Source organism: Antedon mediterranea, chromosome 7 (genome assembly GCF_964355755.1).
Source record: "Antedon mediterranea chromosome 7, ecAntMedi1.1, whole genome shotgun sequence".
Classification (NCBI taxonomy): domain Eukaryota; kingdom Metazoa; phylum Echinodermata; class Crinoidea; order Comatulida; family Antedonidae; genus Antedon; species Antedon mediterranea.
This window is the reverse complement of record NC_092676.1, coordinates 9,255,537-9,316,484: the sequence shown is the minus strand read 5'-3', so window position 1 is coordinate 9,316,484 and position 60,948 is coordinate 9,255,537. Positions and strand designations below refer to the sequence as shown.

The following is a 60,948-nucleotide window of genomic DNA, read 5'->3' as shown; positions in this document are numbered from 1 at the left end:
TGTCATTGTCAGCTAATAAGCACCTTTTCACAGCGACAAGTTCACCATTTTCTCCACCAAGACGATTGAACAATACTTCACCAAATGCACCCTTTCCAAGTTTAACCTAAAAACAACGAATGAATATGGATAAACTGATAAACTGTTTTAGTACCATCATTTTGTAATATTTATATTTTCTTAATTAACCTCATAATACTACAGAGGTCTTTGTGCAGATATCTCCATTTTGTTTTTGTGCTCCATACAATAGGTTATGTAGTATTAGTAAATGTCGCTTAAAATTGTACGTACGTTCATATATTCTTTAAAATTAGAATTGTGTTAGGACAAACTTCAATTGAAATCTATTGATTGCATTTAACAAATGACAAGAAGAAATGGAATTTTTCAAATATGGGAATACAAACATGTTCTTAAAGAGTAAATTTTAGTTATGGAGTGGGTACTAAGTCTTCTACCACGACTTATAAATGGTATAGTATAGTCCCTATATGTACCACATGCTTACCTGTAGGTTATCTTGTAACAATGGCTGGAGAACATCTAAAGACAGTAGTGGAACAACATTAGGTAAAAAGGCATTCAGATGTATCATGTCCTTTGGTATTACAGCATTGTCCATTGCCAATATATAAATGTAACGCTAAAAGCGCTACCTCACGCAGAAACTCCTCGACATACTTTAGTTGAAGCCTATAAGATCTACTTTATGTTGATGTTCCTAATACAGACACTATTGTGATTTATTGTATTCGACTGACGTCATACAACAGTCTGCTACGATGGTTATCGTCTGAATCTGTAACTTTTACATCATCTTGTTCTATTTTCACTATCAAATAACCACTGAAAATCAAATGTAATTAAAGATTAATGATAATAACACGTCAAAAGGTCCACTTTTAGGCCTGTCTAGTAGGCCCACTAGCCTACATGAAAAATGTGTATAGAATATTAGAACTTGATTAGTACATTAAAAAATACTTGCTTTTTCTTATGAAGAAACACTAACTTTGAAGTATATACTATTTCAAGATTCGCCTGACCAACTCTAAAATTCATGTTTTATTGTATTTTGTTCTATTAAGTCCCTACCTGAAAGTCATGAAACTTGTTAAAATAGCAGCTAATTTTTCTTTTTTAAATGATCTTAGCTCAGCTATATTTTTTTTTCATAATGCAAAGTGCCATTTCCGGGTGGACCACCAGCGCCGTTTTTCAATTATTTTATCTTTGCAACCTGGGCAAATTTTACGTTGCTGGAACAACAGTGATGATTGAGAATGGGGGATTCCGCATTTACAATTGTCGGTGTCTCCACCAAACACCCCCCCCCCCCCCTCCCCTCAGGTATTGGCGTGGATGACTGAGGAAACACGTCCCAATATTCACTCATAGGCCTACACACAGTGAACTTCTATTATGTAATGATCGTCGGTCGTCGCAAATCGAAAGCTTCCTATATAGCTTAGTTCCCAATACCAGGGCTCTAACGTAAGGACGTACAGCTAAGCGCAACGCAGTTTATTTGACCAATCACAAGCGATGGATTATTTGAACTATCTCTTATCATTGGTCAACTCATTTGGGTTGAGGAAGTAAGCTAATTGGGATTCTTCGCACCATATCCAGTATACAGCAATGCGACTCTACAGCTCAATATGTCGGTCGGTTGGTCGGTAAACACTAACTTGAGCGCACGACTGCAGCTATGTATGGCCTTGTTCTATTTAAGTTATTTTTTTGTTCGTGCATTGTCGCAATGGTAATGCTTTGTACCTGCTCACTTTAGTTACCTTTTTATGGTTGTACGACTGAATGAAATTAGACATAGTAGACATAATTGCACATAGTTAATTTATTTAGTAACTCAGAGGTGTCGTGTATTACAGATCACTATTAAATAATATTAAACTTTAATAAGTGTAAAAAAAAACTTCTTTTAATACTGATTACAAAATCAATATTGATTTCAAAGCGTGTATAATGCAAGCAATATAATTTAATAATTTAATAATATTAGTTCAGTCATTTTTTTCCCTAATACATTTGAATGATTTTTGTAGAGTTTGGAGACAAGTCTCTTGGAGAGGCCATGTACAGTCTTATTACAACTATTTGGGAGTATAGCTGTCATGAGAAAAACAAATCCTGGATGACAGGATTTGAACCCATGGCCCTGGGATTGTTAGCCGAGCATCTAAACCACCCAGAAACAGCTTTTGTGATTAAGTTTGAGCTGCTTTGTCTACCCTATAAGAAATTTTGATCCTTTTTTTTGATTCGGAGCTATCAATGTGAAACAGCAGTTTGATCCTGAAACTGAAGTCACATAGTGGGTCCTCGACATTTCCGTCTTGAGTCTCAGTGATCTGCAAACAGTCGAGAAAGTGTAAGTGATGGTGAAAATAAGGAAGGACACAAGGGCAAGATACAATCAACTATAGTAGGTTCTGTATGGACCACTAGTAGTACTTTGGAAGCAAAATTAGTTTTGGGGTTGGTTAAAATAGGTCATTTTTTTAAATCCCCTACCCTGCTCTCGAATATACGCCTCGGGTGTTTATTTATTTTGTCGTATAACGCCCTACCACATGCGCATAATACACAAGTATTGCATTGCAACAACACATCACAACAATTCGAATAAACCCAGCAAACACATAACGTTATGACAACATTCGCGAACGTTATAGTTTGGTTTTCGATAATAACATTACAAAAGTACATTGTCACAACGTCATTAAAACGTTACATAATGTGAATAAAATTACGTTATTACAAAAACGTTTTCACAACGTTTTATTTACGTAATTGAGAAACGTTTGATTATTGTTGTATAGTAACGTAACATATTCACGTTTTAATAACGTTTACATGTGACAATTATATTACGTTCAGACCTAACGTTTGAAAAATACGTTATAAAAACGTAAAATACAAACTATAAAATAACGTTAACTTAAGATGTAATAATAATGTTATAAAAACGTATTATAATAACGTAGTTTTTATGTTATTCATTAACGTAACATTTTTACGTCTTGATAACGTACCAATATAACATTTATACAACGTTCAAGAGAAACGTTCAGAAATACGTTATACGAACGTAAAATACAAACTATAAACTAACGTTAATTTAAGATGTAATAATAATGTTATAAAAACGTATTATAATAACGTAGTTTATATGTTATTCATTAACGTAACATTTTTACGTCTTGATAACGTATCAATATAACATTTATACAACGTTCTAGACAAACGTTCAGAAATACGTTATACGAACGTAAAATACAAACTATAAACTAACGTTAATTTAAGATGTAATAATAAAGTTATAAAAACGTATTATAATAACGTAGTTTATATGTTATTCATTAACGTAACATTTTTACGTCTTGATAACGTACCAATATAACATTTATACAACGTTCAAGACAAACGTTCAGAAATACGTTATACGAACGTAAAATACAAACTATAAACTAACGTTAGTTTAAGATGTAATAATAATGTTATAAAAACGTATTATAATAACGTAGTTTATATGTTATTCATTAACGTAACATGTTTACGTCTTGATAACGTACCAATATAACATTTATACAACGTTCAAGACAAACGTTCAGAAATACGTTATACGAACGTAAAATACAAACTATAAACTAACGTTAATTTAAGATGTAATAATAATGTTATAAAAACGTATTATAATAACGTAGTTTATATGTTATTCATTAACGTAACATTTTTACGTTTTGATAACGTATCAATATAACATTTATACAACGTTCTAGACAAACGTTCAGAAATACGTTATACGAACGTAAAATACAAACTATAAACTAACGTTAATTTAAGATGTAATAATAATGTTATAAAAACGTATTATAATAACGTAGTTTATATGTTATTCATTAACGTAACATTTTTACGTCTTGATAACGTACCAACATAACATTTATACAACGTTCAAGACAAACATTCAGAAATACGTTATACGAACGTAAAATACAAACTATAAACTAACGTTAACTTAAGATGTAATAATAATGTTATAAAAACGTATTATAATAACGTAGTTTATATGTTATTCATTAACGTAACATGTTTACGACTTGATAACGTATCAATATAACATTTATACAACGTTCAAGACAAACGTTCAGAAATACGTTATACGAACGTAAAAAACAAACTATAAACTAACGTTAATTTAAGATGTAACAATAATGTTATAAAAACGTTTTTTAATAACTTAGTTTTAATGTTATTTATTAACGTAACGTTTTAACGTCTTAATAACGTACAAGTATAACACTTATACAACGTTTAAGACAAACTTTGTGAAATACGTTGTACAAATGTAAAATGCAAACTATAACATAACGTTAATTTAAGATGTAATAATAATGTTATAAAAACGTATTATAATAACGTATATTTTATGTTACTTATTAACATAACATTTTAAAGTCTTGATTAACTCCAAATATAACATTTATACAACGTTCAAAGCAAACGTTCGGCAAACACGTTGTAAAAACGTAAAGTACAAACTATAAAATAACGTTATTTTAAGATGTAATAATAATGTTATAAAAACGTATTATAATAACGTAGTTTTTATGTTATTTATTAACGTAACATATTGTGTTTTGATTATTATATTAGATTAGTATTTTTTATATTAAATAATGTTTTTGAACACATTTACGGCCGGCATCTTGTTGGTTCCCCCTCCTGTTGGAATCACTTTTTAGTCTGGAGTACGCCCTCTCTGGATAATTTAACGGGTTTGTCGATCGCGCCCTCAATTTAAGAGTTATTTTGAACAACAATCTTAATAACAATTACTTAAATTATACGCTATTAAAAGCGCAAACAAATGACTATTTTTATAAATGTCTCCTTCAATCTGTGCGCGCGTCTTACAAAAAACAAACTTACATTAAATTAGGGTTTTTTACTATATTTAGGCCTATTTATATTTTTATAGAATAATTTGTGTTTATAAACTATGTATTTTATTTCCGAACAAAAATTTATATAAATATAGGCCTAGGCCTACTAATACTACTAGCCTGTTAGGCCCCAGCCCCTCCCCCCCCCCCCCCCAAAACCCTAAAAATCTCGTTCCCATAAAAGAAAGAAGAATAAAACAGATCTGTCATGCCTACCCTAGTAGGCCTCTTATTATCATAATTACATGATTGTATTGCAACCACGTCTTTAGAAAAAAAAACAATTTGTATCCAAATCTAATTTGATACGAAAACATCCTTCCACATTCCAAAAAAACTAGCTCCTACTACTAGCTATTCTAACAGTACAATTTATACAATACAACATCAATAAATTTCCCCACGCAAAAGAGGCCTACACTTTTTGAGACTCGTCAACTTATTGTTTAAGAATGGAGATATTTTTTGCTCCGTCGATAAATATTTTCCCGTCGAAGTAATTCTTAGTTCATTACTAGGTAGTATAAGTAGGCTATAGGCCTAGGCTTTGATAAATCATTTAATACAAATAAAAAAGTAGAACCACCAGAAATTGTTTGCGCTATAGTAGGCCTAAATGGCATGGTCTAACTTAACCTTCTACCTACTAGGGAACGTAGGTTGGCCGAGGCACTTTCTACTTGACTTGCTAGGCCCCCCACACTACAAGTCCTAGGCCTACCCGTTAGGCCAATTTCTATCGCGGAGTGGTGATAAGGATACGCAGCTAAAGTGAATTTCCTCCGCTACACTGAACCACGAGCTAAGCCTACATATTTACCGAGACTCGTCAATTTATTTTTTATGGCATCAATGCTACACATTTTGCCCATTGGTAATACATTTTATCGTACTAAAAGTACTTATTAATTCAATTAATTATGTCTATACTTTATTTATTTAGATATTTAGTTTTCGTTTCTTGTTGAATAAACTACAAATAAATAAAAGCTATTGTATTTCTAAAGGTTCCTTTAGCAAAATGGAATTACCTTTCCTATAGTATAAGAATACAAAAATATTTATGATCTCGCTATTTAAACGATGTAGCCTGTGGGGTTAAAGAATACTCGAGCGGAAGAATAGAACACACAATAACCATATCTATTACCAGTAAAACAGCGTCCTCTCATATTATTTCGCGTAGGTTTCAATTAACGGGAAAAAAAAGTCAAATAATATCTAATTAATGACTAATAATTACATTACATTTAATATTTAATAGCATAAGTGTGTTCCACTCATAAAAGAGTATTTAATTCCAAAATGTTAATACAATATATCGGAAAGTTAGATTTTTATTAGTAATAGATATTTAGTATTATTTGGATAAAATAAAACTGTAAAAACATAATTAAAATACCATCGCGGAAAAATACTTAACCAATTTCAATTTTGTTCAAATTTGGTACAATGATTTTATATGTATTTATTTATCTTTAGTATAAAAATTGGGTACTTTACTAGAATTTTAGATGATTTGGACATTTTTATTTTTTCAAAATATGATGCCTATGGTTCTATAATACATTTACAACATTTTTTTACTAAAAGTGCGCCTAAGTTAATTTTTAAAAAAACTTGACACTAGTATTTTTCTTTTACATTATAACATTTGTGTAGTACATATAAATAATACAAATAAAAAAAAGTAGGCGCACCTATGATATTTTCTTGGGTTTGACAGTAATTTTCATTGGTGAAACGTTGGCTGCTAGTTAAATTTTCTTAATCAAAAGATCAATTATTGTTCATTTTGGTATATTAGTGGAGAGTGAGATCAAAGCAGTCGTGAATTAAAATTTCCATAATTTCATATTATTACATTCGCCATTTACATCGCATTATAAATAGTATTTTATAGTGGATTTGAAATAGCTAACATCATGTGTGTAGTTTAAACCATGGAGGTATAAACTAACTACACTATATCAGGAGATAATGCAAAGATTAAAGGAATTAATTGTAAGTCCCCCATGCATTTGGCAATTCGCATTAATGAATACAACAACAGCCCAGGTAAAAATTCCAGTTGAGAACAGTTGGAAATTTCAACTGGTCCAACTGGTCTTCAACTGGTCTAACTGGTTTCCAACTGGTTCAACTGGTTTTAACAACTGGTCAACTGGTTTTTCAACTGGTCTAACTGGTTTTAACAACTGGTCAACTGGTTTTTCAACTGGTCTAACTGGTTTTTCAACTGGTCAACTGGTTTTTCCAACTGGTCAACTGGTTTTTCAACTGGTCAACTGGTTTTTCAACTGGTCAACTGGTTTTTCAAACTGGTCAACTGGTTTTTCAAACTGGTCAACTGGTTTTTCAACAGGTCAACTGGTTTTTCCAACTGGCCAACTGGTATTCCCAAAGCTCAACTGAGTTCAACTAGTCAACTGGTCCAATCGGTTTTTCAACCGGGCAACTGGTTGTTTCAATTGGTTTTGCAACTAGTTTTTTTCCTAACAACCAAGGGAATTCGGAGAAGAGCGAAAGCGGATGGCTGGGTGTACGTGTACGTCGTGGGAGTACGGGACCGGGAGAGGACCCAGGGGAGAGGTGGGGGGGGGGGTGTTCTGGGTTGAGGTGACGGGAATAGAAGCATGGTCCGTAATTACCATTCAAAATATAATTAATATTATTATTTGTAATCCTATATTATTGCAACAAACAATTATTTAAATTATATCAAATAAAATCGAGTAAAGAATAAGAAATACTGCACAACTTTTTGAAAATAATGGAGCATGCGTCGTATAGGCCGGCAGACCGTAAACAACCAATCAGAAAACTGCAAGCCAACAGCCAAAAACGGCTCCCTTTGTTTTTGTGCCAGTGTAGCTCGGCGGCAAAATCGGCGATCACGCAGCACAGAGATGCCAGGTCTAGAATGGGTATTATTTGGCTAATCGCATCAAATTAAGGATGAGGCACAAATCTTGCTGTTTTATAAAAGGTAGGCCTGACATATATGTCTATTATTATCTCTTATTACTATAGGCATAGGCCTACAAACTATGATCAAAGATCGACAACAAAATGGAGGCCTCGCCGCTCGCTGCATGCTGGCTAGTAAGCTAGGCGCTTCAGCCTTGGCTTGACCCACCTTGCTAGCTGATTGATTACATGGCTGTGTACGACCGCAAATTGTCTTATTGGCCTCTACATAGTACTAGCCTATAGTAGGCTAGAAACAAAGCCCAACAATACTATATTATTAACCTATTATTAGCCTACATGTCATTACCACACAAACGAGATTTATTTCCATTCATTCATGATCACTTTTGTTATTTTGGCCTATTAGGCTAGGAGGCCTCTAAAGTCTAGCCCTAGGCCTCTATCTAAAGTCTAGCTAGCCCTAGGCCTCTAGTAGTTGTAGGCCCAAACTAGGTACAGTAGTACTACTGTTCTGCATGTTGTATTATTATTGTTGTTGTACTACTCTAGCTAGTGTCGTGATGACATGCATGGCTGCTATTTTAACATATCCTAAGCCTAGGCTAGCCTACTAATCTAATAATAAAGCAAACTAATCCATGCTGTTTTAGTCTGTCTCCGTTTCCTTAAACTAAATATCCTATATTTTTTAATTTTCCTTCAATTTTTTTCATACACAATTGCAGGTGATTTCCAGTTTACTTGAATACAACCAACATTCCAACAAGGCTATAAACCAACCAAAAAAGTACAGCAGTACAATTTGAAGGGTAAATATATTTATGTATACTTTCTTTCTTGGAATGATCCAAGAAAATAGTTATTTATATGGCCTTTGGCCCAAATAATATACAATGTAACAATTCAATCAATAACATTAGAGTGCGTTTAAGAATTCTGTTCTACGTTAAAATGAAAAAAATATATATATTTTCCAAGCTTAGTAATGAGATATTTGTAGTAGACATAAGATAAATATATTTTAATTTAGAGGGGTTATTTGTATAAAATGAAAATATATTTAGTTCTAATATCTGAATAAAAGGGACAAACTAAAGTGAAATGATACTTATCTTCAATATAGAGAAATGGCGAACCGACGTCTAAAATCCGAGTGGGTATAAAATCATAACAAACCGTTGAGGGCGACACATTTCCTATGTTTATACACGTGAATCATGGCGTTGTCTAACCAATGTTGTTGCTGTAACGCTCATAATTCTTGTTGTATTTGTGTATTTACACAATAAAACAATGAAATATGTATAAAAGTCATCCATCATTCACAATCATATTCCTAAAAATATCTCATATCTGTAGGTCTACTTAGACTTGGCCTATAGTATTATAGCAGAATGGTGTTATCAAGCATCATTACTGGCGGTAGCCCCTCTGCAGGAAACATCACTAGCCACATAACAAAATGGCAGTTGTCAAGCTGAAACTAATGCTAGGCCTACATCTACTAGAGAGGCTCTATTTAGTCTTACTACCTAGCTAGGAGACGCCTAGCAGCACCCTAGCTAAAGTAGTAGTAGTGAGTACAGTACGCAATAACGAATTTCCAATATTATTATTATTATAATAACCGATAATCCGTGCTAGGCTCGAGGTACTACAGCATACATGCCAACTATCTAGGGCCTAGAGCTGGGTACAGTATATAACAAAAACGCGTCTTAATTCAATCCAAATTAAAATAAAATATGTTAAGATTTGCCCATATAACATTAAAATTGATAAGGGTGTTGCAAAAAAAAAAAGATACTGCTATTATGTGTGTTTTAAACGTTCTTTTCTACCTTCCTTTTTAACTCAACCCATCGGAATTTCCCATACAAAAACATGTGGCGAAATGGTTTGTTTACAATCTATACCCACTCGGTGAAATTTGAGTGACGTCATCGCGGTTCGCCATTTCTCTCTATTGCTTGTAGAGAACATAATTTGGATAATCATTCTTTCATTTCTATTAATATATGATTCCATCTTCCTTTTTCAGTAAAACAGTATATAAATTGATACTTGAGATTTGAATTTGATTTATTCCTTGTACTACCAGTATATTGTTTATTTAATCAATTTGTTTTGGTTTTTCTCTTTCAGGACTAATTTTGTCAACATGACTAAATAAAGAAGGTGGCCATAACTTCATAAATATATTACTGAATAAATGCTAGATCTCCATTTTCATGGACCTGTAAAAAGGAAACGGCAGGGATATGCTGACATTTGTGTAGATGTAGGGGTTATGCAGGTCGTTAAGACCTTTGTGGGGTAATTAACTACAGTACTGCAGAATTGAAAGTAACTACTGTAATTGTAAATATTAAAGTTAATAAAATAAAGAGTTAAACAATAAGTTCTGTAGTTTGTGTAATTTGTTTTTGTACTGAAATTTACCAGTTGGGAAAATTCTCAACTGGGAAAAATGTACAACTGGGAAAATTTACAACTGGGATTGATCAGACCAGTTGGAAAATTCACAACTGGGATTATCGGACCAGTTGAGAAATTTACAACTGGTAAAATTTACAACTGGGATTATCAGACCAGTTGGAAAATTCACAACTGGGAAATTCACAACTGGTAATTGTCTCAATTCACAACAGGGAAAATTCCCAACTGGGAAATTTCCCAACTGGTCTTCAACTGGAATTTTTACCTGGGAGGAAACAACATATCATTGCATATTTACTTTAAAATCTTATCTAAATGTCTAATAAAGGAAATAATATTGATCAAAGTATTTAACTACACTCAACAAACAATCGAATTCTATAAAGCAAAATTGTTTATCTAAATTAGGATAAATACAATTACATAAGTAGTCATCAGTGTAGCTCATTTCCTTTAATAACAAACGTTGGTTCTTAGAACAGTGTATTTTTCACTTTTTCATTAAATTGTGTATTCAAAATAAGTATACACTCATTAAAGAGCGTTATTAAACACAAACGATTGTATTGTATTTAAAAATTTGAAAGTTAACATTTAAAAAGTATAATACACGGCCGATGTACATAATATTTAATCCGAGTTCTACACTGTAACTTGTGCAGATATCCTATTACAAGAGGGTATGTCGTTAATTACCATGGTAACTTATATAAATCAACCTTCTAGAATGGAATTTAAAGTATAGGTCAACATTAACCGTTGGCAAACAGATCTTAAATTAAAAACCATTTAAAGACAAAACAGTATTGACCGATATATATGTTTGTTTTTGTTCTTTCTGATTACAATTTTATTACCAACTATCATACTTTTCTGCTTAACTGTGTTTTTATATTATTATATAGCTACATTTATTCATTCATATTTTGTATTTCACCTAATATGTTATCACATTTATTTCCGCCCTTTAGATACAATCTTTAATTTCAAAATATAATCCTGTGTTCTTATTTTGTTGTGTTTTGTATAATGTAATTAATGTGTAATTAAACTATCCCCTGCTATTACTTCATCAATAACGATTGCACGGGACCATATTAATTATTAGTATAAAGACGGGAAAGGCACAAGAATTACAGTTTTTTTATGGCCGTTTGACTACAAAATAGACGGCTGAGAGACCCATATTTCTAAATAAAACTCACTTCACTTTCCAAATCCTGAGTTTGAGAATGCAAATTGAAAAAAAGGAAGATTAGGCCTATTGAGGGGGCCTATTGGTAAATTGAAAGCATGAAATGTTCCTTAAATTAAATCCTCCGAATTAATTTGTATGGCGTAATTATGCTTAGTTTATTTCTAAATTCTGAAGAATACGTTCTTATTGAACATAATATGGTGCGGCTTGCTAGACTCCCAACTTGTACCGATCATATTACAAGAAGGTAGTCATTAATTTCCATGGTAACTGGTCTTAAATGTATAGAATAAGGTCAACTCCATCAATTCATTAATATAAAGAAACAGAATCGTACGTCCAGTTATGATAGTTAATGATTACAGTTTATATTATACAGTTTCATTATTTATTCGGTCTATTTCAGTATATACATATACAAATTTGGGAGACCAGTCAACCTAAGTGAACCTAATCACTGTAGCTGAGCCGGTTATTTTAAAAACTATTGTATCTTTAGAAACTAAAGTTTCACATATAAAATATACTAACAAATGGTAGGATAGTCTAGTCATAGTATTTAAACTTTTTAAGCGCAATAATGCTGAATAGGGCTTACAATGTAATCAACATGAAATATTACTTAATAATAATATGTTTAAACGTTTGCAGAATTATTCTGTTGAATTAATTATTAGTATAGTACTAGTAGGTATATTATTAATTAGGTGAATCTAGTACTTATTTGTGACTTTTATGAATAATATAACCAATGATCTCAGGGAATCGGTTAACCATGAAGGAAATAATATTGATCAAAGTATTTAAATCTACTCTCAACAAACAATCGAATTCTATAAAGCAAAATTGTTTATCTAAATTAGGATGAATACAATTACATAAGTAGTCATCAGTGTAGCTCATTTCCTTTAACAAACGTTGGTTCTTAGAACAGTGTATTTTTCACTTTTTCATTAAATTGTGTATTCAAAATAAGTATACACTCATTAAAGAGCGTTATTAAACACAAACGATTGTATTGTATTTAAAAATTTGAAAGTTAACATTTAAAAAGTATAATACACGGCCGATGTACATAATATTTAATCCGAGTTCTACACTGTAACTTGTGCAGATATCCTATTACAAGAGGGTATGTCGTTAATTACCATGGTAACTTATATAAATCAACCTTCTAGAATGGAATTTAAAGTATAGGTCAACATTAACCGCTTGGCAAACAGATCTTAAATTTAAAACCATTTAAAGACAAAACAGTATTGACCGATATTATGTTTGTTTTTGTTCTTTCTGATTACAATTTTATTACCAACTATCATACTTTTCTGCTTAACTGTGTTTTTATATTATTATATAGCTACATTTATTCATTCATATTTTGTATTTCACCTAATATGTTATCACATTTATTTCCGCCCTTTAGATACAATCTTTAATTTCAAAATGTAATCCTGTGTTCTTATTTTGTTGTGTTTTGTATAATGTAATTAATGTGTAATTAAACTACCCCCTGCTATTACTTCATCAATAACGATTCACGGGACCATATTTATTAGTATAAAGACGGGAAAGGCATAAGAATTACAGTTTTTATGGCCGTTTGACTACAAAATAGCTGGCTGAGAGACCCATATTTTTAAATAAAACTCACTTCACTTTCCAAATCCTGAGTTTGAGAATGCAAATTGAAAAAAAGGAAGACAGGAAAGCTGACAACGAATAAGTTGTCAATGTATTTTAAGCCAAATGAGTGGGCCTATTGGTAAATTGAAAGCATGAAATGTCCCTTAAATTAAATCCTCCGAATTAATTTGTATGGTGTAATTATGCTTAATTTATTTCTAAATTCTGAAGAATACGTTCTTATTGAACATAATGGTGCGGCTTGCTAGACTCCCAACTTGTACCGATCATATTACAAGAAGGTATTCGTTAATTTCCATGGTAACTGGTCTTAAATGTATAGGTCAACTCCATCAATTCATTATATAAAGAAACAGAATCGTACGTCCAGTTATGATAGTTAATGATTACAGTTTATATTATACAGTTTCATTATTTATTCGGTCTATTTCAGTATATACATATACAAATTTGGGAGACCAGGGTCAACCTAAGTGAACCTAATCACTGTAGCTGAGCCGGTTATTTTAAAAACTATTGTATCTTCAGAAACTAAAGTTTCACATATAAAATATACTAAAGTAACAAAGATGGTAGGATAGTCTAGTCATAGTATTTAAACTTAAGCGCAATAATGCTGAATAGGGCTTACAATGTCATCAACATGAAATATTACTTAATAATAATATGTTTAAATGTTTGCAGAATTATTCTGTTGAATTAATTAGTAGTATAGTAGGTATAAATATTATTAATTTTATCTAAATTAGGATGAATACAATTACATAATTAGTCATCAGTGTAGCTCATTTCCTTTAACAAACGTTGGTTCTTAGAACAGTGTATTTTTCATCTTGAAAATAGTTCCATTGATAATTCCGTAAGATAATTCAGAAATGTTGATCTCACTTTTTCATTAAATTGTGTATTCAAAATAAATAAAATTATAAAACAAAACATAGTCATTGTCATACACTCATTAAACACAAACGATTAAAAATTTGAATGTTAACATTTAAAAAGTACACGGCCGATGCGGTGTACATTATAATATTTAACCCGAGTTCTACTCTGCAACTTGTACTATCCTATTACAAGAGGGTACGTCGTTAATTACCATGGTAACTTAATGGAAGTTAATTTATAGGTCAACATTAACGCATTGGCAAACAGATCTTAGAATACAATTTAAAAACTTTAAAGACAAAACAGTATTGACCGATATATATGTTTGTTTTTGTTCCTTCTGATTACATTTTTATTACCAACTATCATAATTCTCTGCTTAACTGTGTTTTTATTTAATATACAGCTATACATTTATTCATTCATATTTTGTATTTCACCTTATAATTTGACTTGTATGACACATATGTCACATATCAAATTTATTTCCGTTCTTTAGATAAAAAGTTTGCAAATGTAACGAGGTTGAAATGAATATCACTTTGTTTGAGTATGTCCAAACTACAAAGAAATTAGTCACTGCTTTTTGAAAAATGAGAAAAGTTTATATTTTTACTAATGAATAACAAAAATAAAAAAGTATCAATAACCTGGTATAATTTGCCCTTTTCGCATATAAAAAGAAAACTAACTATTATGCTTTTACTGCTACTTACATTTAATTTTATGTAGGCCTATTATTTTATATTATGGTACTTGGGCCAGTGGCCTACTGTTGAATAATGCATAGTTAACCTGTTGATCAGCTTATTGCTAATGTCGGTAACTTGATCATACATTACAAGAATGTAAGGTCGTTAATTTCCAGAAAGCCAACAATTACAGAATAAAGTATAAGGTCAACGTTATTAACTTGTACAAGTAAATCTAAAGATAAAAGCTCTTTATGGGATGTTCTATCCAATAAATAAGTAAATTTAAATTTACGAATAAAAAGAAATTCAATTATTAGGCTCTAGGAATGGTGATAAATATCTATATGTAGCGATATTCTAAAAGCAGTATTGTTTGTTATCTTATTGTATTTAAGTTCATATTTACTTAGTAGCTTGTATATCCTCAATGATAGTTTGATTTTACACATTCCACACTCTGAATTAATTAAGATTGTACCTCCTTTATCTAGGTTTCCATAACAACTGGTCAATTTTGTGGGTTTTGTGGTGGGGAATAAGAAAGTTTTATAGCCTGTGTTATCATGGAATACTGTGAAATTGGATATATGAGTCAGATCTCTGTGTAGTTAGTATTGAGTTTTAAAAGTAAGCAGTTGTGTTATAATTAAAAAAAAGCATTTTCTATTCTATTGGAATTCTGTGTTTCATCGATTTTGTAGCTGAAATTGAGAACCTGGGTTTAAGTTATTATTGTTATTATTTTGTGAAGAGCTACATATAGAGTATAGACTAAAGTTTCACATAATATAAAATCTACTAATAAAGGGTTATGATAATCATAAATGAAGCGCAATAATGCTAAATAGGGAATGCTAAAATAGGGCTAAATAGTCTACAATAATACTGGGTTGATCAAACCATGGATCTATAAAGTATAGGTTCAAACTATAGAAGTCTAGTCAATTTGTTTTAGAGCTACAAACATTATTTGTTCAAAATAAATAATTGTATTCGTGGAGGTGAAACGTCGCCATTTAAAAAGCTTGCTTGAGTCATCGGCACTGCGCCTTCTTAAATAATTTATCAGGGTATCAACCAATCACAGACGGAGCTCAGAATAATAAATTCGACACGGCGCGGGATTTAAATTCTAAATACATACGTGTCACTTGCATTCTGCTGCGGAAAAAGAGAAGCTCGTTCAAAAAATCAAGTAAACTATCCTAATTATTATCAACAACAACTTCTATCAAGCCAATATATTTGCGGTGAGTTATTGTTTCATTAATCGTTATATATTGAGGCTTTTTAATTTTTGGTTAATCGACGATGCTTTGTATCTTTTCCTACAGAAAACAATGCAATGTAGGTTGCTTATCATGTAATTACTAGCATAGAGATATTATAGTGTATAATAGATAATAGATATTATAATATCTCTATGTTACTAGATATTAAAAAATCCGTGAATATTTATTTAACATAACATGGTTTATTTATTTATTGTTTGGAATACATTATCAATAAATAATACAATTTTGCGATGTTACATTTATACTACCTTTTTAGAAAACCAAATCTAATTAGGCTTACTACTAGGCCTAGCCTAGACCTGGTTATAAACTGTTACAGTTTTGCAGTGATCACATTTGACGTTTAATTACCGTACTTATTAAACTATTTAGTATTTACAAAGGATGGGCCTATAGACTAGGTTTCGTTTATATTATCATTACTTACTAATGTTATAAAGTTGTAAATTAACTTAATAGTTATAAATGGTCATGATGATGGAGTGAGATCCATTAAATATAACATGCATATGTTTTTTTGCTAAATGAATAGTACAGTAGTTTCTAAACCATGTAAATTGTTCACTGTTAGCACGACCTTAATGTCTAGCTTTGACCAGAGCCATATATATAAAGAGTTACGACATTGAAAATTAGAAGCCATTTTTGTGTCAAAGAATTCGCACGCTGAGGGCGCGCCCGTCTATTTTGTATCAAGAGCCATATATAGAGCATTTTCCTGTAGTTCATGCATTATTTTTAGATTTTTTTGTCTATGAAATAACGCTTATATTCCGTTTTTATTTTAGTAATTAATTTTATTAATGGTATTAACGGAGACAAGTTTGACATAAAATTGATCTACATATCACGTGACTACAGTATAATCCAATGTCGTAACTCTTTATATATCAGGCTTTGGCTAGATTAATTCGGCACCCGATAAATTCATCATTAAAAACATTCTTGAAATATGAAATAACTCAAGACCTTTACTAATTTGAAAAGGTGACTATGACTATCAACATTTTTTGTACAGATTTTAGAAGACTGCATAGCCTAAAATAACTCAATCAAAACCAAATCATCATCAACTTCTATTTTATAGACACATTTTCGGTGAGTTATTTTTATTTATCATTCACAAAATTGCACTTGTTTGTTGTTTTAAATATGCTACAGTACTAACTTAACATGCTGACAATTTACTGTTTTTTTTTTGCTAAAACATTATGTCATTTTTATGTTATATGATTTATTCAGTTTAAAATGAGTCCGGCTCCCTTTTGTAGATGAATATTTAAAAATAAAAAAGTCGCTTACTTGCCAACTCTTCCATGCATTTCCTTAATTAAACAATCAAATGTATTTCTCCATTTAAAAAAGATTTCAATATGTTTAATTTAAATATTCATTTAAACATTTCAGTTAAAAGTATTTTTACAACAATTTAATATTTTATTTTCTCTTTTTACTCCCAAAATAAGTAGTTAACAGTAGAAATTTAATTTTTTTTTTTTACATGGATATACCCAGTGGGTCGTACAGTACATGATTCAATCACTTTTATATTAGTTCAGTGGGGTTTGCTATGTTTTTTGGGAGGTTTGCGGGGTTTAGCAAAACCCATACTGTCAATGTTTTCTCTTTCTCATCTTGGGAATACTTTTGGAAAAAATGGAACCAAACAGTAATTAAGTTAAGCGTTTAAAAGAAAATCAATTTAAACAAAGACTTATGTTAAATTAATAATGTGTTATTTTTAATTTAATTATAGATGATAGTGAAAGTGATGACAGCATGGCTCAAGAGTCGGTATCAATACATAGTAAGTCATAGTTGCTCTAATTTAAACATTGAGTTACCTTCATTATTACAGTACTTGCGAAATAATGTTGTCAAGTATACAGTAGTAGTTGCTAATATTTATACTTTGTTTTTTGGCAAGTTATAGACCAGGGGGCTAACAGGTATATTCTCACAGACTATGCCTATTGAAATATTTTTTTTTATTATCGTAGCAAATGACAAGATAGAAAAAATAACGGAAACATCGGTCGCTTCTCTGTAGGACTCTATGATTGGTAATATACCCCTTTTTTAAGTAGCCGTTAACAATTTGTATTTGAAGTTCAATTTTTCTTTCTTTTCTTTTCTTTTATTCAATTTTTTTCACACACAAGTTATGTGAAACAATGATAACAGGTATCATAGTAATAAACAATAAGGTAATCAAACTAATTTGAAAAAAATATATAGGGATACTTGTACTTTAAAAAAAAACAAAGAAGTGTGAAAGGAGGTCAAATAAGACAAATAATACTAGACGCTTAAAACCAAATGTGCTCATGCACATTAGTACTTATGTGTTCGGCGCGCGCATAATGTAAAAGTACTGAACTTTCTAAAAAAGTCGTTTATTTACTAACAACAATTTATGTCATAATGGCATTAATGTTTACTGCTAATACAGAATTTTAAAGTTTTAAATGTGTACATTGTGACTAATAACTCTCATTCAAATTGTTCATCTTTAGAATCGTGTATGCGAGCTCACCCACAAAAAATTGAAGCAATGTGAGATAGAGATTGCTGAAACACTGAAGCACGCTCCCAACTGACCAGGTGGCTCAAGATACAAGGTAAGAATAAATTTAATTTGATTTATCATTTATTTATTTTTTACCATGGCGAAATAACTTATTCCTCCATGCTTTTACGTATCACTCATATTGTAATGATGAAGTTTACTATAGTCCGCATCAGTTTAAAGACTAAATAGTTTACAAACTAAAAGATACTAGTCATTATTGTTCAGTTTCACCAAGTGGTATATAAAGCAATAAAACACATCGCCCTCAAACGAATAATTAATGTAAAGTTACGGGATACAAATGTTGGAATAAAGTAAATTACAACTAACGTCTGGTACAATACTGATAGGGCTTGGTATTTAGACCCAACAACACTATCCAATTACAACTAACGTCTGGTACTATACTGATAGGGCTTGGTATTTAGACCCAACAACACTATCCAATACGAAATAAACATAACAACTACATACTGTAATGTAAATTTAATAGCGAATGTGCAACCACATAAAAAACACCAAATAGTCAATAGCCAAAATCATTTATAATTTAAACGTGGGGAAAATTCGATTAGAATGACAATAATAAAATTTTGTAAACAAGTAACACTTAACATTTTTTTTAAAGACTTGCTGCTAAGAGATAATTTTATTTACCTAGTTTTACAATTTGTTATCTTTTCAGGAACGGAATGTGCCAGACAGCAGAGAGGAGGACGACTTATAGGCAAATTTGCTCATTCTCGTTTAAGAACAATGTTTCTCATTATCGATCTCCGTATCATCGAGAACGGGTAATTACTGCTGGTTCTCGTTCCTGATCAAAAATAGCGAAAGCTCTCTAATAATAATCAAGTTCCTACCTCTTAAGCTATTTGCAATACATTATGTCTTTTTTTAATCAGATAATAGAATAAATCAAAAACAATATTTCATTTTAAATTGCTTGTTTTTATATGTCTTATACAGTACTAACTACATGTTTTAACAAATAACGAGCTATGTAACGCGTATATCTGCAGAACACTATATATAATATGTGGTAACGTTAGCCAAATCGTTGTATATAACTAAGTACAGTATTACATTTTCAGGACGTCAAATATGGACGTTATAAATACGTCGTCAGTGGTAAAAAGTTTACGATGTAACATTATCAAACTACGATTTGAAAATGTATCTGGTACGTTATAATGAACGTTACTAGTTCGTATGTGCGAAAGTCATAATTACGCCTTACATACGTTATTTAAAAAACATTGAGAACGTTAAAAACACGTAGCAAATACGTCATTTACAAACGTAGAAGGCACGTTCCTAACACGTTAATTGTGAACATTTTTAGGACGTTATAAAAACGCGTTGCATACGTTATGTATGAATGTTATTTTGGACGTTAAAAACATGTTGCAAACACGTCATTTACAAACATTACATAAAACGTTAAAAAAACGTTTAGGACACGTTTTTTATCAACGTTATTGCAGAAGTTGTATATACGTTTTGAATACGTTATTTATGAACATTATTGATGACGTTCAAAAGACGTTATAAACACGTTATTTTGAATGTTATTTTGGACGTTATAAAGTCGTATAAAAAGGTCGACATTTTCTCGTTCGTGCGACGTTATTGTAGAAGTTATAAATACGTATTTAACACGTTATTTCTGAACATTATTGAGGACGTTCAAAAAACGTTATAAACACGTTATTTTGAACGTTATTTTGGACGTTAAAAAGTCGTATAAAAAGGTCGACATTTTCTCGTTCGTGCAACGTTATTGTAGAAGTTATAAATACGTATAAATACGTATAAATTGTTTATTTATGAACATTATTGAGGACGTTCAAAAAACGTTATAAACACGTTATTTTGAACGTTATTTTGGACGTTAAAAAGTCGTATAAAAAGGTCGACATTTTTGCGTTCGTACAACGTTATTAGAAAACGTTTTTATAACCAAAAAATAACGTAATTATAACGTTACCAAAACGTAAAATTGTTTGCTGGGAATACGGTATTACTTATTACTTATTATATTGCTCTACAATGTTTGAATAATGAATTAATGTACCTGCAAGTAATCATATGCACAATAGTATTGCATTACAACAACATAGCACAACAACACGCCCCGAGGCGTTTATTCTCGAATAAATACGGTATTACTTATTACTTATTATATTGCTTTACAATATTTTAATAATGAATTAATCTACCTGCAAGTAATCATATCTACAAGAGTTGTGAAACTCAACTTCAAACTTTTCCAAAGTAAGTTTAACAACATCTGATTGCTTAGGTTGGATAATGGTTTCACATTCGAAGTTATTTTTGTAAGGGTCCGGGTAGCTTGGTGACACAATTATACCTCCATTTTTAGACATTGTCATACCGCAACTTGGCACTAAGTGAATGAAAAAATGGTTTAATATATTCAATTTTTGTTTTTAAATAGACTATCTTCACATTTAATAAACGCCGCCAGCAACATCAGTAACCAATATATAAGGTATGTAATTTAAAATGTAATAGTGTGAATGGCGTCGAACTGATCTGTCTGATTAGCTGTGCATTTTTGTTTTCGCGTCGCAGGAAGTAGATAGAAATATGAATACACATGCATAATACCCTATTCACGCAAATCAACCTTTTCCTACTGGGTTTAGGCTCGGCCCATTCAAAGTATATTGTAAATATATAAATTAGTAAATTAGGTCTACTATTTGCTTGTAATAAAAACAAACACAGTATACGTATACTCCACAAACCATATCCGTTCGTTTCTGTCTCAATGCTCTCATAGTCCGCTTGGAATCCTTTTTTGTTTGTACCTTTGTTGCTGTGAAACTCCAACTTTACCATGTGAGTTTCTGACGTCCAATGGAAAGGCTTCAGGGAACCACATTGGTTCCTGTTCCTTCATCTGTCAACTAAAATAAATTAAAAAATAAGATGTTCATGCGAGAATTAAAAGGTTAGCATAAATAGAAGTCGCAAAGTGCAAGTGAGTGCAAAATACAAATGTTATATTTATTTAACTATATTGCATTTGTCATTGTACAATAACACTTATTCACTCGCAGGAAGAAATTAGTGTCACTCTTCCTTGACGGTATTAGTATTGAGTCTACAAAAACGATACAATAAATGCTCTACAGCTAGTCATTGCCAGACGAAGATTTGTTGACAACAACGTCGCACACGTACGTATATTAAAGAATGGTTTAACGTAAAGCATTTTTATGCAGATATGTATAATAGAGTTACCCCTTTCTTTGACATAGTCGTTTTTGCAATTTTTTGAATTCTGCAATTTGAACACTTCAAACGAGATTTTGACTTGACGACCACTCGTTATTTGGATGTCACACAATCTGTATTCGCCATGTATTTATTCGGGTAATTTGGCGAGATTAGCGAACCCGAATTTTCTGTGTATATCTCGCCGCAACCTATGATTTAAAGACGAACGATTAATAACCACAATCATATCACCGTCATCGTAATCTTATCAGTGTAGTGGGTTAGACTGAAATCTACTTACATTCTGGCTTTAAGCATGGCTTCTGTTCGTTCGGTTTAGTATCTGGATTGCATTCGAAATTATCCAGTACTTGTTCGTCGTCCGAACTTTGACAAGTTACAATTCTGGTTTCAATGCCATCACCGCATGTCACCGAGCACTACACGATAACGAAAATGTGTTAAGGTATCTACTGTCTATAACATTGATGTTAGCAACTTCCATACTACAAGCTATTTAATGTCAGATAACATAGGCTAATGCATACAATACAATCGTAATGTTGTTTGACGTGATTCCGCGTGTGATCATGTGCTCTTATGTTAGAAACAAATACCACGCCTGTCCAAGATGCAATTTTGGCTCTATGTGTATGTGAGACGCTTCATACCCGATGTCATCTTAGTACAACTACTACTTACAATTTGTATTTACGGTATAACATATTGCAAATATATAAAAATATATAGAAGTATATATATTGAACAAATACACATACCTATAGATTAAATTGACATGTATACGATATAAAATATTCCAAATATAGAAAAATATATATGTTAAACAAATACCAATACATACAGATTATATTGACATGCTATATGTATTTGAACTATTGTCATCTTAAAAAGGTATATATGATGCCTATAAACATATTTTACGTTGATATATAGGATTTGTGTCCATTATGATAAGGTAAGAAAGAAAAATGAATCAATAAAATAATTAAATTATTAACATCAAGTCTTTTGATAGTTTTAATAGTTTATCTTTTAAGTTATTCGTCCATTTCTTCTGAGCCTTATGTAACTTATGCATAAATTCATTTGTTAATAAATGCTTTAATTCATAGTAAAATAATCTCCAAATTATTTTTGATTCCTGATTTTGTTTCTTTTCTTTTCTTATTACTAAACACGATTTATAAATGCAAAAAGTAAATATTGAAATAAGTTCATTTACAGTTTTCGTTTCCGATCCTTTAACAATATTACGCCAGGTTATATCAATCTTTTGTACAAAACAGTTTGAGATCAAAAATTTAAATACAATCCATATGGGTTTAATCTTATTACATGAAAATAACAAATGTTTTTCATTTTCAATTTCACTATTACATCTTTCACATATGTCATTTATAGAAAGTTTCCAAATTTTAACTTACTTTTACACGCAAGAATACGATGTAGTAGTTTGAAATTGAATTGCGCGACTTTTGTGATATGTTTCATAGAAAACACCTTGTTATACCATACGGTATCCCATGCAAAAGTGTAATTTTGAAATTCTATCTCCCATTTTTCTTGTGCTATAGGAAGGAGTTGATATTATATTTTCCACAAATAAATTATAAAATAGTTTTGCATTAAGTTGTTTTGTATGAAGCCAAAAGCAATCGGTGTTTGTTTGATTATTTGCATGTTCACCATTCAAAATAATTTCCTTCCATGATTGTGGTATGGCATTCATTAGCCCTATATATTCAATTAATCCATTTTGTTTCTGTGATAGTAATGGTAACACTTCATTCATTGGTAATAATATATTCTCCTTAATTATGTCATTCATTGTTCTAAAGCCTGCATCAAGCCAAACTTTGAAATAGATTGACTTTCCATTTAACTGTATACATTTATTTTCCCACAACTGTTGATTTTTAACGTCTTCAATGTTTTGTGGGTCAGACCAGTTAAAGTTGTTAATATTAACTATAGCAATTAGCATTTCTCTATAGAAAACAGGCAATAGTTTTAGATCAGAATGATCTTCATTGTTAATTTGAGTGATATTAACAGTATACTTAATAGGGTGCATAAAATAATTCTGTATACATTTCCATTTTCCTGGATCTGGGCTAAGGAGTCACTTAACCCAGTTTAGCTTCAATGCTTTGACTTTTGCATTCAAATTAATCATATTTAAATCACCTTTATCTGTTTTTCTATTGAGTGTGGTTCTTTTAATCTTTTCTTGTCTGCCACTCCACATAAAACTATATATTATCTTTTCCACCTTGGGCAAGATATATTTTGGTACGGTTATAATGCTAGCATTGTATATTAGTTTAGATATGGCTAGAGTTTTAATTATAATAATTTTTCCAAAGAACGTAAGATTTCTTCTTTTCCATAATCTTAAGATATTTTCTAAAGAAATAATCTTATCGTCTGTTTTTCTTTTCACATAATTTGTTATCGTATCCAACATAAATTCCTAGAAACTTTACAGGTTTCTTTGTCCATGCAATATTACATGGTTCTGACATATTATGTTTACTCGCACCAATCCACATACCATTTGTTTTTCCTTTGTTCAATGTATGAACTCTAACCTTACGGTTTCCATTAAATATACCATTTCATGCTATCATTCTAAATAACTAACTTTCAACCTATTGCATTCATCTTTTTTTCATTCCATCCATCTTATCTTGGTGAAAAGGGAGGATACTACATGTTCCTCCCCTGAGTTTATAGCCTCTCTAATCGAACACAAATAAGAACACAAATAAGATAGTTTATAACAAGAAATTTTAATCATGTATTTTACCGCCATTTTTCATTTCTACATTTTAATTAACATCGTATCTAAAATTTTAAATGAGAAAATGTATGGTTAATACTGAATTCTGGCATCTTATTATGTAAATATAGGCCTACCGGTATTTTAACTACTCTAAACACTTACTTTTAATTGTCACAAATGTACTTATTATTGTATATAATATATTCATCAATGAGAATTTAAATAAACGTGAGAAGAACTCACACAAGACAAAAAAAAATACCACGCCGGGACGAAAAATAAATTGCATTTTACTCACCATGATTGTTTACTGATCTGTGGTTAACTATACATTTACCTGGCCATAAGTTGGGCACCCCTCATGAAACGTCACAAAATAAAATCAGTTAAATTTTTTGTTCCGTGTGTACCCAAGCGTATAGCAACAAGTGATTACAACTGCGATACGATTCTTTCTAGGCCTAGAGGTCAATTCATGTGATTGCCTTCGCGCACTCTTCTTCACTCACACACCAACCTATGCAAAATGTGTCGAGGCTAATCGACAGCTAGGCAAGACATTCAACTAAGTAGTAATTAGACATAGCCCATAGACCCACAAGAAGAATGTGTATATTTTGTGTACTGTAATTTTTTAATTCTGCTATTTCATTATCAAACAATATGCATGTACTCAAATGAACTTTAAAAATGCGCGTTAAATTATGAACACATGAAATGGAAAGATTAGAACCACGAGAATAAAAAATGTATTTTTGTGTAATGTAATTGTTTAATTTTGCTGACTTATTACTCGGACTGTGTCATACCTAACAGTAACACACACGTCACACCCACACAGACTACTCTAGAATAGACATAGGCTTTAGAGACTAATAATTAGGCCTAATAGTATTAATAGAAACTATATTTTCACACGTAATTCTTTATTAATACATTATATTAAAAACACTATCATAAACTAAAGGCTGATTATTTCGACAATCCACACAAAACGCCGCTATTCTTTTATGAAATCGCACGCCGCAACCACAGCGGAGATAGGCCTAGAATCATATTGTGCGATTTTAATGGAAACCAGGCTTAATCGCTTCTTGTTGCTATACGCTTGGGTGCACACGGAACAAGAAAATTTAACTGATGAATTATTCATGTTTATTTTGTGACGTTTCATTATGTACGAAAAAAAATCGCGTCCGGGAGACCATGAAGATTTGTTTAGCATTGCGAGTACAAAAGGTCTGAGGCATAGAATATGTCAAGTAGGGTCCAGGGACCATCAAACGGTCGTTTTTAAGTTCCCGTCCCTGTACCAACTCTTGGGAGGGGCGCTCAAATACCCCAAAATTTGATTTAATTAGCATAATCGAGTACATAAATGAAACCAATGTTAAAATGTTTATTTTTAGGGTCTAATTGAAGATTCATAATTCCTAAGTGTCAACTCCTGTATCTAGTCCACTTAAGAAAGCCACTAATTAGCGTTAATTAGCATTTTAATTAGCATGGTCGAGTACATCGATGGAACCTTGGGCAATACAATAAGTACATTTACACAACTGAGAAAATCCTGAACCATGACCCTTTAAGAAAGGGTCAAAGGTCAATATATGTCTCACCTATACTTAATAACATAATGAGTACACCTGTAAAACCAAGGAAAAAATGTATAATTGCAGATCCGTTATTCTTAAGTGTCAACTCATGTACCTAGTCCACTTAAGAAAGCCATTTAATTAGCACAATCGAGTACATCAACAGAACCTTCGGAAATGCAATAAGTACGTTTGTCCAACCAAGAAAACGTAATTCTTAAGTGCCAAATCCTGTACCATGACCCCTCAAGAAAGGGTCAAAGGTCCGTTTCTGTTTTAAAAACTTATTTTTAGTATCTTCCTTAAATGGCAAATTCTGTCAACTAATTTCAGAAAGCTGGTAATTAGCATATTAATTAGCATGACTATTATGCTACTGTATAAACTTATATATACTTATAGACTTATTTAGCATTAACGCCCCATAAAGATAAAGATTCTAAGTTATGCTTTTAAAAGACGTAGATAGAGACCTTTGCATTTTGAAAACGTTTATTAAAATTAGTAGTATTCTGTTAAAATTTAAGTAAACATAAAATTTAAAAAAATATCAAATTCCAGTACGTACGGTATCAATTCTGGCAGAAGAAATGACAATATGATAATTATGTCCAAATAGTTTCAAATTATGAATTGTAGTAAAAGTTTAATACTACAAATCACATGCAAACTAATCAGAAGAGACTGCATTGTCAACGTCGTTATCATTTATCACATTTTCTCCTGGTCTGGCATCTGGGTTCCTTCATGTCATATCCACTTTCCAGATCCCAGCCGTTTGATATATGGGTGTTCACAAACATCAGCATTTTCACACATTTGTGTAACAAAAATAGCCCGATTCTGCCTCACACAGTGGAATGGAACTGCTATTTATTGTTTTCAGCTTTTCCAATGGATTGTTTAATGATGATTTTGGTCTGTAAGATTTTTTAAAGATCTTTATCTATGTTTGTTTAGTGTCAACTTGGTGTTTTACTTCTTGGATCTCTATAATGATAGCGATATTTTATGAATCTTCTGATTGTTTTGACTTTGTACATATTTTTAGTTAGCTCTTCAAAAACTTGTTGGGTCTGGCCTTTCCTTTAAGCTTGGTTCCCACAACGTAACGCAAGGACGTAAACGCAACGCAACGAATAAGCCATCGCTTGTGATTGGTCAATTCACTTGCGTTGCGTTACGTCCTTGTGCTGCGTCGCTAGTGGGAACCACGCTTTACGAAGAAATGAACTGGGATAGTCACACCCGTACAAGGCATGGAATCATGGTAGCGCGACACACATATCTGATGTCAAAGTAACTCGTACATTGGTGTTGCTGATGTATCTACGGTTTTTCTTCCAACATCTAACCACGCTGATACATCAGGATGACTGCAATATCAGTATCTGATGCCTCGTTTCACTCTTTAAATTGCTGAGATGTTCACCGCGCTCCTCAAAATTAATTTTTTGTTACGTGAATGCATACCACTGTATGAAAACATTCAAACTCTTTTGACACCTTTAATACTAATTATACTGTAATAATGTTATCTCGTTGTCCCACTACTTTGCTCCTAACAAACTCTCCCTCAACCCAATCATAACATCTTATTTGGAGTTATAATAATGATGTGTCCATACTTACAATTTTATTGAAAACCATGACATCCCATCAGTTAAATCTATTAAATTCCATTGTGTTATCATTAATAACAGCCTCTCATCATGGAAACTCTCTAAGAAAATAAGAAAAAAGTGTGTCTTGGAATCCTATCTAAGTTATCTTCTTTCCTCCCTCTAGTATTCTCAAACTTAACTCATCCTTCTTTATTCGAGCTATCGTAATATTGTCTTGGCCAACCCAAAAAACATCCGTAATTTCATATTCTGCACAAATGCTTCGAATTATATATCTGGTTCATTTCTCCCATTTATTTTTCCTTCCTTTACTTCTAAAACTCAAATGATCATGGACATTCTTTTACCAGCATGGAAAAGGTGTATCCTTTTGCTACTAATAACACCATTCAATCCTGCCACAAGATCTTCATATTTTTGGGATTCTCCGTCTTCGTCTATTAATATTTTACATTATCATTATTATTATTATTATTAGTGGTGGTGTTATTATCATTATTATTATATTGGTGTTAGAAACAGTGAATTTACAATTCTGACAAAGTCCCTAAAGTTGGTATCAACCGAAAGTTGACTAATGTAGTCAACTCAACTCAAATTAACCTATAAAGAAATATTGAATCCTCTCGGATATTTTATGAACTACGTTACTGTACGTTTCTGTGTGTAACTTTACAGTACTACTATTTGGTTATCTACGCATGCCTACTACACATAAGGTACAGGCATTTCTGATAACCATTGTTTAATTTAGATAACATAATAAACAAATATGGATGGCTCGGTAAATCTTCATGAATATGTATATATGTTTAAAATAAATTTTAATCGAAAACAATGTAAACTAGAAAGCCACTCCAAGAGGGCATACTTCCGCCTATTGTAAAATTATTCTACATAAGATTTCTCCGGTAAAAAAAAATATACTGTATATATATTTGTGTGTGTCTTAATGCTGTTTGTGATTTAGGCTAATTTTATTACAAGCATGTGTATGCGAGTTTGGTTTAATGGTTATGTAACAAGCCTTTCAATTAACAATAGCTTCAGTTGACTAACAATAGAACAGCAACGCGAAAATCGAAACGAGTGAATTTGAAAAGAAATAGGTTTTTTAAACTACTCGCATTAAAAAACGTGCACATGAAATCAAATTATGTTTTAAAATTACAAATCACAAATTATAACTCTTGCCTCTTGTTCAAAAATAAAGTTTTTTAGACAAGTAGTTCTCGAGAAAATGCAATTTCAGTTTACTTGTTACTTTAAGACTGCTCGCCGGCTTTTGAAAAATTCTGTCCTATCTTTTAACACTAGCAGGTCTAAAAAAGTATACTAAAAAGTGGTCCAGAATTGGGACTGCGGTCCCATATGGTCCCAAAATTTAATGGAATGGTCCTTGACCACATATCTATCTGTCTATTCATTTTGGTAAAGATCTTGTCATTACTTTTTTAGTAATCCTGCTAATAAACAAATGAAAGCACTCAGAAACTGAGTGAAATACTTGGCAAAATATTTCCACTGATTGGGAGCATGTTGAAAGATAATTTTTTTTGATTTAGGTATTATCTTTACATGGTTCAAATTCTGCTAGGGTTTATAATTTGGTTAAATAATTTTTAATACAAATAATGACCTTGCTGAAGATCTCAAGATTGAACTGGGAAAATGTGGACGTCTGAAGAAAATGATTACAATTAAATAATACTGAAAAAATACAAATGTGGCTTACTTTTTTAGAACTTAAATGTTTTATTATGATAAATTAAATAAATTATCACAATTATTAACAACAGTAGAACAACATCAAAGAGTGACACAAGCACTATAGTATCCAAAGTGCCATTCCTCCTGTGTCAACCCCGCCAATGTTCAGTCAACACTTTTATTGGTTTGGGTAGAGAGGCTATAAACCCAGGGGAGGACTGAGCCTCCCTTTTCACCAAGAGATAATAATATAAAGTGATCGTAGAAGAATGAAATAGAAAGAAATGAGATATTAGAATAACAGCATGGGATGATAATATAAATGAAAACCGTCAGGTTAGGGCCCATGCACGGTGCAAGTCCAAGCTCCTTATATATTGGCTCTGTGTGCATGTGAGACGCATCATACCCAAAACATTACGAAAAGTAGACATTAATCAAGCTCATGTTATTGTTAAAATAACAGCATCATGGTCTGAATAGTATATATCTTCAACTTCAACTGTTGTGTCAGTGAAGCCATGTGGGAGTTTGTTGACATAGATGTGATCAATTAAAGTCCTTGAATCAGTTGTTGGTTCTTGTACCAGTTGTTTGAAACCATAACTTGTCATAAGGTTGGTCAAAGAGGTTGGTGGACTGTCCAAGATATTAACATTGAAATCCCCTAGGATGACTGTCGGGACGTTCAGAGGCAGCATCAAAAGCAGTGACTCCATATGGATGAGGAAATTTGCTAGTAAAGTAGATGGGCTTCTATACAAAGTACATACCACCAGGCGGCATGTGTCCTTATTCAGGAGCACAGTCTTCGACTCCAATCCTTGTACAGCAATCGATTCCAATTCAGTGGGATTAGTTTCTGATTTGGCACAAATCATTACACCGTGCATTCTGGCATGTTGTGAAGTCTGCTGTGCATCAGACCTGAATGCTGTGTATGAATGTTCATTGAGAAAATGATTGAAACTGTGATGGTCTTGAAGATATGTTTCACAGAAACAAATAACATCTGTTCTTTTGAACAATTTCTTCTCGTTGTCTGTCTGCATATCCTTAATTTTTTCAATGAAATAATGTACGTTTATTAAGTGTCCGATGGTGATATTTGTTACTGTAACAGTCGTACATTCTGTTAAGTCTAACAGACGCATGTCCTGCATTTCTGTTGGTATTTTCTTGTTGGACTTAATGCCGACCTTATCAAAGTCTGTTATGAACAGATTATTAAGTGATTTTACTCTGCTAAAAGCAACATAAGCCTGTCCATTGCCAAATCGCTTAGCTCCTTTCATGCTGACTACAATGTTATCTAGTGTTAATCCCTGACATTTGTGTATTGTAACTGCCCAAGCCAAAGTCAATGGAAACTGATAACGAGATACCTGAGCACCCTTTTTGCCGGACTTTTCAAATTTTCCTTCTTGTCTATGAATTGGTACAGCCTGGGGATATTTTTTTTCCCATTGGCTAGACGCTAATGTTGCTTTTCCAACTTCAGGGTGGTCAAATCTTACAAAAATCGCAGTAAATTTGCCTGTTGTATCTCTTTCAACCCCTGCAACTGTTCCAATAACACCGTTCACTAAACCATCAGAAACATCAATATTATAGGTCAACATCACACGAGCACCTACAGCAAGTTTTAGAACTTTATGCAATCCACCAGTTTCACTACGTTTTTTCTGGCTTCCAGGATTTTGTAAATCAATCAGACCAGTTATGTCGTTCTTGTCATCAATAGCTGTAACGAGCATGCGATTGTGGCTGTCCGGTTCAACTTCTAAAAGCTTTTTCACGTTCCATTCATCAACATCCTTATTGCATGCAAACACATGGACGGCATCATGAGGATGACAGCTGTCAGCTACATCTATCACTCTTGTTTTCAACAAGACAATGTCCTCTTCTGTATGTTTACCAATTCTAATGCGACATAGCATTTCTGCAAACCCTTGATCATTTCTTTGTCTCATTGTTTCGTCGAGTTCATGAAGTACAAATTCATCTTTCCATAGGTTACCGTGAAGATTAGCTAAGGGATTGTTTACAGGATCGTAGATGTTTGACTGTAACACTGGAGGAAGTTGATACAGATCTCCAACAGCTAGAATGCCTACATTGCCAAACATATTTGAGTCTTCTTCACTGGTCCCTTTTATTTCACAAAGTCGTCTGTGTATATTTAACAACATATCCGAACCTATCATGGATATCTCATCAACAATCAGCAGTTGCAATGTTTCTAGTTTAGATCTCAGAGTGTTTAATTTTTCACATGTTAGCGGGTCTCCATGTTTTCCATACATTGATGTTCTAAGCAACAGTGCCGAATGTACAGTCATTCCACCAATATTGAAAGCTGCTACTCCAGTGGGGGCAGTTAGAAGGGCAGTTATGTCATTTGGTTTGAATCCTTTAGACAGGGAAAATAGTCGTTTAGTGTCAGAGTGAATGATTTGTATCACATCACTTTTTCCTACACCACCAGGTCCACTCAGAAACAACCTAAAAGGCTTAGGTTTTCCTCCATTTTTTAATGCTGAAACTGCAGTTTTACACCATTTTCTGTGATAAAGAACCACTTGTCTTTGTTTGGTATTAAGGGTGCGCATCATGTGTCTGTACTGACTGGGGCTAAGAATTTCTCTGTTTTCCTCCAGTTCATAGCGATAACTAATATCACGACTGTTGCTTGTATTTTCTGCCCTTTGAAATAACTCTGTATTTGCATCAAGGTCTTCTTGTTGTAGGTTTCTTTCAACACTAAATCCCTGACCTTGATCTTCTAAATTGGCATGTTCAGCCCCTGGTGCTAGAAGGTCCCACACATGTTGTGGTGGGCCATTTTCTACACTTTGTACAGCTTGATCAATTTCATCGACATTTACAGAATACTTGGCTTCTATTTCAAGAGCTTGTTTAAAAACTACTTCATAATGATCTTTATACTCATCGTATCCAGCAAGAAGATCATTGTCCTCATTTCTCCATGGAAAATAAAGCATCAGTTTGGCTCTGTAAAAGTTAGACGGGTCTTTGTCAACATTGAACTTTCGAAAACGTATGACTGCTGGTCGACGGCGTTTTCGCATAGAACCTTTTTGGTTTTTCAGTTTGATGTACTTTGGAAAACATTTTTCATATTGTATTTCTGGATCATCAAAAACAACAGGAACACTGTCATCTGTGTCTCTATTTTTCTCTTTGTAATCTGCAGTGTATGTAGAAGCAAATTCTGCCAGTGACATGTTTTCTAGACTGGTTGGTCTGTGTTCATACCTATCCACAATACTCATTTGAAAAATATCTTCATGATCATCATCTAAACTTTCCAACTGGTCAGCATTTTTCAAAACCACAGCTCTACTTTTCTTTGGATCTGTATTGATAAATACTATAGTTCTGCTAACCTTTTTCATTGGCATTGACAATAATCTGTAGACAGATTCTTGAGCACTAACTTCACGGTGATTCAGAAACACTGAACCAACCTGTCTTAACACAGATTTCACCTCTTTATCTTGGTGTTCTTTGCATGCTTGTTTAAGCAGTTCTCCCATGCCCTTTTCATTTTTAGTCATGTAGGAAGCCACATACACTACACAAGCAAAGGCATCCAGAATGAATTGTATGTCAATATTGGCTTTCCATGCTTTTAACACAGTAGGGTTGTACGTGTTTACACATTGCTCTGATGAAGTTCTTTCCATAATTATGGTTGTACCTTTCTGTGATATACTGAGTGATTTCATATATTCAACTTCATCTGTTTTTGCTGTTTCACACAACTGTGAAAGTGAACTATTAACATCTGTGTTCTCATCCATCATAACATCAAGTACAGCACCAAGCACATGTTTAGCAGCCTTTTTTTTTGGCAGGGGCAAGCTCGTCATTAGGTTCTCGGGCTAAAAGTGTTCTGGAACTAGGAGGTCGAGGATAGTGAAATCTACAAGAGCCTTTCTTGCGACAATATGCTGAATGTTTGTGTACTTGTAAGTTCTCTACAAGCTCAAGCAAATCAGGGTCATTGTCTGGAGGAGTGCAAGAGATTCGTTCATCTAAAAATGCACAAATTTCGGCATCTGAGTTCACATCTAGTTTGGGGGAATTTTTTACCCATAGTATCATGTGTGCATGTGGCGAACCACGTGCCTGAAACTCTATTCTTGATACATAGTCTACAACTTCACCAAGTGGTTTTGAAATTCATGAGCTGTTCTAACCCTTGAACATACTTTCTCTACATGGACGCTATTTGTCGTATGTACATGTACTTTCAATGAGAACTGATCTGCAATCGCTTGCAACACTATGTGATCTCCCCACTGGGAACCATTCTCTACTCCATCTAAATATCTGAGCCATCTAATTTCACTCTGAGTATCTGCGTCACTGACTTGTGCTATAACAACATCTGCGATCGTGGGTTGTTCAGTGTCTGCATTAGTCAGGTCACTGTCAGCTACACGATTAGAAACAAAGTCTTTGTAAAAGTCAGGATATTTTGACATATATATTGCAGTATGTTGACGTAAAGACTTAGGATCTGTTTTATGGATTCCTAGGCTTTCTAACTGATGACATACTGCTGAATATAAACAGTCGCCATCTCGTGGCACATCAACTACTCTCATGTGAATTACATCTGCAACACGACCAATGTCACTACGGTCAACTTGATCCGGAAAATAATTACTTGTATCAGCAACACGACCAATGTCACTAATATCCATTTGATCGGGAAAATAATTACTTTCATCATCAGCAACACGACCAATGTCACTACGGTCCACTTGATCCTGAAAAAAATTACTTTCATTATCAGCACAAGTCATCGCTTTCCAGAGTTCCTTATTATCTGTTTTCGCTTCAACTGTCCAGTTTTGATTTATATTAATGTTCTTGTAATGTGGATTGTTTTGTTTCAGCCACCGAAGTGCCGACAGGACCTTCTGAGGGTTTACATAATCATACATGTAATATGACTTGTATTTTCTTCTCCGTTTAAACTTCAGTGGCAATAACTGACTCTGTGAAGGCAGTCGCGGAAACAACTTACAAACAGTGTCCACTTTTGCTGGGACATTTACTGCAGGACCATGGATTGCATGTTGCCTTCCACGTGGTAATCCTACCAGTTTCATGAAAGGAATTCTTTGAGAAATAAGTCGTAGTTCAAGTGGGTTTAAATGTTTCAACTCTGGAGGCTGATCTGCAAGTTGTAAGTTGTTGGCTTTGGATTGACATGGCATTTTCCCATTTTTTATGGATTTATGACATGTGTGACAAATCCATTCTTTGTTATCCATTGATGTTCTTCTGTAACCACAAATAGCATTAAAAATCTGTCTTTTCAGCTTTTGATAATTCAGTGGTTTAAATTGTACTACTGAACACCGATATAATAATCTGTGACACGAACAACAAATATAATCAGAAGCATCTTTCACATGTTTATGAAAATTAGCAATTACTTCTGCACTACTTGTAATGCTTAAGTGTCTTTTCTGACGTTGGTTTTTTACATTCTCACGCACCTTGTCACGTCGTGCACGCTTTTCAACAGCAGTTTCCACACTTCGAGTTCTTTTTATATTTTGGTTTGCTTTGGCCAGTCTCTCTTTTTTTTGTTCCGTTGTTTCCTTATTTCGGGATCTTGTAACATTCGTTTTTAGTTTGACCAGTCTCTCATTTTTTTTGTACCGTTGTTTCCTTATTTCGGGATCTTGTAACACTCGTTTTTACTTTGGCCAGTCTCTCTTTTTTTTGTTCCGTTGTTTCCTTATTTCGGGATCTTGTAACATTCGTTTTTAGTTTGACCAGTCTCTCATTTTTTTGTATCGTTGTTTCCTTATTTCGGGATCTTGTAACACTCGTTTTTACTTTGGCCAGTCTCTCTTTTTTTTGTTCCGTTGTTTCCTTATTTCGGGATCTTGTAACATTCGTTTTTAGTTTGACCAGTCTCTCATTTTTTTGTACCGTTGTTTCCTTATTTCGGGATCTTGTAACACTCGTTTTTACTTTGGCCAGTCTCTCTTTTTTTTTGTTCCGTTGTTTCCTTATTTCGGGATCTTGTAACATTCGTTTTTAGTTTGACCAGTCTCTCATTTTTTTGTACCGTTGTTTCCTTATTTCGGGATCTTGTAACACTCGCTTTTACTTTGGCCAGTCTCTCATTTCTTTGTTCCGTTGTTTCTTTATTTCGGGATCTTGTAACATTCTTTTTTACTTTGGCCAGTCTCTCTTTTTTTTCTTCCGTTGTTTCCTTACTTCGGGATCTTGTAACATTCGTTTTTACTTTGGCCAGTCTCTCTTTTTTTTCTTCCGTTGTTTCCTTACTTCGGGATCTTGTAACATTCGTTTTTACTTTGGCCAGTCTTTCATTTTTTTGTTCCGTTGTTTCCTTACTTCGGGATCTTGTAACATTCGTTTTTACTTTGGCCAGTCTCTCTTGTTTGTGCTCAGTGGTTTCCTTATCTCGAGTCTTGGCCATACATGACCTCGATTCTTTTCTCCGTTGATCTGCACTTTTCTTTTTTGTTCGAGGCATTTTTTAAAGTATAAAACATTAAACAGGCGCACACAACGTTTTTCTCTGTAATTAATAGCTCTCTTTGTTACGTTCGTTCTTCATCGTAGTCGGCTTGGTATGCCGTGCATTGTTATGCAATCATTGTTATGCAAATAAGATTGTGCAGGTGTACTGAGACTGGCACGTTCTGTAAGTATATACCTATGTACAGAATGAAATAAGGAAAGACACAGAGTGTTGACAAAGTGCGAGGCAGCGAGGCACGCGAGGCATGCCAAATATTTGTGCGAGGCATCATTTTATCATTTCCAAAAGTGCGAGGCATGCGCGGCATATAGTTTACAATTTTAAAAAGGTGCGAGGCATATCTTAACGTGCTATTATGCTATATTATAGGCCTAATAATCAATCGATACAAGCGTATCTAAATAGATTCGTGTATACATTCATCATGTTGTTTATTTTTATGTAACGATTGTTTTTTCATTTAAGTCATATCGTGTCAAATTTTACTTTTACAAAAGTGCCCAAACTACGGTTCAAAAATCTGAACGACAGTCTTCAACTTTCGATAAACAATAATTGTTATAGCGACACACTCATCAAATGACTGCAATGTTTGTTGGCATTTCGAGCGTGTTCACTCACATGTCTCTCGAACATAGCAGAGTGAAAATAATATTTTGTCACACCCCTGCGCCTAGATCCGGTAGACCCGAGAGATGGAAAATCCCTCTTTACTATTTAGCAGGTAGCGGAATGATTCAGCCCTCAGCTCAGAGGATTGTGGTGCATTCCCCTCCTATAGCACGTGGTTTCAGCAGCAACGCACAGACTTCTCTCTGAGCGGCGTGCCAAAGACATTTTTGACATTCCATTCTCTAGGAACAACACGTGTACCTCTCTCGCAAACAAGGTGAACAGCGATTGCCAGGACAAGTTCAATAACTGGCGGTGAATAAAAGGTAACTTATATGCCGATCCAATAACATGCCGCAAAGAAAAAAATTGCGACAGAATTCTGGAGCGCGTGTGAAAAAAGACTTACGTCCGACAATTGTAATACTAGGCCTAAAATTAAACTTTAGCTAATATGCTTAGCCCTAACCTAGATAAGAGGCCTATGTAGAAAATAATTTAATCAATTTTGATAAAATAATAATTGGTGTAATATTTAATAATGATACACTATTCCTGTTTTAGTAAGCTAGGTATATTACGAACGATTTTTATTTATTGTTGTCCATGTACGTACTAATAAACCTGGCGCTAGTTTCCTTTGCTTGTATTTTTACTCCAAATTTGATAACTAACTTTATCGTGTGAATACCACACCTTAGAAGTATACCTCATGAGTACTTTAATGAAAGAATCACATAAAAAGTAACAAATAAATCTTTAAATTAATGATTTTACAGGCGTGTTTCTCGCACACTGTTCGCTAATTTCACTTATTCAATGTTCAATATTTTTGTTTCTATGGAGCGCCAAAAGAGCAACGATAATAGAGGACTAAAACTCAGTGGAATGCGTCAATTTCTCATGCATTTATTGGTGAAAAATACGTTTTATTTCAATATATTTGTTAATTTGTCAATAAAAATGTTGTAATATGTTACTGCTGATACTGTTCTGTTTTCAAAGAATAATAATCGATCCTAAATCAACATCACTACCTAGTCTAGACCTAGGACATCCTACTAAGGATATTATGATGAATTTTTCTATTTTATTCTTTAAAAGGTTAACGAAACCGTGTACATTATCAACAGTAACATTTTTCCTTACTGACAGTGACAAAATCTATTGAAATTGTACTTGATTTTCACCAAATAATGCGTTAAATATAAATGGATTCCACAGAGTTTTTAGCCCTTTAATTAATTTTGCTCTTTTGGCGTTCCATAGAAACCAAAATATTGAACATTGAGTGTGCGAAATGCGAGAAAAACAACGTCTGTAAAATCACCAATTTAATGGATTTATTGTTACTTTTATGTGATTTTTCTTCATTAAAGTAGGCCTACTAATTCTAAGCTGTGGTATTCAGGATAAAGTTGGTTAAAATACAAGGCAGGTGCAAAAGAAAACTAGCCTAGCGGACCTAGGCCTGGGCTACTTCAATTTCGGTGATTTCCTGCCTTGCAATTTTGAGAAATGATAAAATGATGCCTCGCATTTTTTGATGATGGTAAAACGATGCCTCGCATAAATTTCTGACTTGCCTCGCATGCCTTCCCTGCCTCGCTGCCTCGCACTTTGTTACTACCCAAGACACACACTGGTACTAAAAAAACTAATTATCAACTAACAATAGATTAATTTGAATAACAATAGAACACCAACGCGAAAAACAAACGGGTGAATTTGAAAAGAAATAGGTTTTTTAAAACTACTCGTCTCAAAAAAACCTGTACATTAAATCAAATTATGTTTTGAAAATTACAAATCACAATTTATAACTCTTGCCTCTTGTCCAAAAATGAGTTTTTTTAGACAAGTAGTTGTCGAGAAAATGTAATTTCAGTACACTTGTTACTTTAAGACTGCTCGCCGGCTTTTGAAAATTGTCTCCTATCTTTTAACACTAGCCGGACTGACAATAATATCATTTTTATTATTTGTGAAGTTATTAATAAACCAATTTTGTTGATTTTCAATAGACATGGTCTGAAGGTATATACCTATCTACACCCAAAAATTTAGAACGATAACTTGAAAACTGTAGGCGCTATCGTGCTAACAAACAAACAAACAAACAAACATACAAACATACAAACATACAAACATACATACAAACAAAGTGAATACTATACTTGGCAAAATTCTTTTTGCCAAGTAACAAACAAACAAAGAAATGAAAGCACTCAGAAACTGAGTGAAGTACTTGTCAAAATATATCCACTGACTGGGAGCATGTTGAAAGATACATTTTGTTTTTGCTTTATGTATTAGCTTTACATGTTAAAATCCTGCTGGGGTTAATAATTTTGTTTAAATAATTTTTTAATACAAACAATTCCGGAATTGCAAAAAAATGACCTTTCTAAAATCAAGATTGACCAGAATAATGGTCGAGGAGTGTCTTGAAGCTGTGGCGATTTGCGGCGCCCCTGCCAGTCGACTAATATTTTGATCCATGTCAAAGAATATGTTCATGTTAAAAGAATACAGTGTTCTATTTAATATATCGATGGAAGATAAGCTTTTGTGGCATGACCAATATATCAATTTTCCTTAAAATCAATAGGCATGTTCTGACAGTAAGTATATACCTATGCAGAGAATGAAATAATAAAATGACTAAAAAACTAATTATCAACTAACAATAGTCTCATTTGACTAACAATGGAACAGCAACGCGAAAAACAAACGGGTGGATTTTAAAAGAAAGAGCTTTTTTTTAAACTACTCGTATTAAAAAACCTGTACATTAAATCAAATTATGTTTTGAAAATTACAAATCACAATTTATAACTCTTGCCTCTTGTCCAAAAATGAGTTTTTTTAGACAAGTAGTTGTCGAGAAAATGTAATTTCAGTACACTTGTTACTTTAAGACTGCTCGCCGGCTTTTAAAAATTGTCTCCTATCTTTTAACACTAGCCGGACTGACAATAATATCATTTTTATTATTTGTGAAGTTATTAATAAACCAATTTTGTTGATTTTCAATAGACATGGTCAACTAACAATAGTCTCATTTGACTAACAATGGAACAGCAACGCGAAAAACAAACGGGTGGATTTTAAAAGAAAGAGCTTTTTTTTAAACTACTCGTATTAAAAAACTGGTACATTAAATCAAGTTATGTTTTAAAATTACAAATCAAAAATTATAACCCTTGCTTCTTGTCTAAAAATAAGGATTTTTGTACAAGTAGTTCTCGAGAAAATGCAATTTCAGTTTACTTGTTACTTTAAAACTGCTCACCGGCTTTTGAAAATTGTCTCCTATCTTTTAACACTAGCCGGTCTGACAATAATATCATTTTTGTTATTTGTGCATGGTCTGAAAGTATATACTGTACCTATCTACACCCAAAAATGAAGAACGATAACTTGAAAACTGTAGGCGCTATCGTGCTAACAAACAAACAAACAAACATACATACATACATACATACATACAAAGTGAATACTATACTTGGCAAAATTCTGGTTTGAAATGAATACTTACTGGTGGAGTCAACGTAAACAGAAAAATGTTTTGTTTGTCAAGTATGAAGAAATGCATCAGGTTTGTATCACTTTATAATAACATTTACAATGTGTGCGCTAAGATTTACATAACACCACTCAAGTTTAGGTACAGTAATTAAATCAAATTGTTACTTTTTTGTTAAATATCTCAGGTGTGAGGGATGATTTGTTCCAAAAGGGACTAAAATTGTATCTTACTGTTATAATCACAATTAATAATTACTACCGTACATGTTTTTAAAGGATCTTTCTAGTGTTATTTTGAAAGTATCCAAGTTTCTGGGTTGGCCAGTTCCAGATGGAAAACTTGCTGACATCGTTCTCCAATGTTCATTTGACTCAATGAAATCAAATCGTAAAGTGAACTTTTCAGAACATCCTTTGATGAACATTGAATCGTATCCATTTATGAGGAAAGGTTAGTAGTTGCATGGTAACAGCAGCTAAATATTTATGAAGATATATTAATTTATATTAAATTACAATTACTTTATATTACAAACTATACACGGTTTTGATGGCACTAGTTCAACCGTACGTTGTAGTCTACTTGTTAGCAGGCCGTGTAATTAAAATTTAAATAAAGTCACCTTTATTAAACCAGGGATCTGTGCCATATATATATATAAACATACAAATGTTAAAGTTAAAATTGTGTATACAGTATTTTTTAAAGCTTTGTCTACACTATCAAACTAGTTTGGTGATGTTCCCAAATACGGTAGTGGTATGCCCAAGTAATGGTAGTGATATGATATTGTCCATCATATATGGGCACGTACATCAAATTGTATTGTCGCATAAAGTTTGATAGTGTAGACAGAGCTTCCCAGAAGCGTCACACTATAGCAGCAGTTCAAAAAAGGTGTATTATTATTCCATTTTGACTATTTGCCTTTTTAAAGAGATCTTCGTATAAGTACCTAAGGAAATGTAGAAAACGATTAAAAAATTTCCAGATTCATATTTTACCCGCTCTTTCGTTAAAATTTTATTTTATTCAATCAAAACCAACGGCGATAATTACCGCCACTACCAACAAAAACAGTTAACAAATAATTATATATATATATATATATATATAGATCAGCATGCTGATAACATGAATGTTATTATTGTATTATGAAGAGAATTTACTTGGTTTATGATTATTGATATGATTTATTTTTTTCAGGAATAGTTGGAGATTGGATACATTACTTTACAAAGACTCAAACCGAAAAATTTGATGAACTTTACGAACAAAAAATACTGGCCTTCAGTTTGAGTATATAAGTAAAACGATTCGTGTATAACGAAAAAAACTGCGATAAATTGACAGGTTTTAATTTTGTGTGCCGTGGAAACGGATTGACTTTGGATTGAGAGTGCAAAGAATGTTTACTCTGTATTGTCAATTTAAGCGAATAACAATAGTAAAACTATAAACACATTTTAATAATGAATTTGAAAATTAACATTAATCATAATCTGGTATTGTGTATTTAAGCCTTTTTCGTTTCGTTGAAAATCTGTTAATAATTGTAGTAATCATCATCGACATGTCTCATCATACACTGATTGTGAATTGTAAAGCGCCAAGTGTTGAGACACCTGTAAGCGCTGTACATATTAATACCCTGGTCATTTTTGGATCAAACACATATGGAAACAAACTCGTATAATGCAACTAGTAATCAGCGCAAAGTTGTGTTTCCCGTTGTGTTTTGACCTCTACCAGGTACCCATTTGTATACCTGGATGGTAGAGCGAGACAAACATGCTTGGCCAAGGATACAAGCATTGATCGAACCCACGATTAGTAGTCTAACGTCCAAAACACACTGCGCCACATGCCTTATTTCATTTGATTGTTGAAATAGATGCGACAACCTAAATTGCTAAGATCGCAGAAACTTCAGGTATTATTCATGTTTTCACTAGAACATACAAATACTAATATATATACAGATTATGTTGTATTTAGTACTGTAAATAGTTTAATAAATATATATATATATATAACACCCTGTATTTGACTTGACCAAATTAAACATCAACTATCAATTGCAATCCAGGTCATAGGTCATTTTATATTAATAAAAAATATATATAGAATATGTTCATACTTAGAAAACCCAAAATAAGAAAACAAATATGTATTTTTTAAGTGAATATTTGTTAAAAATTGTGCAATTCATATATGAAAAAGTTAATAAATACAGTATATAGCACTAATACAATTATTCCTTTATTATGAAAAATATCAATTTATTCTAGCACCCTAGAGTCAAAGGTCATCTGGTTCCCCATTCCATTGAATTGTACCATTATCACCAAGTACTGCAATCTTCCTAGCAACAAGCTCAAGTGCTGTGGGGTATGCAACATGTTCAGCTGTTTTGATTCGTTCTTGTAAGGATGTGATTGTATCATTTGACTTTACTGGTACTGTTCGTTGAACCAATATGGCGCCTGCATCTACCTCTTCCTAAATAAACACATTTCAATAATAAAGTCATTATAAATAGTTCAGAGCACTAAAATGTCACAAAACAAAAACCAAAATGGCTAACATATCAATACCATCTCGCTTTTTAATGGATTTCTTCTTTTAGTCAACCCACAAAATTAAAATTCTCCAGTAACTTTACCTAGTCTAGCCTCAGCGTTGGTACAATGGATGTTGTTAACAACTGTCAGTAGCAAATTATTGGGAGGCCGGATTTTATGCGATTACGAATACACATATGTTAAGATGAGGTTAAGCCATTCCAGAGAACTACTCTTTGTAGATATAAAACTCAAACAGAAGTCAGCACTTCCAATTTGAGAAATGGAGTGGAAGAATTATAGCTGGCGCACACTACATTTGGTCAATTTTCGAACACAAAGTCAATAGCCTAGCCTTGTGACGCGCATGGTTGCTCTTTTAAAACATATTTTCATACCAACAGCTCATCACTTAGGATGATAAAATATTTAATGTGTGCTTATAATAAGTCTCGTTTGTGGCTTTGAGAGTGGAGTTGAAAGAATTTAGAGTTACATCCCTAGTACTACATAAGGATTGAACCCTGAACCCTGGGATTGGAAAGCAAGTACGTTAATCACCAAGCTACAGCTCCACTCCCAGAATAAACATGGTACATAATAATTATAACCAATGTTTAAGGGCCATATACAAAAATTGCACGATTGACGACGTATGGGCTCAATGGAGCATTTATTGAATATCATGTGACCCACAATTATCTAATAAAAAGAATCTACTCAGGTGTGTTATAACTACCATTAACTCAGTAGAGAATAGTGTAGTCATGGAGTAATGGTGTAGTTAAGTTTACTGTAGTTTTATCTAGTCAAACTCAGTAAATAAAACCAAAAATCTACTTAAATTCACTTACCTCAACAAAGTGTATCGTGCAACCACTTATTCTAACACCTGCTTCTAAGGCTAATTTCTGGGCGTGCATTCCCTTGAATGAGGGCAGTAGAGATGGGTGAATATTGATCAAACGACCATGCCATGTTCTTACAAACTCTCCACTTAGGATACGCATAAACCCTGCTAGGCAGACAAACTCTACTCCAGCCTCATTTAGAGCATCGCTTACAAACTTGTCAAATTCAACTCTTTCTTTGTACCCTTTATGACTGATAACCTATCATATAAAAATACAAAAATAAACAATACTAATATCGAGTAGCAAAAAAGGGGCAATGATCTTTGCCTATCTAAACTGGTCATAGATTTATTTTCTTTGCTCTTAAAATTTAAAAGCCCTCAATAAGTAAGTAAGTAAATGTATTGTCATTTGTAAATATATAATTTCAATTTCATTCCAAGGTGAATTTTAATCTACCATTTTTTACATGACTAATAATAAAACATTTTCAGAAACCAGATTAATCATTATTTATCAAAGTACCGTACCACCCTCAAACACAAGATTTGGTTTAAATGCCATTAGAGTTCACAATGTATCCAGGCTTGCAACATTTTTGGTTTGTTTAAGGTGGGCTTGATAATACATTGTGTGAGTGGAAAAAAAACCTTACTTTAGTTGGTATACCAGCTTTCTTAGCTCTCTCTAAACCTAAAACATCAGCAACATTTGAAATCACGAGTACAATTTCAGCTTCACTTGTTTTTGATGGGTTTTGTGTGTGGTTAATCAGAGCCTGTAAATTTGTTCCTTAAATTGGAAATAGATAACCAAAAAGATAATAAAAATAATGAATCTTTATGAGATGGAGAATATTTCATGAGTTGACAAATTTACTACTCTATTTTTAACGAGGTGGAGATGATTTGAAAATAAAACAGTCAATTTGTCATTGATTAAAATATTCTCTTGAATCAACGAATACAAAATATTAATTATTTGTATTATTACAACACACCTACTTTTATTCAATTTATCCACCGTAAATTGTTGACCAATGCTAGGCTGGAAAGCTAGGCCAATAAAAAAGGCAAAGGTCAAACACGGAGAAGAAGTTTTTTTAGCACACAAGTTGATTTTCGAACAATGTTGCATGGCAAAAATTCTCAAAATGTTGACATTCAATAGCTGAATGTGCATTAGAGCGCTCATCAGCATTTGATATCACTTTTCCGTTATGTTAGGCTAATGAAAAATGACAAGTGATGGGTAATTAACCAATCAAATTGTAAAAATACAATCAGGTGTGTTATAAATACAGAATAATGTATACAAGGTGGATACTCAAACTCACTGGCTGGAACATAACTTTCCATTACAATAATACGCTTAAATGGTGTTGCTTATTGTACAACTTTTCTCCTTTGTTTTTAAGTTCGTTGGCCAGCCACTAGTTACTAGTTAACTTACCAGTTCCTGATATTAACACACCAACTTTTAATTTATTTGAAGGTGAAGATGACACACCATTTTTTGGGGCACTGTTTAAGAGGGCCTCTTGCAAACCATCAATTCTTACTTGTTCACCTGTTGAAATAAGAGTATAGCACAGAAATATTAGATAATTCAATCAATTTAGTTTTACTATAGACATTTTGAATTATTAATTTAATGTTGGTAACAATTTTATTTTAGTGTTTTGTTAAAGAATATGTCTATGTAAATTAATTTATTTTGTTTTAGTGAAAATGTAATTTATCAAAATACACTTAGAAATTAGTGAAAACTGTTTATCTCAAATGTTGTCTATAGAGATACTGAATGTAGATGGTAGTGTGTTGATATAGTTAGGCCTGCATTTGCATCTATGAAAATGACAATTGGATGGTGTGACATTGATATGCAGTTTAAGAAGACATACTGACTAAGGCCAAAGGGGGCTAAGAATAGGACATATATGATCTGGAGACTATACTATATCCTGAGACAAAGTTATGGCCCATGGGCTTTAATTTAAATCATGTATATATTATATTTGTATATTATTACCATCACTTTCAGTTGCTACAATGTTTCCTATAGTACAACATTCTTCTCCACTTCCCTTTACCATTTGTATAACTTCTTCTGCATCAGCCTCATTAACTATAAATACCCCTCCAATACCACAATTGAATGTTCTCGCCATCTCTGATGCATTAATGTTTCCAGCTGTAGCAATCCAGCCAAACACAGGTGGAATATTCCATTTTGATTTTAGGTATGCACAAAGATGTTTTGGTAAAACTCTTGGAATGTTTTCAAGTAAGCCTCCTCCGGTGATGTGTGCAAATGCTTTCACCTTTACTGATCGAATTGATGGTAGAAGTGTTTTACTGTATACTTTGGTTGGCGTTAACAGACACTGACCTAAAATATGAATTTTAAAAGCATTATTTATTATGCAAAATTCAATACTGACTGGTGATATATAATGTTCATTGTGGCTAAAGTGTTAGCCTCTTTCACACATAGCTGTGATACAGTGATTGTACTATAACACTACTGGAAGGATCCAAAACTTCTGTCGAATTACTATTAAAGTTAATTTCTAAAGACATGATTCAAAAAGTAAAATATCTCTAACAAGAACTTGCCTAAACTTTTTCCAGCCTCAAACGGACATGGGTCACTATATGATAGTCCCACTCTCTCCACTAGTTTTCTCACAAGACTGAAGCCATTGCTATGGATGCCAGATGACGATATGCCAATGATGACATCGCCAGTCTTTATGTCTGACATTCTTGGCAGTGTCTGATCACGTTCTACTGCTCCGACTGCAAACCCTGCTAGATCATAGTCACCATCTGAATACATACCAGGCATTTCAGCTGTTTCTCCACCTATTAAATACAAGTATTGCATTTACCACAAGAGTAGTACTCTACGTTCTAAAGTTCTGTCTACACCATCAAACTGTGACAAAATAATGTGCCCATATATGATGACATAATATCACTACCATATTTAGTGACACCACACTTTTTTTTTGTTAAACTAGGATAGACAAAGCTTAATTGTCCAATTCCTGATTTTTATTACAAGGATACAGTGAAAAATATATATATAGGGCGTGAATACTTTTTTTTAATGTTTTAGGAATATTTTAAGCAGGATGAAACATCCAAAGATGCTAAATTGTTGTTTGCTTCTTGTTTTTTTGTGTTACTGTATAAAAATTCCATCTTATCTGTATCCGTTTGGTATGTTGCTGCCACCTACTTTTATTGCTCTTTCCTAAGAGTAATTTCATTTGCATATTGGTAGTCAGGTGGTTGTATTATTTGAGGCTTTCTATTGTTGAAGCAAGTATATGAAATAAGACAACAGCAACTAACCTAACAGTGCGCAACCACCAAGTTTGCACCCCTTCGCAACTCCACTAACAACATCCCTAGCAACAGTAACATCCAGTTTTCCACAGGCAAAGTAGTCAAGAAAGAAGAGGGCCTCTGCACCATGTGCTAAGATATCATTTACACACATAGCAACTAAATCAACTCCAACACTGTCATGCTCTCCAACATTTTGAGCTATCTGAAAAATGCAAAAGTAGCAAATTATGGGTATAGACCACCAGTAATGTATAAATGAGTGCGTTAGTGGCCATTCAGTTTAGGCTGGGGATAGGGTAAATTATAGGGCAGTTGTGAATAAGGAAATTAGAAGGTAGGCTAGGTGTGCATGGAGAAATTAGATGTTATGTAGGCTGGGTTTGTAAAGAGAAATTAGATGTAGGCTGGGTGTGTTAAGGGAAATTAGATATAGGGTGGAGTATGTTGCAATATGATTAGATGTAGACCATGTCTGTTAATGTCTGAATCTTATGTGTTTTAAAAACTAAACTGCAACTTGTCCAACCTAATATTAATAACATGTACCTTTAACTTGGTGCCAACTCCATCTGTGCCAGAGATCAAAAGAGGGTCTTTATATCCAGCTGCCTTGGTATCAAACACTCCACCAAAGCCTCCAAGAACAGCACTACAACCTTGTCTGGAAGTCCCCAGTGCCAATGGCTTAATAGCATCAACTAAGCTGTTACCAGCTGCAATACTCACACCACAATCAGAGTATGTAAATCCATCAGAATTATTCCTAATAATTACAAATATATTTGGTCTAAAAAATGTTGGGGACAAAGAAATTTAAAAGTTTGCATTAATTAAATACAAGATTTTTCCAATGTTTGAATGGACACTATTCATGTAGTCTTGTTAAAAAAATAGGAAGTTGGTTTCTAGCCAATTTGCCTAGTATATACGCTCAATCTTCTCAGAATTGTCTTACATTTAAGTGTTAAATACATAGTACAGCAAAAAATCAAAAGTCCTTGCTTGGGCCATACATGATAATGTGAGCAGGATACGAAAGGAAACACTTATGAACTTAAACTGATCAAGAACAAGTTGTAACAACCATCCATACTAAACATTTTTCTACACACTTCAATTAACCTAAAAATGTCTAGTGTGAATGTGTCTATTAAACCATTCTCATCATAATGTGCCACAGGTCTGACAACCACTATCCTACTAAACAAAATTCAGACAACAAATAATTTCAATTAACTCACAACACACATACTTTAATGGCAGTTTTATTGTTTTAATGCATTTAATATAAATAATGATTTAATATTATTATTTATTTAAAAAAAATAATAGAAGCACTAAGAAAATAGATAAAAATTTTCCTTTTTTGACATGGTAGCAATTTTACAAAGTATGCAAATGTAAATCAGCAATGTGTAAATCAGGAATGTCTTAGCAGCATTTTTGTAAGATTTCCCGATCCATTCCTACCTGCTTAAAAAGTCACAGCCCTTCTTTGCAATATCTTTTCTGAATATAGCACCATCAAATTCTATTGTTTCAGCACCATTGAGAGCCTGCATAGCGGCTGAGGGCAAGTCTACTGCTTTTGCAACTGTTGCTAGTACACGACCTCCAGATGTAACTATTTTGTTGTCCTTGACTGCAGTGCCTGCATGAAAAACTATCTGTTCCAATTCTTTTTTCTGTTTTTTTGCAATCCCTGAAAGGTTACAACAAAATTGAAGAACATTTAGTAGATGCAGAATTATGTAAGTTGGAACTTATAAATATAAAGCTCTGTCTAAACTATCAAACTTTATGTGACAAAAAATTGTGATGTGCCAAATATATGGAAATGATGATGCCATATCACTGCCATATTTGGGTACAAACAATTTTATTAAACTAGTTTGATAGTGTAGACAGCTTATAATAATGTTTTCATCAAATATGGTAGTGGTAGTGAATAAATACTTGGCACAGCTGGTGTGATTCACAATCAGTTGGTTGCATATTTTAATGATGTCAATTTACACGCATTAAAGCCATTTTACAAATTTTGTTACTTATTTTAAATTATTCAAAAAATGAGAATGTATTACTTTGTAAAATAATGGTAATAACCTTTTGTATTTGATTACTTATTGTTCAATACTTAGAGGTTTTAATGTAAATAAATATAGAAAATAAGTCCCCATTCTGATCATTTTACTGTCCGGTTTGTATACTATTCTGTTGAGATATACTTTGCTTTGCCTCTAAAATTCTATATGCCTTGTGGGATAAAATAGAACCAGGGTAGGGTTAGACAGGTAAAGCCTTTTAACTCTGGACGCTATAGAATAACAATGCATCTGTGACATCTTGGCCCTGAAATGCATGCACAAGTTTCATATTCCTGTACCAGAAATCACTTTGGTAATATAATTGTTTTTCTTTCTGGAGAGGGCACTGTGAAAGTGGGTGGCGGGAGCCTAGCCATACTTCTGATATAGTACTCTCAATTCAAATTGATGGAGAATATTCTAGTGTTATAATTTCTAAAAGTTTTGGGCCATACGTTGCTAAGTTTACTTTATATCTTATATCAATGATGAAATTCAACTACAAAATAAAAAGACCTAAACTACTGACCAATCTGTCTATTCGTATAACAGCTTGTACATTACATTTAACAAACCCCTAGATACCTTTTATTTCCATTCCTTTCTTATATGACCCTGGATAACCTCCACTGGCCATCACCACAGCAACAGCACTTTGGTTTTCATGGAAACTAACAAGGTCAGGGGTTAGATTTCCATTGACACATGCCTTCATTATAGGGTATAGATCACTTTTCAACATCATCATTAGCACTTGTGTTTCTGGATCTCCAAACCGACAATTAAACTCTAGAACTTTTGGTCCATCACTGGTCATTATGATTCCAGCATATAGTACACCTAACAAGACACAAAATGAAAATTACTTAATGCCTATGAGGTTATGTTCCATACAATAACCCTTTAGTTTTAAAAAAAAATGTTACAGTAGGTCAATAATAGCATACTGACGGAAACATTTAATGTAAATTATCTGAATGGGACAATTTTGGATTATTATGGATATACTTGAGCTACTGGAAAATTATAAATACTGTATTGCAGTTTATTCTCTAGGATCTGGGGGAGAATTACATTTACTTGACACCTTGGTATTTTTCTTTCTTGTAGCATATTTTGATGAAAGAACCCACCTGTTCTTCCTTTTTCTATTTTAATTATTTATGCAAAGTGTTCAAAAATTGAACATTGTGCGATTTACCCAAGTGGAGTAGCCCAAACATCATTCCAATGACCAATATTTTATACTTACCTACATAATTTCTTTGTTCTTGCCTCATACCATCCACTGCCTTTTTCAAAACTTTATCATTTATTTGTTTTAAATATGCAGATGAGATCTAGGGACAATAATAATTTTAATATAAGCCGTATTATACAAAATGTAAATTCAGTTCATGATTTAAATCTCTCTAGTCTGTATTTAGTCTTGTATTTCGGAACATGTGGCCAAGGTTTACCAATAGAACATAAATCACTGTCCTATCAGATAGGTAGTATTCCTCCTGACACATGGGCTATTTTGTGAACCAGTTTATTGGGGTAAAATCATACTCAAATGATAAACTGGGTTATTTAAAATGGACCTACGGTTTATAGTACTTATCAAGAAGAGTTGTTCCACTACCAGAAATAGGAATGTGTCAGCCCTGAACCAATGCTGATATTGTATGTTCTTTAAGTACAGTAAATGGCGCCTCTGTTTTAACTGCTCGGCCATTTGACTCACTCAATAACACTTTGACTATGTCAGAATGCAATTATTTATACACGCACCTGTGGGCATGGGCAGTATGCCCCCATGCCACCTGTATTTGGTCCTTTGTCACCATCCAACAACCTCTTATGATCCTGGGCTGGAGGCATAGCAACCATGTTTTTACCATCTGTAAATGCTAAAGACTATTAAAACAAAAAATGTATTCTTAAACACTTAAATTTGTCATATTATTATGTCATAACCCAATTTCAAAAAAATCATCTTTCCTTTTTTATTATCAATTCATATTATATTTTTCAGCAATATATATTTTTTTTTTCTTTTGTGGGGGCAACCCACTTTTATTGCAATGATAAACAACAATATGGTGAAGGTTACAGTATATATTTCTGTCTATCTATCTATTTATCAATGAATATTTAAGTGATATTACACAGACAGAGGAAGATTATGTAAAATATTTTGAAATTGTGTTGAAGTCTAGATAAAACAAACATGTATACAGAGAAAATTTATATTACAGAGCTAAAACGATATAAAGATTGATATTCAGCATTAAAAAGAGATTCGATATAATATAAATAAATATGATAAAATGGTATATTGCATTATAAGATTATGTTTTGTTTGGATACTTTTATAAAATTGTATAGTTTTACATTTTGAACATAATATTGCTTTTATTAATTAAATTTTTTTTAATAGTTCTATCTTAAATAAATTCCAAGTGATAATCCGTTTGCTTGTTTTATAAATAATGCAAGATTTGTAAATACTAAATGTAAATAAAGAGATGAGTTCATTAACAAGCGTGTTCTGAGTTCCTATAATTATGTCTTACCATTCGGGGAAACCTGACCGTAATGTTTCATTAGTCGGAATACATTTAACGATCAGTTTACGGAACTTCCTCAAATCTGATTGAATGCTGTTACAGGTGTACAACATATGTTTTTCACTTTCTCTTTCTATACAACACTTTTCGCAACAATCACTTTTATTAAGATTCCACTTCTTTAAGTTTTTTCACGCTGCTGCTCTAGCCCGCTACGTCATACGAGATAACTCATTCATTAGATGAAATCAAGCAGCAGTATAATACTACACTTTGACATTTTTGTTAAAATGGAAACTCGACTATAATTTATATTGAATCCAAAAAACGGCTGGGAAAAGAGTCTAATAACAAATCCCAAAGCATTTCTGGTATTTATGAGTCCCATGATATTACATGGGTACTATAATTCACTGTCAGATAATCATTGAATTATTATCAAAACAGTCCATTGAAGTTTTTGTTTGTAATAGGATACTCTAAGTATCTAGGCTTGATAAAGTGACCCCCCAGACTTGACCTTAGCAATAAAAATAAGCAAGCAGCGTTTTTTGTAAGAAATATTCTTGTCTTGTCTAAACTCTTTCCTCCACTCTTCTACAGATTTTGTTTTTTTTTCTTTATCATCTTTCACTTCTTCCACTTTGTCATCAAATTTGTGAGCGGTTAGAATTTTAAGTTTTGTAGTTATTTCCTTTTCTAGTTCATCAAGTGCGTTTTTACTTGCGGAGGACACACGTGATTGGGGTGACATGATGATGACATCATCAGGAAGCATGTCTTGCAAGGAATGAACAAGTAGGTGTAAACACTTCTCGTCTCTGGGAAGTTAAAAGATAGTTAAGAGAGTGAGTGAGTTTAATCTAGCACAACCTGAACGCTTTAATCGAACTTTAATGAATATGTTAGGTATACACTCGAAGGCGAAAAGAAGGAAAGCTGGAGTCGCTATATCAGTGCTTTGGTTCATGCTTACAACTGTATGAAGCATGACAGTACAGGTTTCTCACCTTATTTTCTGATGTTCGGACGAGAGGCGAGACTTCCTGTTGACTTACGGTTTGGAATTAGCCCAGATGGATTTGGTAACGCTGACCCAATAAAGTACGTCAACGATCTGAGAGACCAACTATCGCTTGCCTATCAAATGGCATCTGAAGAGGCAGCGAAGTCAGCACGCAAGAACAAAGTTCGACATGATTTGAAAGTACGAGTCAATGATCTTCATCCAGGTGATCGAGTGTTGATTCGAAATCTGGGACTACAGGGTAAACACAAACTCGCTGACCAGTGGGACTCCGTGTGAAGCCAGAATCAAATAGTGGTCGAGTAGGCCTACGAACACTACATCGAAACATACTTCTGCCCATCGACTATTTAAACAAAGAAGATCCACCAGCAAAACCTACTAAACAGAAGATAAACCGCCCTATTACGCGGTCTAAGGCAAAAGTTCATGTCACTGAGAACGAGCATGATGACAGTGGTGAATCCAGTGAGAAGGAGGTTACTATGCTAGTCCCATTAGACTTCTCAGTCACACTCCCTGTAGAAACGTTTACAGTTTCTTCCATTTCACCCCATTTTCCGCTGAATGTAGATGCCCAAGAATTTGTCCATGAAACTACTCCTGCTATATATCTCATATTAGTGCTGGAAATGTTTCCACTGATAGTAGTCCTGTAAATGCGTCCTTTGACGAGAGCATCGAGTCTGTAGTCACGCCAGTTTTTGTGAGTGTGATGTTAAAGAAGCAAGTGAAGTTGCAACAGATGTAGAGCCAGCTGTAGTTGACTCCCCAGTATCATCTGTACCCAGTCCTAAACTTTCTGTCACTATCCTTGATTCTCCTGTGGCTTGTGCTGAACCTCTACTCATCCCGCAATCTTGTTCTGAACCTCTACTCATCCCGCAATCTTGTTTAGATTCCGCACCATGATCCCTCCAACCTTGCCCTGAGCCTGTGTCTGTTTCTCAACTTTGTTTTGAAGATACCGAGATTCTTCCAAGTCCCATTATTGATTTACCTAATGATACTCCTATTATTGAACCTATTATTGAACCTAATATTGAACCTATTATTGAACCTATTGTTGAACCTACTATTACTGAACTTTCACAGTCTGTTGAACCCATCCCTGATAACATGTGTAGGCCTACTACAAGTTTTTACAGCATATCCTAACTTTTTTCAGAAACATATTTCATCACTTTAAACAAGATAAATGTGTTTAGAAGTATTTAAAACATACAAATTTATCCTTGATTTGTAAAAATCCATCAAATATAACGTATTTTGAAAGTTAGAAAAGTATATTTAATTTCCAAGATCTTAGAACACGAATGCTGTTCTATCTGTTGTCTTCCCCCCACCTACCAGTGCAATGCTTGCCTGTATGCTTTGAATAGAAAACCGTTCAGGCGAAACAATCGCCTTCCGGTAAAGTTTAGCAGGCTAACTCTCTCTCGTGACTCCGGAGAGTTTGCGGACGCAAAGCTCTATTTCCTATTCTCCCAATGTAAAGTTTAGCAGGCTAACTCTCCTGACTCTGGAGAGTTTACACACGCAGCGCAAAGCTCCTTTCATAAAGTTTAGTTTGGCAGGGCGGCGACATGTGACATGTATATTTTATTTTAATAATAATTCATGATCATTAGAAGATAATTATTAGGAAACTTATATTTTAAAGATGTGACCTATACCAATTCAAAATTACAATAATTACTATGTTTTGTTTTAAATTTAAAATGTGTTTATCGTGGACGACGTGTGAATATGTTTTTGACCCGGGCTTCCTTGTCCTTTGTCACTAATAATTGAGGCATATTTGCATATTTTAAAATAAATACGCAATAAAATTCATATAAATAAAATTATATTATATAATATATATTTTATATTATTATATATTAAAATGTATTTTATCTATTATTAAGTATTTCAAAAATAAGCACAGATTCCGGTGGAGAGCAAAATATGCGCACTAAAAATAACATTGGAAAACACCCACCCTATAGTTTCAAAACACAATCGCATTTCACAAGGTTAAAATAAAAGGTGATGCAATTATTTTGTTATCAATCAGGCTTTTTATTTATATTATACTCTCCAAAATTTATTTTCTGCGATTAAAATTATAATTTTAATAAAAATATATTTTCCGTAAAATAATCTAATTAATTTAGTATTAGTATAAGACTAACATCATTTCTTTTCAAAACTACACTGAAAATCTCCAACGAAAATGTCAACGATAATACACACATGGATAAGTAGCCTGCTACCAACATTGGGCCCAACGCGACAGGCCCCAGTTTTTAGCGGGTTTTGACTATAGTTCACGCACGATTTTACTGATATAGAAAAGATTATTTAAGTTCAGTTTATTGGGGTTAGATTGATTTTTAAGAGTTTAATTGATTATTTTGCGGTTAGGTCTAGGAATGGCCTAAGCCTCTCCCTATTTTATTTATGGGCCTGGCTGTCCGAGTCCATCGTCTGTCCTGATTGTTTTAAACAAACATGGTAACAGACCTACCTACCTACTGGCCTAGATTTAACAAATCAAAAGATATCTCTTTTTGTTTTACCCTTTCTTTACACCACCAGTACATTTACACATTACTGATATCATCTATTATATTCTGTATAATGGTTTCCACCCATTATGCCTTTTGTTCTTCAAATTTCTTTTCATAGGAGTCTACAATTAACAATAGGTCTGTAGGCCTAGTTCATTTCCTTTAATTTTATTTTATTTTATTTTATTTTATTCAATTAAAACCAACAGCGATAAATACCGCCACTAACAGGTTTGAAACATAAAACAATACAACATCAAAAACGGTTAACAATAAAATACAGATAAAATATATAAATATATATATAAAACATAGATTGGCATGCCATAAAAAATTTCAATTAAAACAGGTTATGCAGACTGTTCAAGAAGTGAACACATCATCGTCCTCTTAAAATAACCAAGTCTATCATTAAAAATATCGATATGATTGCTATTTAGATTATTAAATGTATAAGGTAGTCTATGAAAAAGTCCCCTCTTAGTACAGTCGACACGGCTAAAAGGAATATGCAATAAATGTCTATTTCGTGTACGACCAGGAACATTTAAACTAAATAGTGAAATTAATGAACAGTCATATTTAGAATTTAAAATATTATATAAAAAAACCATATCAGATATCGTTCGACGATTGCTGACAGAATCAATGGAAAAGGCAAAATTAACACAGTTATAAGACAGGAATCGAACAAACTTCCGTTGAACAGTGTCGATTCGACGGGCCTGACATGGAGAAATTGAATTGAAAATTGCAGAACAATATTCAAGGTGAGGACGTATAATAGATTTGTATAAAGATAAAAGTGCCCTGCCGTCGTTCATAAACCTACAATTTCTCCATATTAAGCCCATCATTCTATTAGCTTTTGACAACACATGATTAATATGTGAACAAAAATTTAATTTACTATCAATAAAAATACCTAAATCTTTCCATACATAAACCATCTCAAGATCATGTCCACTCAGATTATAATTGAAGAGCACAGGCCTTTTTTTAAGTGTTATAGATAAATATTTGCATTTATTAGCATTAAGTTTTATCCCCCACTTCTCCGTCCATTCCACGAGACCATCCAGATCCTCCTGAAGTGAAAAAGCATCCTGTGGAGTGGTAATCACTTTAAACAATTTCAGATCGTCAGCAAATAAAAGAGACTCGGAATGATTAAATTTTAAAGGAAGATCGTTGATAAATAAATTAAACAAAAGCGGGCCCAGGATCGAGCCCTGCGGAACGCCCGATAACACAGGGAGCCAATCAGATGTCTCTCCCCCAATGACAACACGCTGTTGTATATTAGTTAAATAGCTTTTAAACCAACTTAACAGTGAACCGGATAAACCAAATTTTGAAAGTTTAAAAATAAGCAAATCATGGGAAACGGAATCAAAAGCCTTAGAGAAATCAGTGTAAATCACATCGCACTGCTTCTTGCTGTTAATTGCATCGTATGATGTAGCAAGAAGCAGTGCGAGGTTGGTTTGACATGATCTCCCAGAGACAAAACCATGCTGCCTAGGACTTAAAGCATTAGCAACATGTGATGACAAACCATCATGCACAATGCGCTCAAAAATCTTAGACATAGTAGGCAATAACGAAATAGGACGATAGTTACAGATTAGTTTTTTGGGACCACTCTTGTGAATTGGGACAATATTAGCGTGTTTCCAAGATGAAGGAAAAACCCCAGAATTAATAGATAGCTGAAACAATTTGCAAAGCGGATAAGAGAGTGAGGAGGAGGCACCCTTTAAGACAACGTTACTAATCTGATCAATGCCAGTAGCTTTATTGATATCAATGTTACTAAGTGCCTTTTCCACAGAATGCTGATTCACAGACAGAGAACTTAAGTTATCCACCGCATAGTCAGGAAGACCTGGATAGTCCCGGGGAACGTCCGGAGAAGGCTCACTGAAAAAAGAATGAAAATAAGAATTAAATGTGGTAGCTTTATCATAATTAGACTGGAATGAAATGTTATCGTGACTCATGACAGAAGGAAGATTATTTGACTTGTATTTAGTTTTCATCCAGCTCCAGAATCTTTTACTGTTAGTGACAATTTGCTTAGCCAAAGAGTCCAAGTAATCTTTGTACTTTTTATTGCACATTTTTTTAAAAGACGCGCGAGCAAATTTGAAATTACTTTGGGCTAACCGATTATTATTTTTTTTCAGATATCTATAATACTTTTCTTTGAGTTGAAGCGCACTTCTCAACTCATTGTCAAACCACGGAGGAAGCTTTCTGCGCTTTCTAATTTTAGGCACTGTGTCATTGACGGCAGCATTTAACAAATTATAAAACATATCCAAAGCTTCATTTAAATCACCTTCAAAATCAATTAAGACACTCCATGGAACACAGTTAAGAGTATTACATAGATTATTGACATCAAGTGCTTTAAAATTGTAAATTATACTTTTACGATTCAAATTATCATTACTACATTTAACATCAAAATTTAAACGGAAATCAATTCTCAAAGATGAGTGGTCAGATAAAAAAATATCGTTAGCAGTATAGACTTTGTCGGAAATGTTTTTACTACAAATAACAAGATCAAGCATTTTATCCATTCTTGTACAGTACGTATTGCATTGAAATAGGCCACAGCTAGAAAGCAATACATCAAGTAAGTGTTCTCCCATGGACTGAGCTGGAGCAGAATAAGGGTTACTACTCCAATTAATTTCGGGCAGGTTGAAATCTCCAAGAATGAGGAATTCACTGTTTTTGTAGTAGAGCATAGCGATTTCCACAGACGAAGTAAAACGACGGAGGACATCGGGTGTAGCGTTTGGTGGTCTATAGAATAATCCAACAAGTAGGCTACTACGCCGCTTTAGTTGAATCTCTATCCACATGAACTCCGTTGAATCACTTTCTAGGCGTTCCACTCGGTTACAGGTAAATTTGTTATTCACTAGCATCAGGATACCACCACCGCGTTTATCAGTATCTCTATCGCGTCGAAATAAAGTGTAATTAGAAACGGAAAGTTCAGAATCGAGCACGTTGCAGTTTAACCATGTTTCCGTAAGTGCGACAATATCCAAATTGCTCTGAATTAGGTGTGCATTCAGATCTGAGTTGTATACGTCCATTTTATTCTTCAGGCTACGTACGTTTTGATAGTATACCTTAACTGAAGATGTCTGAGTATTACCTGGACCTGGATTCGATTCAACATCGCCACTTAAAAGAATACAGAATGTAACAGTGGAATTAGAATAGAGCAAACGTGGTGCGCTGTAGATCTTCCTTGACGGTCTGCTGCTACGTTGGAATGCAACAACACTCGTAGTCGTACTGCTTTGACCGCATAGATACAAATTCCAACATTTACATACAACGATGCTAGGAATGTTGCAGCTTACCGGCTCAGCGTATCCATCGACTGGCCTTAGCCATTGATTTCTGGATGAAAATCCCATATTAAAACTTGAAAAATAGAGGCCAAGAAATAAGTTCAAAATAAGTAGCGGCACACGTAGCCCGGTCGAACACATCATGTAGACTACAGTATGCCTACGTTGACTGGCCTAGTATCCACACAATGGGTAGCCTAGCGGAGCTCGATATGAACACGTCCGCTCACAACGAGAATTAGCTAACTATGATGATTCTGTTCTTTGTTCATTATATTGTCTATCTAAAAAATTAGCAGGCACAGAATAATAAAAACACATTAAAGTGAAAATTGTAATTATATTTAGGTACTTAATGAATATTTTGATTATTTTTCAACATGTAAATTGACTAATTGAAATGCGTTCTTTTGTCAAATAAGTTGACTCTTGTACTAATAGGCCTATTGTTAAATAATATTTATTTATTTTACTTACTCTGGATGCACCTTCATTCAAGAAGTGTGCCACTGTTTCAAAAGTGTAGCTTCCAAATAAATTATTATATTATATGTAAAAAAAAGTGGAGTAAAGTTACTTTAGGTAACTAATTATAAAAGGCATTCATTTTAAATGTGTTATAATTATAGCTAATTCTTTATTTTGTTATTTACTTTATTGATATTAAAAATAAACTTCCAACAGCAAGGAATTATTTAATTACTTATGTGTACACATTGAGAATGCCATAGATATATTATAGTGAAAATATCTCTATGAGAATCCCTACCAACTGTACTATCTTCAGACTAGCCAGCAAGTTTGGAATAGCCAACATGCGTTTGAGCAGTGGGGTATGTGTAATAATTAGAATAGCCACAAGGATATCTCAGAAAAATTAGATATTTTATCATAACTTTTGAACTACTGGAAAGATTTTGTTGCAAAAAAATCTATAATAATTCTTCAAAAAATTCAAGACTATAGCAATCAACTTAATAACGAAAAAGTTATTGTGAATATTACTGAAATTGTGTCCAGGCAGAATGAGTTTATATCACACTTCCTGTTCACCAAGATTAATTAAACAGATACGATTTTAATCCTTTTTTTTTCCACTTTGACTGGTGACTCTACTTGTAATGTTTGATATTTTGTGTTTTTGCTCCCGGAGGTAGCAATTTATGTTAGGGGAGGATGTAACCCTGTCATGTTTTAGACATGTTTTCTTTTCCTTTACTTTTTATTATTTTCCAATGTACCTACAATGTAATGCAGCTGGGTGCAGTGGGTGGGCAAGATTGTTTATCAATATAGCATTAAGATGTTTGCATTATATTGCTTTTCCTTGGAACTGCATATGTTTTAATCATTTTGTTAATTAATCCTTTTAAGAATTCTCTTTGTTCTGTTTTAATCTTCTTACATGTTTATCTATTTAAATGGGAGGTCCTAAATTTGGGAATTGACCAATCGGTCAATTTACCCCTCTTGAGTTTTGCCTAGTAACAAGAATGGACCAATAGGGGTAAACCTTGTTTGACAATTTTGGATGACATTAGGGTATGTTTTGGGAGATTTCTTTCTCTTTGCCTCTTGCCATCGGACGTGCTGGACACTCCAACTTTAATTAAATTTCAACTTTATATACTTTTACATTTCGAACAACGTTGAGTTCGAGAACCTATTTGAAAGTACTGAAAGACATATATATATATATTATATACGGTATACTAAAAGAGTACTAAGTTTAAAGTACAATTCAAGTTAAAGAAGATTGTGATATTTACACGTTGTACAGTTTGTACACTTAAAGTTTTGAAGTTATTTTTATTACACTCAACATGGAGGTATACCTCCATGCACTCAATGAGGATATTGGCTCTCTATTTTAGGTGAGTGATGTGCATACTTTTATCATTATTTTGGGCAGACTTGATGCCTGATCTAATACCTTTAAATTAAGTTTTGTATTGAATTGTTTTAGTTGTTTTAGTATTTAGACTGTACTGTGTGATTTAGTTTATCTTTTAATCTTCCATTGTGCTATTACAATGGTAGTATTGTTGCTTGAGTGCAATCAAGCAAGAGGAGATTAATTAGCAAAAGATAAATGACCCTATGGATGGATAGTTTTGCTTTATGTACACGTTAACTTACGATCAAATAACAGTTTTCTCTTCGCAACTTGTACAATGTAATTTAGAAAACTACAACAATTTTTTAATAAACATAGGCCTATACATCATACAACGT

General features: G+C 33.1%; 4 protein-coding genes and 2 long non-coding RNA genes across 6 annotated transcripts; 3 read left to right on the top strand and 3 right to left on the bottom strand.

Moving 5' to 3' along the window:
- Nucleotides 1–7,815: 7,815 nt before the first annotated feature.
- Nucleotides 7,816–10,289, top strand: LOC140054832 (uncharacterized). The gene is made up of 3 exons (XR_011846577.1): nt 7,816–7,962; nt 8,633–8,716; nt 10,053–10,289. It is a non-coding gene; the product is annotated as an uncharacterized lncRNA (long non-coding RNA).
- Nucleotides 10,290–17,823: 7,534 nt separating this feature from the next.
- LOC140055294 (uncharacterized) lies at nt 17,824–19,821 on the top strand. The gene is made up of 4 exons (XR_011846655.1): nt 17,824–17,870; nt 18,064–18,126; nt 18,580–18,684; nt 19,321–19,821. It is a non-coding gene; the product is annotated as an uncharacterized lncRNA (long non-coding RNA).
- Nucleotides 19,822–30,063: 10,242 nt separating this feature from the next.
- On the bottom strand, nt 30,064–33,450 carry LOC140055394 (uncharacterized). Its single transcript, XM_072100732.1, has one exon. The coding sequence runs from the start codon at nt 33,448–33,450 to the stop codon at nt 30,064–30,066; it is 3,387 nt and encodes a 1,128-aa protein (XP_071956833.1).
- Nucleotides 33,451–40,326: 6,876 nt separating this feature from the next.
- LOC140055393 (sulfotransferase 1C2A-like) lies at nt 40,327–41,636 on the top strand. Its single transcript, XM_072100731.1, has 3 exons — nt 40,327–40,398; nt 40,605–40,779; nt 41,536–41,636. Exons 1-3 carry the CDS (start codon nt 40,327–40,329, stop codon nt 41,634–41,636), a joined length of 348 nt encoding a protein of 115 aa, XP_071956832.1.
- An 863-nt stretch (nt 41,637–42,499) lies between these two features.
- LOC140055392 (trifunctional purine biosynthetic protein adenosine-3-like) lies at nt 42,500–51,183 on the bottom strand. Its single transcript, XM_072100730.1, has 12 exons — nt 50,970–51,183; nt 50,446–50,533; nt 49,779–50,033; nt 48,577–48,808; nt 47,653–47,869; nt 47,110–47,308; nt 46,366–46,614; nt 45,779–46,138; nt 45,200–45,316; nt 44,403–44,539; nt 43,748–44,005; nt 42,500–42,831 (listed from the first exon to the last, which is right to left on the bottom strand). Exons 1-12 carry the CDS (start codon nt 51,066–51,068, stop codon nt 42,631–42,633), a joined length of 2,412 nt encoding a protein of 803 aa, XP_071956831.1. The 5' UTR covers nt 51,069–51,183; the 3' UTR covers nt 42,500–42,630.
- Nucleotides 51,184–53,467: 2,284 nt separating this feature from the next.
- LOC140055391 (uncharacterized) lies at nt 53,468–58,779 on the bottom strand. The gene is made up of 3 exons (XM_072100729.1): nt 57,533–58,779; nt 56,658–57,253; nt 53,468–53,709 (listed from the first exon to the last, which is right to left on the bottom strand). Exons 1-3 carry the CDS (start codon nt 58,777–58,779, stop codon nt 53,468–53,470), a joined length of 2,085 nt encoding a protein of 694 aa, XP_071956830.1.
- Between the last annotated feature and the right edge of the window lie 2,169 nt (nt 58,780–60,948).

What these genes read in the sequence shown, in the direction of transcription:
- LOC140055391 (XM_072100729.1), bottom strand. Translation starts at nt 58,779, where the DNA reads ATGGGATTTTCATCCAGAAATCAATGGCTAAGGCCAGTCGATGGATAC. An exon ending in GCGCTTCAACTCAAAGAAAA is followed by an intron (nt 57,254 to 57,532) that starts GTATTATAGATA and finishes TTCTTTTTTCAG; the next exon opens with TGAGCCTTCTCCGGACGTTC. An exon ending in TTTATCCGGTTCACTGTTAA is followed by an intron (nt 53,710 to 56,657) that starts GTTGGTTTAAAA and finishes AAACAGACACAG; the next exon opens with GCTCAGGGCAAGGTTGGAGG.
- LOC140055393 (XM_072100731.1), top strand. Translation starts at nt 40,327, where the DNA reads ATGAATACTTACTGGTGGAGTCAACGTAAACAGAAAAATGTTTTGTTT. An exon ending in AGTATGAAGAAATGCATCAG is followed by an intron (nt 40,399 to 40,604) that starts GTTTGTATCACT and finishes ATGTTTTTAAAG; the next exon opens with GATCTTTCTAGTGTTATTTT. An exon ending in GTATCCATTTATGAGGAAAG is followed by an intron (nt 40,780 to 41,535) that starts GTTAGTAGTTGC and finishes TATTTTTTTCAG; the next exon opens with GAATAGTTGGAGATTGGATA.
- LOC140055394 (XM_072100732.1), bottom strand. Translation starts at nt 33,450, where the DNA reads ATGGATGAGAACACAGATGTTAATAGTTCACTTTCACAGTTGTGTGAA.
- LOC140055392 (XM_072100730.1), bottom strand. Translation starts at nt 51,068, where the DNA reads ATGGTTGCTATGCCTCCAGCCCAGGATCATAAGAGGTTGTTGGATGGT. An exon ending in GAAAGGAATGGAAATAAAAG is followed by an intron (nt 48,809 to 49,778) that starts GTATCTAGGGGT and finishes GTAACCTTTCAG; the next exon opens with GGATTGCAAAAAAACAGAAA. An exon ending in AAGCTGGTATACCAACTAAA is followed by an intron (nt 44,006 to 44,402) that starts GTAAGGTTTTTT and finishes TTTATATGATAG; the next exon opens with GTTATCAGTCATAAAGGGTA.